Consider the following 72,089-nt stretch of genomic DNA (forward strand, 5'->3'; position numbering starts at 1 on the left):
TGGAGTTTGATGAGACAACTAGGGACCCTCTAGACTTCCTGAACGAGGACGAGAAAAGGGCATTTGACTTGCACTGTTCTGACAGGAGGACTATCGAGATGGTTGGATTTTCTTTAAAGGGGTTAGCATCTTAGTGGTTCAGAGACTATATCCGCCCTTTTTTGGATGGATTGTCGTGGAGACAATTCAGAGACAGGTTTGAGGAGTACTTCATCCCTTTTAGCGTGAGACAAGAGTACAAAGAGAGATTTGAAAGGCTGATTAAGGGAGACCTGTCAGTGGCAGAATACACCATATAGTTTGTTTAGCTGAGTAGGTATACACCCTATGCTGTAGGGACCAAGGAGCGGAACAGCAGTAAGTATATTTTAGGGCTCGGTCCAGAGTTTGTCTCCTTGGTTCAGTCTTAGAGCAGCTTTCTAGAAGTGACTGACATGGCCAGATAGATGGAGATGACCCTGTGAGGATTTGGTCATGGGACTGACGGTGGCAGGAAAAAGAAGACCACGATTGAGGGTCAGTCCAGTGCGCAGTCAGTTGTACTGTACTACGGTAGTGGAGGCTACACTAGAGGTTCCAACCAGCAGGCCAAGCAAAGAGGCTACTGTACCTACAGGAAGGCTAGACACAATCGGAAAGGTAGCAGAGGATTCAGACCAAGACAGGGCTTCAATGGTAGTAGGTAGAGTTCAGGCTACAGCAGCTCTAGTTCTAGGGCTAGAACTTGCCAGATGTATGGCAGGTCATATCGGGGACTGTGCCTAGCTTCCAACGGAGCCTGTTTTAGGTGTGGCGAGATGGGTCATATGGCTCGAGAGTATCCTTGCTACTTCAGTCGACCAGCCTTTCCCCAGGGCTCGTCTACTAGTGCGACCCGACCAGCTTTTCCTACAGCTCTGGGATATTTATAGGCTGGATCCCAGTTTCAGTAGGGTCGTGGTTTTGGAGGTAGATCTGCGTGAGGCCAGTTTGGGGGAAGAGTTCAAAGTCAAGTTTCAGGCTCTCAGCAGTCAAGTCGTGGGCAAGCGAGAGTGTTCACCCTCACTCCTCAAGATGCCTGAGCCTCAAATGTTGTGGTGTCAGGTACTATTCCTATTTGCTATTCTAAAGCTAGAGTTTTATTAGACCCTAGGGCTACCCATTCTTTCATGTCGCCTATTTTTGCTTTAAGATTGGATGTCTAGCCCGTTAGACTTCAAGTTTCAATGTCGGTCACTACGCTGTTAAATGATGCCTTAGAGATTGATGTCGTGTTTCCGTCGTGTTCGGTGTCTGTTGATGGTCAATATTTGATTGCTAACCTAATTCTGTTGGATGTAATGGATTTTGACGTGATTTTAGAAATGGATTGGTTGGCTATGCATTTCGCCATTTCGGACTGCCGGGAGAAACAAATAACTTTTGGAATCCCCGAAGACTCAGAATTCTATTTTAAAGGCGACCAGATACCTACTCCATCAAATCTCATGTCAGCTATTACAGCTAGGCGGATGCTTCGCTATGGATGTCAAGGATACCTGGCTTTGGTCAGGGATACCTCAGCAAGAAAAGGTTTTGTTGAGGACGTTTAGGTGGTTTGCGAGCTTCCTGATGTATTCCCAGAAGAACTACCAGGATTGCCGCCCAACAGAGAGATAGAATTTTGCATCGATGTGGTACTGGGTACAACACCTATTTCTTTGTTGCCCTACCGAATTGCACCAACCGACTTAAGAGAGTTAAAGGAGCAGTTATAGGACCTCCTAAATAAGGGTTTTATTAGACCTAGTACATCTCTGTGAAGTGCTCATGTTCTATTCATGAAGAAGAAGGACGGTACTTTGCGCCTTTGTATTGATTTCCGGCAACTGAATAAAGCGACGATTCATAACCGGTATCCGCTTCCTTGCATTGATGATCTATTCGATCAGCTTTAAAGAGCCGCATGCTTCTCCAAAATTGATTTGCGATCGGGTTATCACCAGTTGAGGATTCATGAGGAAGACATGCTGAAGACGGCGTTCAGGATGTGTTATGGGCAGTATGAGTTTCTGGTGATGTCATTTGGACTCACTAATGCTCTTGCAGCTTTTATGGATCTGATAAATCGAGTGTTCAAGCAATTTCTGGATCATTTTGTTATTGTATCATTGATGACATTTTAGTGTACTCCAGAAGCAAAGAGGAGCACGCGTGGCATCTGAGGATGGTACTTCAAACATTGAGGGAGCATCAGTTGTACGCTAAGTTCTCTAAGTGCGAGTTCTTATTAGAAAGCGTTGCTTTTCTGGGGTACGTTATGTCTAGAGAGGGTATTCAGGTGGACCCCAAGAAAGTGGAGGTGGTGACCGATCGCGTAGATCGACTCGATGAGGTATAGCTCAGGATTGGCGGTGCTACTCACCGCCAATTCTGCAAGACTTTGAGGATAGCAACACCTCTGACTAAGCTAACTCAGAAGAATGTCAAGTTTTAGTGGACTGACGAGTTTGAAAGAAGCTTCCAGAAGCTGAAAGACTGTTTGACTTCAGCTCCAATATTGACCTTACCCTCTGGGACTGGTGGATTAATGGTGTATTGCGACACTTCCAGAGTGGATTTGGGTTGCGTCCTGATGCAAAATAATAAGGTAGTGGCTTATACATCCAGGCAATTGAAGAAGCATGAACAGAATTAACCTACCCACGATTTGGAGATGGCAGCAATAATTTTTACTTTAAAGATCTAGAGGCACTATCTCTATGGTGAGACGTGTAAGATATATGCGGACTATAAGATCGTGAAGTATATTTTTCAACAGAAGGAATTGAATCTGAGACAGAGGAGATGGTTGGAGCTTCTGAAAGATTATGATTGTAATATTCTCTACCATCCAGGTAAGATGAATGTTGTGGCAGATGCCTTGAGCAGGAAGTCAGTAGGTAGTTTTGCTCATATCAGTGTAGAGAAAAGACTCCTGACTAGAGAGTTGCACGAACTGTACGACCAAGGGCTACAGATGTAGGTATTAGAATCGGCAGCATTGTTAGCACATTTCAGGATTAGGTCTGCACTCGTTGACAGAATCAGGTTAGCTCAGAATCAGGACCCACAGTTATGAAAAATCTTGAAAGAAGTGCAGCAGGGTCGAGCTAATGATTTTGTTATAGATGATGATGTTACTCTCAGGATGGGCACTAGGCTGTGTGTTCCCAATGTGGATAATCTCAGAAAGGAAATTTTAATAAAAGAGGCTCACTATACAGCTTACAGCATGCATTTGGGCTCCACCAAAATGTATCATGATTTGAAAGGAAATTATTAATGGAATGGAATGAAGAGAGATGTGGCAGAATTTATCTCTAAGTGTCTATCGTGTCAGCAGGTCAAATTAGAGCATCAGAAGCCGTCAAGATTATTGCAACTGTTTTCCATACCATAGTGGAAATCGGAAAGGATTACTATGGATTTTGTTTCGGGTTTACCCAAAACTTCAGCTGGTTATGATTCTATTTGGGTGATTATGGACTTATTGACTAAGTCAGCACATTTACTTCTGGTGAAGACTACTTACTCTGTAGCTAAGTATGCACGAGTGTATCTGGAGAGAATTGTCAATCTCAACGACGTTCCTATTTTCATAGTGTCTGACAGAGGACCGCAATTCACTTCGAAGTTTTGGGAAAAGCTACAAGAAGAGCTTGGTACTAAATTAGACTTTAGTATAACTTTTCACCTCTAGATGGACAAACAGCCGGAGAGGATTATTCAAACTTTAGAGGACATGCTTCAGATGTGCGTGATAGATTTTGGTGGTCAGTGGGATTGGTACCTACCGTTGATTGAATTCGTGTATAACAACAGCTACTATGTGAGCATTGAGATGGCACCTTATAAGACATTGTACGGCCAGAAGTGCAGATCTCCTATGTGTTAGAAAGAGGTTAGCGAACGAAAGTTAGCAGGACCGGAGTTGATTCAAATCACTTCAGAAAAGATTCCTATTATTCGCGATAGTCTGAAGACAGCTTTCAATAGGCAGAAAAGTTATGCATATCCAAAGCGAAAGCACGTGGAGTTCAGTATTGAGGAATTTATATTCTTGAAGGTGTCTCCTATGCATGGTGTGATGCAGTTTGGCAAGAAGGGCAAATTGGCCCCTCGATTTGTGGGACCCTTTGAGAATATAGATAGAATTGGATAGGTGGCATACAAGCTGGATTAACGCTAAATTTCTCACATGTGCATTCGGTATTTCACATATGAATGTTAAGGAAGTACATTTCGGACCCTTCGCATGTGTTGTAGCCTCAATATGTGGAAGTAAGTGAAGATTTAACTTACGACGAGCAGCCAGTCAAGATTGTGGATACTCAAGTTTGCCGATTGCATTCTAAGGTTATTCTGATGGTAAAGGTGTTGTGGCAGAACCATTCGTCAGAAGAGTATACCTGGAAGACCGAGCAGGTTAATAAGGAGTCTTTACCCTCATTTGTTCCAATTCTGAGGCAAGTAGTGTTTCTTTTAAAATTCAAGGTTGAATTTTTTTCTAAGGGGGGTAGAATGCAATACCCGGAAATTTAAAAATAATAATAATAATAATAATAATAATAAGATATTTTTTCCTTTTTTTCCTTCCTTCTCCCCCCTCCTTTCTATTTCCTTTCCTCCCCGCCTGCGCCGAGTTGCCGTTGCCGCTAGCAACGCCTCTCCCCTCCTCCCGCTGCCACGCACTATCCTTCCCCTCCTCTTTCCCCTCTGCAGTAGCGTCGCCTAAGGGAATGGGGTTGACGTTGCCTTTTCGGCCTCCTGTCGATGTCCATTTGGCCATCCGACACCAAATTCGATATCCTCACCCCTGAAAACCCCCTGAACAAGTCTCCCCCACAGATTTCTTCCATCGGCAGCTTCAGAGGAGCTTCATTGGAGCAACCCTTTTTCAGCCCCGATCTGGTGCCTTCTGGTGAGTTTCTAGCCAAAACTCTCGTGTTTTCGAACTCTCCACAACTTAAGCTTCGTGTAGGCGCTTCTAGATCCAAATTCTGACACCGTTGGCAGGATCGGCTTTCGGACCCCGGTGTTTTTCGGACACGCGTAATATTGAAATTTCAGCTCTGTATAATTTTATTCAGATCCTAAAAATTATGTTGTAATAGAAAGATATTGTTGCTATGAATTATCAATTATGGATAATTTAAAATTAATTGGATTTATGGTGTGTTGTGGAGTCGGAAAAAATAATACAGTTTTAGTGGCCTGACTCCCGTTAATTAATCGTAGAATATTTAAAGTATTTCTGTGACTTTGGGATGAGGTGACTGTAGAACATGCCACCTGATGGGTTGCATCAGGACAGCGTGCGGACCGGTAATAATCAAAGACAGTTAACAAAGGTTATTTGTGGATTTTGCCCTGGTCGAGTATAACTCTTTGGGCTGTGAAAGATTGACTGCCAGAGAAAGGTCCATGGTCGAGCAATGCTCTTTGGGCGCCGGCTTAATTGGGGAACAAGAGTCCAGGCTGAATATAAGGACCCTGGATGAGCTTCGTTCTCTGGGCGCCAGACCCATTGGAATAAGAGAGCCGAAAGGCTACTAGCGTTTTGGGTTAGCGTTCTGCTATATTATGGTATGACTCGCATTTTGATATACAATGGCAATGATGTACTGAGTTAATGAATATTATTTTATTGAGGAGACTGCAATAGTTAGAGGGTTATATGATTTTAACTCACTCTCGAGACTGACAGTCTCAATTTTATTTTTCAGGTGACAGTTAGAGTTCTTCGCAGTCTGTATTTTGACAGCCTGACTTCTTTCTTCATCGGGCTTATTGTAAATAGTCTATACTTTCATATTTTTAGTTATTTTATATTCTAGACCTTCCGCAGTAGTATTTTTATTTGTTATGATTATTCTGGTCCATGATGGACGTGAAATGTTATCAAAAACTAGTTAGATTGTGAATAGCATGTCAGACATGATTAATATTATATTGTTGTAAGTATTTTATTTAATTATCAATTAGTAAGGCTTACTAGGGGATTTGGTGGTCTTAAGCTTACCCATTCCCTAGCACCGGTCACGGGCCCACAGATCGGGTCGTGACACTTTTTGTTTGGGTTCTAAAAATCTAATTAATTCTATTGGAATCATTTTACTTAGAGATTTTTTATTGAGGTTCCTCTAGCGAAACTATCTCACGTTGAGATTTTTTCTCAAGGTTCCTCTCATAAAACCATCTCACTTAGAGATTTTTGTTATGGTTCTTCTGGCAGAACCATTTCACTTAGAGATTAATCTCTTAAGATTTCTTTAGCGAATACATCTCATTTAGAGATTTTTTCTTTTGGTTCTTTTGGTGGAACCATTTTATCTAGAGATTTTTGTTTTCTTAAGGTTTCCCAGGCGGAACATCTCAGTTATATATTTTTTGTTGAGATTCCTCTGGCGGAACCATCTCACTTAAAGATTTTTTTCTTAAGGTTCCTCTAGTGAAAACATCTCACTTTAAGATTTTTCCTTTTGCTAGAAAATGTATATTTTATTGAAAAAAATAAGAATACATATAAAAATAGTTTATATGAACCTTTTGATGTTCGATTCTACTGACAATACTTTTTTATGTTGTTGATTTTCCAGAAACAAGATATCTTTGTTCCCTCTACGGTGGCAAGCTTGTATACTCCTTTGCCTGAATGGAATATCATAAGATCCTTACTAGTTGGGTGATAGTTTGCCCACTCATGCTTATTCTCTCCCTATTTCTACCTTCCTTAGCACTGAGTCTCTTACAGTGAAAGTGCTTTGGCTTGAACTATCTGTTGTAGTATTGGGCAAATTTCTTTTTGTATGCATCCTCTCTTGTAGATGCTTGATTTCTTCTTTCTTCTAGTGGGTCCAAGCAAAGCCTTCATCCTTTGATATTTTTTTCTTTATCAAAATATTACTCTTAATGCGGCATGCCAATTTCGACCAGGACTACTGCCTCCATTCCATAGGCTAGCGTGAATGGTGTTTCTCCAATTGCCCTTATAGGAATTGTTTTATATGTCCAAATAACATTTGGTAATTTATCTGCCCACCTTTCTTTTAAATCATCTAGCCTCTTTTTAGTCCTTACAATATTATCCGATTGGTGACTTTTGTTAACCTGTTAATTTATGGATGTGCTACCGAGGTGAAATTTTGGTGAAAATGATAATCTTTGCAAAATGCCTTGAACTTTTCACAGTCAAACTATTTCCTATTGTCTGTTATAAGTGTATTAGGCATTCCAAATCGTTGTATCACTTCTTTCTTGAAGAAACTTTCTATTTTTTGTGATTGATGATACAACCTCTACTTCCACCTACTCAGTTAAATGATCAATAGCAACAATGATGAATCTCCTTTGGCCAGCTGCTGGTGGGAAAGGTCCCAGTTTGTACATACCCCATACTACGAATGACCAGGGGCTTTGAATTGGCGAGTGATCCACTTGCGACCACGATAATAATAGATGCTGTCAAAAATAATGTTTTGACAATAATAAAATTTGACTACTATTAGCAGCAAAATTGTTTGTTACTAATATTCTTTTTTTGGCAGCAACTTAAATTTTGCTGTAAATTACTTACAACAATGTTTTTTCAGCATCAACATGCCACAACTCTTATATTTGCTGCTATATACTCGCAACAATATTTTTTGTACTTTTAGCAACAAAAATTGATGCTACTAATTTCAATATTTCTTGTAAGTTTTTATCTTCTAGTCCTAATAAAATTGTCATTTGATACTTAATTATATTCCAAATCAAATTATTATATTTACATTAGATAATAGATGTGCGTTAAGTAAGTTTTATTTTAATAAATTGTAGTATGTTAGTGGTTAATGCTCTTTACCTAATTAATTATTTAGATCTCAATTGAAACTAGAAATTTTAATTTGCATGTTTTATGGGATTAATAAAATAATTTTAATTAGAAATTTATAACAACAGTTCTAATTAATTTATATAATTTTAATTATATGAAATTAAAATAGCTCTAAAAGTCTTATTTATCATAACATAGTAAAATGATATAAAAAATTTAGAATGAATTAACTTTTAATTAAATTATTTTACATTATAATATGATACTCTTATTTTTTAAATATTTTGTAATAAGTGCAAAATTAAAATTAATCGAATATTATGTAATAAGTGCAAAACTAAAATAACATATTAAAATAATAATAATAATAATAACAATAATAATTATAATAAATGTAAAGATACATTATATTTGTAAATATTTATAATTTATTAAAATAAAAAATAAGTATATCGAAATAATACCATGGAACTGCTACATAAATTAATAGCGCAAAGAGTTCATTAAAGAAGCTAAGAATATTACCAATTGAAACCAAATATTAAGATATCATTGTAGCTTTATCATGACAATACAAAATAATAATAATAATAATAATGCTTTAATTGAATGATATTAATTTGATTGTTACTTAATTTATCTAATACCAATTCTAATTAAAAATACAATTATAGGACTATCTAAACTTACCTTCTCTATATAAATGCTACCTATAGATGGATGATTGTAGAAACATAATGCAATAAAAATGAATACAATATTGTGTTTATATTTGCATTTATATATTAAAATTATTATTAAAAAAACAAAAGCAAAATAAAAGGTAGTAGTAATATGTAAAGTATATCTATTTGAAGTATTAAGTTATTATTTTAATATGATATAAATGTATTTATTTTCTCTTAAAATAAGTAAGTGTATTATAAGAGTTTTATGTATATTAATATATTTTTATCAGTGTAAGTTATACATAATATATATAATCTTCAATTTAATAATCCTATTAAGTCATTAGCAATAATTTAAAAATAATTGACATGATTTAAATATAAAAACTTTATAAAATATAAATTATAATTTCACTTCAAAATTTTTTTAAAAAGTAAATTGTCAAGCTCCAATATAATTATAGTTATCCTAGATAGTATTGGAATTGGAATTATCCTAGATAGTGATAATGACTTAAATGTATTTTAGAAATCTAAATCTAAATAAATAAAAAATTAGAATTAAAAGGTTTAATTTTAGGAAAAGTAAAACTTTAGTTCTTAATTTTTTTTAATTTTCTATTCAGTATTTGAACTATGTTTTATTGAATCAAGTGACTCAATCTATTAATTTATATATATTAGTCATTTACCGGTGCGTTACACAATCGTTATTATAATTTCGATTATAAAATCAAGTTGATAGAAACAATTTAATAAAAAACTTAATATTTAATATTAATTTATAATATTTAAAAATAATATCAAACTCACTATTTTTAATTGTCCATTTTAATTTTCTTAAAATTTCAAAATTTTATGAGTATAATAATATAAAAATTATGTTAAAAATATTTATTAATTAATTTTAATGTTATATGCATTAGTACTATAATATAATTGATATTATTATTTTTAGGATTAAATTATTGAATATAATAATAAAAATATAATTTAAGATGTTATTTTTTAAATTAAAATTATTATTCAATTAAAAAACTAATTCATTAGTTAATATAACATTAAAATACAATCAATATCCTATTTTATAATAAAATTAGCATTATTATCTAATTAGAAAATTATTTATTAATTAATATAATATTAAAATATAATTAGTATGTTATTTCTTAGGATTAGAATCAGTATTTAATCAGAAATATAACTTATTAATCAATAAATTAATAGAAAAACTAAGAAATCACATATAAGCTTGAATCCTATATGTCAAAAATAAGTACACATGTCAAAACAAAAGTTCTATTTGTTAAAAATTAAGCACACATGTCAAAAAAATTTAGATATCAAAAATTAATATATAAACACAGATTATTTAATATAATATTAAAATATAATTAATATGCTATTTGTTTGAATAGAATAGGATCACTATCTTATTAGAAAGATATTTATTAATTAATATAATATTAAAATATAATTAATAATGTTATTTATTAGGATTAGAGTGAGTAATTAGTTAGGAATATAACTTATTAATCAATAAATTCATAAAAAAACTATGAAATCACACATAAGCTACAATCCCATGTGTTAAAAATAAGTACACGTATCAAAATAAAAATCCTATGTGTTAAAAATTAAGCACACATGTCAAAAAAAAATTAAATTTCAAATATATATATATAATGTCTCTTACAAGTTTTATAGGTTAAAGTAATAATTTAACTTATTTTACAGATAAAATTATGACAACCTCGCTTAGAGAAGCAATCTGACGAGGGCAGAAAGTGGACGCCAGGACAAAAATAGAATGCCTAGACAAGGAGCGGCTTCTGGCAGGCTTCTAGGATGGCGGCATTCTAAGGTACAGGGGTACATGAATGAATCGAATTGCATAATGAAATGGGGCGGGAAATGGTTGATAAGATATATGTAAAGAGTTGGAACTAATCACATAAAGCGTTTTTTTTTTTTTTGTTTAGCTGTGGAGTTGTAAGAACTCCAAAGTTAAATGTGTTTGGTTCAGAGAAATTTCAAGATTGGGGACCTCCTGAAAAGTTTTCGAACCCGCCAAAGGGACAAACCCGTGAAGCAAGTGAGAGCCAAAGCGGACAATATCTCATGTGATCTGGTTTCGGGTCATTATAAATGATATCAGAGTAGGATCCCTCTAGTAGATATGTGGTTCGAGGATGAACCAGGCGGAAGCTGGTGGGCATGTGACAGCCTGGCCTAGAGAATTCGGTCCGACGAGGGCAGGAAATGGACACCGAGACAAAAATAGAATGCCTGGACAAGGAGCGGCTTCTGGCAAGCTTCTAGGATGGCAGCACTCTAAGGTACGGGGGTACATGAATGAATCGAATTGCACATTGAAATGGGACAGGAATGGTTGATAACATATATGTAAAGGGTTGGAACTAATCACATAAGGCGCCTTTTGGCTGTTTGGCTATGGAGTTGTAGGAACTCCAAAGTAAAATGTGCTTGGTTCAGAGAAATTCCAGGATGGGTGGGAAGTTCTCGAACCCACTAAAGGGACAAAACCGTGAGCCCAGTGGGAGCCAAAGCGGACAATATCTCAATGTGATCTGGTTCTCAGTCATTACAAATGGTATCAGAGCAGGACCCCTCTAGTAGATGTCTAGTTCGAGGGACGAACTAAAGTGTGGGCATATGACAAGGGTGGGAAGTGGATGTCAGGGCAAAAATAGGATGCTTGGACAAGGAGCGGCTTCTGGCAGGTTTCTAGGATGACATCATTCTAAGGTATGAGGGTACAGGAATGAATCGAATTGCATATTGAAATAGGGCGGGGAATAGTTGATAACATATATGTAAAGAGTTGGAACTAATCACATAAGGTGCTTTTTAGCTGTTTGGTTGTGGAGTTGTAGGAACTTGAAAGTTAAATGTACTTGGTTCAGAGAAATTTCAAGATGGGGGACCTCCTGGGAAGTTCTCGAACCCGCCAAGGGGACAAAACCGTGAGGCTAGTGAAGGCTAAAACGGACAATATTTCATATGATCTGATTCCGAATCGTTACAAAAATAATCTTGGGGTGTTAAAATATTTCCAATCTCAATTTTTATTTGTATTACTTTTTGAGTTTTGAGAATTATTTTTGTAAAAAGCATATGAATTAATACTTTTTTTAGAAAGTAAGTTTGAGAAAATCAATTAATAAAAATTTAGAAAATTAATGTACTAAATTAAAATAACTTCAGACCTACTTTTTCAACTCAACATCAATCCTAAACACACCTTAAAGTATTCTTACTTCACGTTACTTAATTCTTTTTCTATTTCATCTTTTTTTTTCTATTTTGTATTAAATCTTTGTTAAGTAAAGATGTTCAATTAATTTTTAATTTTTACAAAAAAAGAAATTTATTCATCAACTTTTTTATTTTTAAAAATTATTTTATTTTAAAAAAATCTTAATACATTTTTTCTCTTTTTTTATTGTTTTGAGGTGAAAGAATATTTTTTAAATAAATAAAAAATAGATAAATAAAAAAAGCTTTTAATTCTTTTTCAATTTTTTATTTATATGAATGAAAAAAGAAAATTATTTTTTAATTTTTTGATAAATAAAATTTTTATAAAAAAAATACTGTTCAAAATGGATAAAAAAAAAAGAAAAAGAATATAATGTTATTCTAAGGAGTGATATTTAAATCCGCCTATTATTCAAATAAGCACTAACCTCTCAAACCGATTCGAGATATTATATTGAATATTTTTTAGTAGTTTTAAATATTTAATTAAACAAAAAAATAATTTAGACACAAAATAAAAATTTGAAAACTTAAAATCCTAAATTTATATTTTTTTTTTAATTTCATAACTTTAAAAGTAAAAAAGATAAAATAATAATTTTTACTAGAAAGTATTTACTATATTTTACCTTGTTAAAATTAAATAAAATTGTTAGTGTATAATTATTTTCATTATATTAATATATACTTATAATATATGTAAATCTTAATTTTTCTTTAACAATATATTGAATTTATTTATGCTAACTATAAAAATAATTCGTATAAATTTTATAAGTTATAAATAAGTACATTGATAAATAAATTTAATATAACAAAAAAAAGAATTTTTTATTCATTTATCTTAACTAAAAATATTTATGATGTTAAATTTAAGAATACTAATTTTCTTACTTACGTGTGTTACACGTAAATATTAACTATTTGACTCGTTATCACTCCGTGAATAAAATAATTATATATTATTCAATTTAGTGTAATAAGCATATATATATATATATATATATATATATATATATATATATATATATATATATATATATATATATAATTACTAATGTAAACATAACATTTTATTCATTTTAATTTCAATAGGAATTCACAATCATCTATATAATCTTAAAATTTATGTAGTATTTGTATAAAATATGTTAATTTATATATTCTAAAATAATATTTTAATTAAAATTATATAATCCAATTAAAGCACTATTATTATTATTATTATTATTATTATTATTATTATTATTATTACCATAATAAAGTCATGATAATATTTTAATATTTGGCTTTAATTGAAATATTGATATTAACTTTTTTTATGAACTCTTTGCATTATCAATTTGTATTTCAACATTATACTATCATTTCAATATACTTTTTTTTTTTTTTTGATGAACTGTAGATACCTATGGCATTACATATAAAAATTGTCCAGATTTAATAACTCATTTATTATCTTTTTTATTTATTATCTCTACCATTTTAGGATGTTTATTAATTCTTTATTTATTACATCGATATTAGATTAAATATATAATTAATATTAAAAATGTAATTAATATATTATTTTTTATGATTAAAAATTATTGTATAATTAGAAAAACTAATTTATTAGTTAATATAATTAAAATGCTATATTCTATTATAAGAATCATTATTAATTTAAAATCTTAATAAAGTAGTACTTTAAGAATTAGACTTGTATTAAATAAATTATTAATTTAAATATTATATATTGTTAAAATAAATTAATAAATAATCAAATTAATCTATATTATATATACTGGAGCAACCTCCTTCGAAGCTGCAGGAGCTTAAAACCAATTTCTCTCCGAAAAAACCTGTTATGGAACTATCGAGCAGAGGCAAAATTAATTAAAAAGACAGTAAATTCCTAATAGTAAATCTATTTGTCGCCACCTTTGCAGTTTTATATATTTTATGATATATTAATTTATTGTATGAGTAAGTCAAATAATTAAATTAGTATATATAAAAGCATGAAAGAGAAAAGGAATTTTTTCACTCACTAAAATACCCTTCAAAATAATTAATAATTAAGCTAATTTTAACCCAATCTAATTATAATTCCAACATATATTTAATTTAATTTATTACAATTCTAATCCTTTAAGTAATTCATGAATTATAATATCCCATTATATTCTATTACATTATATAATTTATATTTATATTATATATATATATATATATATATATATATATTTGCTCACTACGTGTACTAAACCAAATATATATTTCAATACAAAATTTTCTAAAAAGTTGAAGACAAGATATCAAAAAAGAAAAGCAAAATACTTAATTTTATTTTATTAATATAATAATTCATATCTTCATAATCTATAATCTCTTACATAACACTCTATTAATAGAATTATTGTAAATGAATTACTTCAAGCAGTCAATTTTTTTTTATATTAGATTGATTATTACATCAAATTATATTTATATAAAGTTTTCATATTATTATATCGTATTATAAATTTAACATATATCCTATGCAGATAAGAATTTTAAAATAATTTAAATTCAAAAAATTCATTCTTACTTTGTTGCTAGTGTCAAGCCAATATGTCAACTTAAAAGTAAAACGTCATTTGATTTTTTTAATATTTATTAATTTTTACTATTTTATATTAATCTTTTGCACATTTTGCTATAGAATTTATTTCTTCTTATATTTCTTTTTTAATCATCATTTGTTTAAAATAATTATTTTATTTTATTATAATTAATTTATTATCAAAAGTGCTATAAAAATTCTAAAACTGAAACTAAAACATCGAACATTTTCAGATTTTCTTATTTATCAACATTTAAATTTTACTTTAAAATTTACAATTAAATAATCATTAAACCTTGTAGCTAAATAATTCTAAGAAAATAAACAAAAACAATTATTCCACAAAAAATAACATATTTTCAATAAGAATATAATTAGATAAAGTAAATATATAAAATTTAGTCCTGGCAATAAGTCACTAAATAAAGTTAAAAAAAGCATTTGATTATTTTATATCTTAGATTTTGTTTGAGGTGAAGTTGACTATTAAATTTGTAAGGTATATAACAATATATGGGCTTCAACAGTATGACAAAAATATAAAAATAGTTAAATATGTCTATAAAAATATTATATTATATACTAAATTGTTTAATATTTTATATCATAATTTATTCGTTTATTGTGCATAACAAGAATATAGATATATAGAGGATCTTTTTATAATTAATATTGAGCGCATCGACGGACCATGAAAACGTTCTAATCCACCAAATCACCTTTGGAATTAAATATTATTAAATAATAGAATTATTAATTTATCAATTCAATTATATACAGAAAAAAAGTTGATTTCTCAAAAAAATATTAATTAATAGAGATTATTAATTTATTAAATATTAAATATCAAACAGTCATATATATATATATATATATATATATAGGTGAGTTAATTTCTAAACTGACTAAAATACTTAGAATTAATATGTAATTACGTTAATTCTAACCTAAAGCTATTATATTTTTATATATATTCTTAACCGTTTAAGTAATTGATAAAGTATTATATCACTATAATTTAAATATATATATATATATATATATATATATATATATATATATTGAATAGTTCAATACGAACTTCTATAAAGTTGAAGATAAGAAGTTAAAAAAAAAAGATAAAGTACTTCTAAATTTTTTTTATTGATAATATGAGTTCATATATTCATTATTATAATACTTCATTAATAAAATTATTACGGATGAATTATTTCAAATGATTAATGTCCTTTTATATATATTGAACTAATTATATTAAAATATTTATGAAATTGAGTTTTATTGTTATATATCTATTGTAAATTCAAGTTATACATTATTTAGATAAAAATTTTAAAATATCTGAATTCAAGGAACTCATTACTGATTTGTTGTTAATGAATCCAAGGCAAGCAACATCGAAGAAAATATCATCCAAAATCTTTAATATTTATTTTATGTTAATCCTTTTATTCCTTTTATCATGAAAATTTAAAAATGTTATCTTTTTATCTTCTTTCTTTCCTTACTATTTTTTTTTCTTGAAAAGAATAAATTTTTTTTATTTTTATTTAATTATAATTATATTACTATTAAAAATATTATATTAAAATCCAAAAGTCTAAGAAAAATTATTAATACTAAAACATTAAACTTTTCTATATTTCTTTATTTATCAACATGAAGATTTTATTTCAAATCTTTTATTAAATAATTAATAAAACAAAGTAAAGTAAATAAAAATAATTTTTCAACTAAAATAAAATTTCTAAAAAAATAATTTAAAATCTTAATAAAATAATAATTGTATCAAATAAAAATATAAAACTCAGTATTGACATCATTATATCAAAGCAGAGAAAATATTTAATAATTTATATAATACTTAAATTAATTTAATGTCAGATTGAAATTTATAAAATACATAATAATACATAAACCCCCTACCATAGGGCAAAACACTCTTCCATTAAAAAAAATCCACCGATGCCTATTGACAATTTAATACAAGAACAACAAGTTGACTGAAACTCCATATTTATTTGGAAATTAGGGTTTTATAAAAGAGACCAATTTTACCTCAAGCTCTAGTAGTTGAAGTTTAGATGGACAATGACTCTTCTAAACAGATAATTCACATTAGTCAACCTAAACCTAAACATATCGTCAAAAAGAAATTAATTTTTTTTTAAATAAAAAAAATAAAAGACCTGATGATATTAGATATGCATGGCATCTTATTTACAAGGGTAGAATAATAAAACCATTCAAAAAAAAAACCCTAGCTAGAGAAGATAGCAATGGCGCAGCCGGAAGAGATGTTGATCCCGAAATTAGAAGAATTCTTGTTTTTAGCAGACAGCATACTTTTGATGATAGAGAAGATAGCACTGCTTGGTTTTATTATCTCTCGATTCCCACTTCAAATCATTCTGCTTGCTTTTATCTATGTTTCCGTTGAGATCACTCAAAGACTTTTCCCACCGGGGGAATCTACTCTGGTGAGTGAAATGCTCACAATTATATGTTTCTTTTGTTTTTTTATTTTTTTGGGGGCGTTCTAAAAATCTAATTAATTCTGTTGCAGGAGCATTATGGCATGTTTCTTTGGGGTCGGATCCCTACCTTTGTAGTAGTGTTATACTCTTTTGGATCGTCAAAGAACTGGGGGTTGCTATTTAGTTTTCTCTTCGTCACCAGAATGGTTATTTACATCATTGACTACATTGAGGGAGGAATAATATATGAACATTTTAGTAGCAGCAGCCCTAACCCTACTGTAAGTTCCCTTTTTCCTCATGTTTTTTCTTTTATTTTATGATTGAAATTATATATTTATTTGCTTCATTTTAGTAGTATCAGTAATGTGGTTACATTTATTCAATTCTAAATCTAAAATTCTTGTTCAGGCTGTTACGTAGATTACATATATATATATATATATATATATATATATATATATATATATATATAATATGTCTCATTTGGTTTAGTATACTGCACCTTTTGTGTAGAACTGCTTCTAGGTTTAATATATTTTGTTTATTCTTCAATTTGACTAGTTTTCTGCAGGATTTGTTTTTATTTGCTTATTATTGAGCTCGAATTCTTAATTTTGCAGATCTTCTGCAGAGTTCTCCCTTTTTTAGTTTGTGTACTTATTATTCTTGAAGGGAACTAATTCCTTTATAGATTGAATTAATTAAAAAAAACATAATTTATTGAATTAAATATAAAAACATAATTTATAGATGGAATTAATTATAAAAATCACAAATGAAGATCAGCATTGTTACCATTTAAATTTGTGGAGAGAACCCTATTGTCCTATTCGGTTTTCATATTCTGTAAAACTTACTTATCTCTATGTATCTACATATTAATTATAGAGTATAACTGCTAACCACTATTGGTAGTTACTTAATTAAACATATATTAGTTAAGTACTTGTCCTGGATATTATCTATTCATTATGGGCGACTCGGATCCAATTCCGAACATAATTGGTTGGTTTCTTCCATTGGAAACTGCTTTGGTGCTTTTCTGTTTTTTCCATATCATGTAGAGTTTGGCAAATAGCATACTACTCAGCAGTGCTGTTAGGAACCTGCTTTTGATCTTAAGCCAAAGTTGTAAGGAATGAAATTTTTAATGTTTTAGATATATAGATGTATAATTCTTCAGCCCAATTCGGATATTATCCTTTGTCTCTAATGAATTAATGTGTGTCAAGTTGAAGTTATGATAGTATATCAACCAAACTTAACATAAGTGAAATCTGCTGTGCAGGATCTGAATGAGGGCCAGAAACTTGAGAAAGGGAAGACTGAAATGAAGAAGGAAGCAAAACTAATCGAGTCTGAGGTCGATCATGAGATGGAGAATCCCTTTCAGAGCAGTAATTCAATCGAAGAAACAACTATGGAAGAGAAAGTTCGAGACACTATGGAAGAAAAGGATGAAGAGAAAGATTCAATAAATGAATTGACAAGCAATTGTGGTGTATACATAGCAGAACTCTACAGCCAGCTGTATGATGATTTGCAGATGGAGAAGAGACAACTCGAAATGGATTTGCACAAGGCAATAGACGAACACAAAAAAGCTTGCTACAGTAAGAAGAGAGTGAAGAAACTTGCTCGTAAGTCGATTGAATACTGTGAAAAGCAATTGCTCAAGTGGGACGAGGAGAAAGAGAAACTTATTGCAGAACTTAAACTTGCAACTTCTGAGAATTCTGTCAAAAATAACCAGAATGATAGTGAAAAGCAGTCTGAAAAACAAGGAAAAGAATCGGATGATGATCAGACAATGGAACTCTATAAAGAGCTTGAGGCTGTCAATAAAACCCTGGAATACGAGCGTTCCTTGTGGGACGAGGAAAGGGACGAGCTGAGTGCAAAGCTTTCTGAAACCAGTTCGAACTATCAGCAGATATGTTGTTCTTGGAGTGACGCATACAACAAACTGGCAGAAGATAGAAACAATCTAGTTGCTAAGCTATTCGCTGTAACTTCATCAGCTGAGTACTATAAAGCATGTTGGCACGACTCTGAGGAGAACTGGCGCAAGTTAAGGGAAGAGAATACAGAACTTTCCGCCAAGCTTTTCTCTGCAACTGTACAAGCTGAGCATTTCCATAACCTTGTGCAAGAGTTTGAGGAGAAGCACCAAAGGTTGGAGGGAGAGAAAACAGATATTCTTGCCAATCTTTCTGCTGCCAAAGCTACTGTTGAGATGTACAGGAGCTATATGCATAACTACCCAGAAATTTGATTTACATGTTTAAAGTCATTTAGACTTTAGGTTTTGTGAACCTTAGGTCTCATCCGATCGAAAGGATGCTCTCAACTCTTAGCTTATGGTTAAGTCCTAGCTAGCTAGTTGTTTTCAAGGTTTCATGAATTGGTACTAGATGATCAATAAGTTTCTTATTTGCTTACCTGGTTTATGTCTAAGCATAATGATGCAATCCTAATATTTTCTCATTTTTCGATGATTACATGGCTTCTTGTCCTCTTTCTTCACGAGCTAACAAGTCTCTAAATATCACTACCTTGTGGAAACAAAAAGACTCCATCAGTGAAACTACAAATGAAAATACTCTATTGAATGAATTAAGATATCTATTGAACAGTACACGTAAATATGTGTTGAATGAATTAAGATATCTATTAGATGATCAAAAGTCAAAAGTGAAAATAAGTAACCAAACAGCCAAATCTCAGCCAAAAAGATATTAAGAAATAAAAGCTAATGTTACAAAGCAATGGGTTATACAATTGCTATAGCATGTGGGATGTGAGGCACAACTAATGTAAATCATATCATGGAAGTAGTTTCTTACAGTATTGTGAACTCGGGTCATCTTACACATATATTAGAGGACTAAATTATACAATATTTTTTTATTTGAGATTAGTGCTTCGTTTGGTTATTTCCTCCATTGTATCTTTTTTTTTTTTACTTTTTTATTATATAGCCTTTTGAATAATAAAATAGATGTCAAAAATTAATTAATTATAAAATCTATAATATGATTTTTATATTTCATATTTGATAAATTATAATTTTATTATATATTAAATTTTAAATATAATTTTATTTTTATTAGATATTAATTATTTTTTATTTTAGATTTTATTAATAGTTACTCACTCAATTCTATATAATTGAATTTTTTTAATATTTTATTTGAATTAAAAAATTATTTAATAAGTTTACTTAAAGGGAACAAATAGATATCTGAGGCTAAATTACCCTCTATAAATATTTTTGAAATTTATTATATCCTCCTTCTATAGAGTTATAGAATTTTACAAAATCAATTAATATAAGATAAGGTTAGCATAAGGAAAAAATAGAAAAGAAAAAATTTAATATTTTATTAAATATGCAAAAACATTAACTAATTGAAATTTTTTTATTTGGAAAAATAAATTAATATGGAATGGAGATTTTTTATTATTACTTATCAGTAGAGATAATAAAAAAATGCTAAATGTCTATATATCATTTTTCTCTTAATATTTTTTATTTTTAGTAATGAATTTATATTTTAAATTATCAATATGTGGATTATATTAAATGAACCTCACATTTAATGAACTTATAGTTTGTAGATAATAAACATGTTATTTTCTAATCTACAAATACTAATTTATTTAATGCAGAGAAGGTATATTTATTACTTATACAATATATATTTATTTATTAATAATGTCAGATTCATTAAATATGAACTTTAGGTTCATCACTTATAAAATATAATTCATTTGTTATTAGTGTCAGATTTATTAAACAAAAACTTTAGATTCATTACTTATAAATTGTATATCCATTTGTTGTTAATGTAAGGTCCATTAAATATAAAGTGAATATTTGTTAATTTTTACTTATAAACTTGATCTTGACATTTGAATCGGTTATTCACACCTTAAAAAATGAAAATTCATTTATTATTAGTATCAGATTCATTAAATATAAACTTTAGGTTAATTACTTATAAAGTGTATATCTATATGTTATTAGTGTTAGGTCTATTAAACATAAATCTTAGGTTCATTGTTTAAAATTGTATATTTATCTATTATCACTGTAAGATTCCTTAAATATAAAGTGTTTTTTTTTTACTAATAAATTTATTCTTAACATATGTATTTATTTTTTATTTATGATTTTTATGTTATAATTTATAAACCTCGAATATATGTGTGATATATCTGCAATTTACAACATATGAACTAACAAGTCATTTTTATAAATTTAAATCATAATGTTAATGATGTTTGAAAAAAAAAATTTAAAAATTATTTTTATTATTTAAAAAAACATAAATTATTTTTTTCTTATGTTTATTTATGATTGTATTGAATAAAATTTATATTATTTTAATATATAAAATATGGTAGATTATAATAATAAATTTTTAACAAATAATATACTACAAAATAAAGAAATAAGATATGATAAAAAAATTATTTTATAGCAATATTATTTCATCTATTATGTAATGAGTTTAAATTTGCAGTGTTAATTTTTTTTTATTTTTTTATCTATTAGATATTTAATGATATAAAATACTAATTAGTATCTAACAATGTAAACCCAACTTCATAATTTATTAAAATACATGGTTAACTTTCCAATTTAGCAAGTATTAGAAATAGCAACGAATAGAGTATCCATCCGTCTAAGGATATCCGAATCCGAACGGCAATTAAAATATACATATTTGAACTTGTTCCAAATCCAAATAGAAATACTCGGATATTATCCGAACCCAAATAATATCCGTTTAAACTAAATAATTATTAAATATATTTATAAATATTTAAATAGATAGCGAATAGTCTACCCGTTCATATAAATATTCGAGTAATTAAATAAAAATTTATCTACCGAACCGTTTATAATAATTAAATTTTAAAATATATTAATAAAAATTAATATAAATAAAAAAAAATATAAAACATCAACTAATCAAATTCAAATATCCAATAAATTAATCCAATCCAAATATAAATTTATAAAATTTAAAATAATGTTTTAAATAATAAAAACACAACATAAAATAACAAAATCTAACATAATCGTATTCAGAGGTAATGAATATCCGCAGGTTGAATCCGAATCCAATCCGAACCGAAATAGTAAAATTAAGTTTGAGTCTTTTCAAACCCATTTATTATTATACCTAAATCCATTCTATTAAAATTTAATCTGATCCGCTTCACTGCCATCCCTGAAATAACATGTGCGTTTTGATCTTGGATTATGTACCAAATCCATGATATAACAATCCCACAACAAATTGGTAAAGATGCATGTATCTACACATTACAAATTCCGGAAGAAGAATGATCATTGTTAATTTTTTGGATTACATATCCCGAGAGATTTCGATAATCAACAGCTTAGATGCTCAAGCATCAAAGGAATCGAGGAAGCAGGTTTGCAGCATATATAGTTACTCAATCAAATGGCATTCATAACAAATAATAATAGTTATTGCTATTCTTTGGATTGCATATCCTGACGAGATTATAAAAGATGCTCTTCCCAGTTCCTGGAATTAGCTCCCAATACAAAATTAAATCTGATGTTTTCACTGCTGAAATTCAATCTGATGTTTTCACTGCTGGTCTCAAAATCAACTATGAACATTATATTACAGAGGGCAGAGCATTGAAAATGCTGCACCATAGCTTTACAAACTGATATCTCAAATTGAAAGTGTAGGAGCATCCCAGTGGCATTTGGTTTTCCATAACCAATATCAGGAACAAAACCTGTTCTCCTTGAACTATCCAAAATGTTATTCGACATTAAATTTACCATAAGGGTATAAGACTAGCAATGGCAATGCCACCAGCAAAACAGATTAATTAATCTATACATCCACACACATTATAAAAACAATAAGGCAACCAAAATCTTGCAATTTGAAATAATCCTCTCAATTAAATTTAGTTTGAGGGCAAAAACCAGCAATCCTATCTAAATATGAAGATTTCTATCGTCTCGTATAGGCATAAAAGAACAAAGAGAGCAACAGGAAATACCTTCACCAAATGAGTGTTTCAGAACAAAAGAAAAAAAGCATAAAATCCTACAATCTTCTTATATGAACAACTATTATCATCAACCATCATATAGACATTTGATGAAAAGCATATTACTCAAATGCCCATTGGTTCTCCCTACGAACCTCCTCTTCCTCTTCAGGGGTGAAATCATTCTTAATATTGAATGTCTTGCGAATCTCCTCTGGTGTCTTCCCTTTGATCATATCAGCCACTGTTTGACATGTCAAATCTAGCAACCCCTTCACATTTAGATAGTTGGCAGCCTGCCAAACATCATCATTTACATGATAACAATTGCAAAGGAAATCAGTTTTACAAAATTCCAAACACCAATCAGTCAAAACATATTCAGAAGACGAATTGGCATATCCTTATAATCTTGTAAGGACGTTTAATTTTCGTTATTAACACAAGGAAAGGAATAAGATACAATCAAAATAGAAATTCACTACACCATAATTAGTCTATAAGATATCATTCGCTAATTGTTAAGATGCCAAACCTAACCACCAACCACAATTGGAAAAATAAAATATCAAAGTAAACCATCTTAATCCTAAATAATCTATCAGAGCAACTTATAATACCCATTATATAACCTTTTTTAGTGGGTTAGTAACTATAATAATCTGCACAGTTTCAATAACACAACATTAACTAATGCTAAAACACAATCTACCGACACAAATAAACAACAAAGAGAACACAAAACTAATCGAGTAATCCATCCAAACTCGACAACAGAACCACCAGTCCCGTACTTTCTTATCATATATCATCATCAACAATTCCATGTCTTAGCAATACATAATTCGTCACACAGAAAAATAATCAAAGAAAACAATTAATATGTGTGTGTGTGTGTGTGTGTGTGTGTGTGTGTGATATTAAAACAAAGGAAGAAAAATTGGTAAAACAGAAAACAGAGAGGGAGAGAGAGAGATTAAAAACAAACCAGAATGAGATCAAAGAGGGTATTTTGGTCAACTCTGACAAAATCGGCATCCCAAGATTTGAGAGCATCATCAGAGTCCTTATTATCATTGTCCTTGAAAGCAGCGTCGGCGACGTGTTTCTTGCAATACTCGATAACCTTGGAAAGAATCTTGCCGGTGACATTAGGTATAGGGATGACGCTGTCGGCGCAGTCATCGTCGATGATGTGTTTGATAGTTTGAGATTCCACCGCCACCGCTTCCTCCACGTCGAACGTCTCGCCGTCTGACGATTTCAGCGTGATTTTCTTGGAGGCTGACATTGTCACTTTTGTTACCAAGACAACGATAACCCTAATCAGAGATTTCAATGAAACGGGAAAAAGTAGAAACAAGAGAAAGCAATAATGCGTCGTATTGTGTGAGATAAAACCGCGGACTACAATAGAGATATATTTGTAGTATTTCTTTTTTCGTTTTCGTTCTGTACCTGGACTGCCACGACAGGGTCATTAAATTACTTATTTGTCCTTCGTACGACGACGGATTTTGGAAGTTTTCAGGTTTTTTTTTAAACAGTGGGATGGCGGTATTGTGGAAGTAATCTCTTTTGTTTTTCGATCCCTCAAGTGCTCCTATATGATTAGGGAACTAAAAGCTAACCAGGAAAATAAATATATTCTTCTATTTATTTTATTATTATACTCTTAGTTTTATTATGAAAAGATTTAAACTTCTTTCTTTTAAATCTTTTGAGGAATAATCATGAATTTTGATAAAATGGTGTTGAAATGGATTAAAAAAAGGAAAAAAATAATATGAGATTATATAAAATGATAATATTGTAGTTAATTTACTTTTCAAAATAAAACATATAAAAATATTTTAATTTATAATATCAGCTAGAGACATCATATGAAATATTTTTAACAATTTAACATATAATCGAAAAATAGTTTAAAAATTAAATAATAGAAATTAAAAATTTAAATAAATTGAATTTGTGATTTTTCTTTCATTATTAAAAGCGCCTATAACTTACTACAGGTGTGTATTACTAAAAATCTTATTGTAACTTAACTAACTAATCTTATTGCAAATAAAATATGAACTAGAGCATGTCAAAACTAAGATAAATACATTAAAACAAATCAAATATAGTTTCAAAAATTTCAGATTGACAAAAAAAAAACATTATCCGAAAATATTTTGACTTGAATAAAAAAAAAATATATGCTATCGAGTTATTATATACTCACAAGTTCAATGATGTGATAGTAAATTTAAGGGATAAATCATGATGCCAAACAAAACCTAAAAGTATTATCCTATTATAATATGTAGTTTAGTTTTAATTATAACAGATAAATATTAAAATTAAAATTTTTTTATGATTATAACGAGAAATTATTTTTATATAAAATATAATTCGGGAGAGATATTTATTAGATTACATATTCTAATAGCAAATCTCTTATTAAGTTATAATTTTTTTCTAAAGCATATCTATATTTATACCTATATATCTATTAAATTTTAAGACATTCAAAATTCTTTTATATGGGTCGTAGAAAATTCTTTTATATGGGTTACTATCTTTGACATATAAAATTTTCGTTTAACATTTTATGCATAATTTTATAATTTCTTGCTATCAATTTATTGGTTAGTAAATTATATTTTTATTATATAAAGTAGCATTTAGTAATATTTTTAATATTATATTGACTAATAAATTAATCTTTTAATTAGATAATAATTATAATTCTAGAAAATAACATGTTAACTAACCAATAAGTTAGTTTCCAAATCGTACAATAATTTCTATTCCAAAACAATAGCAAAATCAATTATATTTATAGTATTAATTTATATAATATTAAAAACTAAATAATAAATATTTTAAAAATAATTTTTATATTATTACATTGATAAAATTTTAAAATATTAAACAAAGATAGTTAAAATATTTAATTTATTATTATTATTAAATATTATAAATAATTATAAAATATCAAAGAAATTTATTTACTTTTATCTACAAACTCAATTTGTATTATTATTTATAACAAAAATAATAACAAGCAACCTAATCTATATATATATATATATATATATATTAATTTCTGAGACTTAAAATTTTTTTGAGATGTGTGCTAAATTTTTAACATATACATTATTCTAATTATAAAGAAAAATAATATTTTTTAATATTATATTTACTAATAAGTTAATTTTTAATTATACAACAATTTCTAATTTTAAAAAATAGTAATATCAATTATATTGATAGAACTAATTTATATAATATTAAAGTTAATAAATAGATATTTTAAAAATAATTTATTGATAGTATTAGTTTAAAAATAATATTAATAAATAAAATTTTTATTATGTATAATATAAATAAAATTTTAAAAATTAAAGATATTTAAAAATAACTAGTTTGCTATTATTTTTAAAATTATTATAAATTAATATTAAATACTGGCAATTGATTAACTTATATTTATAATTTAATTTTATAATCGAAATAATAATAATTATCGTGCAACATATGGTAGACGACTAGTTTTACTAATTTCCTTACCCAATTAAAGAAAAACAAGCAATAACAACAAGTTATAAATAGAACATGAAATTATATCATTAGGCCACAATAATTAGTCTAAAAAGAACAAATAGTTATCCAAACTATTTGGATTGAGAGATTTTGAAATCTATAGATTTAATTAAAATTCATAGATGTAAAATACAAGAATTTAAAATTTATAAAATTTTAAAAATTTTATTACTTAAATTAAACATAAAAATAATAGATTTTTATTTGAAGTTAATGATAATTCTAAAATAAGATAAATTTGTTAGAGACAACATTGGAATAAAAGATAATATAACAATCCATCCTTCTTTTGAAAATGATGAATTTCAAGACTTTCCCATTTATTAGATGGAGAATCAAATCCCTAAAAAATTAAAAAAATTTAGAGGATATGGATTTTCTTAAAATCCATGAATTTAGCTAAACAATGGATTTAAGCTAAATCAATCCAAATCACATCATAAAGATTTCTAGGCACAAACTAACGACCAACACCAAAGTCTTTGCCTAAAAACAACAAAGGAAAGAAATCCCCAAAAAAGGAGTACTATACAATATACAGGAAGAGGCAAAAAGACCTTAGCAGAAGCAGAAAAAGGAAGGACAATAATTAAAGATAGGAGAAGTATTCAAATTTAAAAATAGAGAAAAAAGAAAAGATTAAACATACCCAGAAGCAGCAGCAGTAACGACCTAGCAAATATAAGCTTAAATCCTCTCGTCATTGCTGGCAAACTTAAAGTCCAAGCTTAGGCCAGTGTCAGGTTTCTTTGTCTTGGTTTTGGGTGGTGGGAGCAACTCGTGGTCAGCCCCCATTACTGACTGAACTTAGGGTCAAAAGACTTTAATAGTCTAAATTTGATAAAGATCAAATCATAAATGCAATATGGATTATGGAGAGGTGTCATTATACATGATAATACGTAGCAATAAATGGAATAATCTTCTCCCTCTTATATGATTAACACTCATTCATCCATGAATTTATATCAGTTTTCAATATGATAAATATTAATTTTCCTCTTAATAAAAGAAAAAAGAAAAAAAAAATCAAAATCAAAGTGTTGAATTGAAATTGGATGTGCATAGTTTCTTTTTCTTTGAATAATAAACGTAAAACTTTATTCAATATGTATTCATCAGTAATTTTATCATACATCTTAATTTAGTTCTTCTATTACATTTAGATATGTCATTATATTTAATTAGTAACACAGCAAAAGATATATAATTCTTCTCTTAGACTTTGACTCATTGATCTATTGCATATTTTTGAATTTCAATTTTGATTTACCAACCATTTAATTTAATTTTATTTTAATTTTTCATCCTAGTCGACTTAATGTATGTATTGATTTCCATGCGATCGAGTTTTCTTTTATTATTTGGACGTAGAAATATACATAAGGTTGATTTTTTCTTTTAAAGAAACTGTGATGTTTGGTTGTATGTTTACCTGATTTATAGTGCGGTATAAATAAAGAATAAATCATCTGGAGCAGGGGTGGCTCAGTGGGATAAATTACTAAGGCAATCACTTGAAGATGCCCGATTATAAAAGCCTCTAAAAAGTAAAAAGTATTTTTTATAAAATTAAAGATGAAAAAAAAAATACTTAAACTTGTAAAAGTATAACTTAATGAAATATCTATTAAATAACTCCATTCAAAATTAGTTTATAAAATTAAAAATAGAAAAGTTAGTATATAATAAATTAGCAATTTTTATTATTGACAAACATAATATAAAGCTTGTAAACTAAGATAATTTATATATTTAAAAAAATAAAAATAAATATAGTATTTTAACTGAATTTTAAACAATTATTTTATTTTCAATATAGGCTCTTTGAGCATTTCTTCTTTCGTCTTTCTATTTGATTATATTTTATCTTCATTATGCTTTTTTCTTTTTATTTTTATTTTCTTTTTACTCTACTACAAGTTGGATTTATTATTTTCTCATTTGATATTGTTTCGTCAAATTCTTTAAAGTAAATAGGACTAACCTCATTGACAATGCTATTTTTCATATTCTCAAGAGCTTCCTCATAATGTTGTCGAGCTTTATTATTATTTTCACTAGTTGAAATCAATTTATTAAAATTTCTAGCCATTTGAATCCTTCAAAAAGAAGCAGCTAAACCAGCTTCGTTAGATGACAAAATAATTGGAATATCTTCTTTGTCACTTCTAGTTCCGGTTACTTCTTTTATCCATTTTTTTCACTATATATTTTTCTAGAACAGCTACAACACAATGAACATTCATTACACGAAGACCATAGCAATAAAGAATCACAACCTCTATGCACCTCATATCTAATTGTGTCCATATTTGACTGTCATATATGATATTTAATATTATTATTATTACCATAACACATTATTGATGACATGTAGCCCCCTTTATAAACTACTCCTCAAATAGAATATAAATCTCTATTGCATATGTTTCTCTAGCATGTGAAAGAAGTTTCACATGATTCAAAGCAATTGTTGGCTGACCTTGGAAGCAATGTAAATCTTCACTATTTCTTTACCCCTACACTATGAGACTACATCAGTAAAAGAATTATAAAATTCACAAAGTCTAATAGTCTTGAATAGTCTCTTCGACATGGAACAATTGGTAGTCTCACTCTTTTGTGATGATAAAACGCCATAAAAGATGTCTTTATTAAAAGCAAGACACTACTTCTATCTAGACTTGTATAAATATTATATCCAAGAGTTATTGTGCAATTATATTCTGTTACCAATCTGAAAAGAAACCATATAAGAAAAAAATTCATTATATAAAATATAAAGGCTCATTAAACATAATTGCAGGTGTATTGAAATATAAATGTTCAATGAACCAACCAATAAAATAATCTCAAAAATTTCATATACCTAGTCCATCTGACCAGCCTAAATTTTATATAAGCAAGTTCATTAAATATAACACTCATGTTCATTGAAATATAACTACAGGTTCATTAGATGATAATATCAGGTGTATTAAAACAACCAGTAAAAAAAATCAGGTTCATTTGAAATACTTGGTCCAATAAAATTCAAGTCTTGTCTCTGTATCATTATACTTTATAACATAATTTACCAATATTTACAAATCATTTTTTACTTCTTAAGCACTTAATGTTTTTGTTTGAGTCTCTCCTATTTGTCAAATACAAAGTCTTGGGAACACCATAATAGATGAATAAGGAATAACCATATTTCATGTGATAATGAAATAGGGTAAATTAAGTGTTCTTGCTTGACTCAATATAATCTAATTAAGTAATTAATAATTCTTTTATGCGATCATGGAATAAGAGATTCGGAGTGTCCTTGTTCAAAATCAAGAACTCTTACTTAGATTCAGTTTTTCAAAGTCAAGACTTTATCTTTTTATTTATTCTATATTAATAGTGTTATGATAATCTTGAAGTGTTTGAATAATATTGGATGTCTATCCTTATCTCTATGGATAGATTTTTTTTGTAAATAGAACTCTATCTCTATAATTCTTTATGCCTATAAATAGTTATTTATTGTTGTTTTTTATTTTACAACACATCATCAACATAATTACTTAACACAATATTCAAGATTTAAGGTATAACTATTTTTTCTTTTCTTTTTTATATTTAAAATCGTACATCCAACACCTTTTTCTTTAAATCAAAGCCAAAATAATGCCCAAAATGTGTTACAATTTATTTTGTATCTTGTAAATATTTTATTTATTTATTACTTTTTAAAAGAAGAAAGGAAGAAACTGTGTTAGTTATATAAGTTAGAGTCGATACTAAAAGCAAATTGAATTAAGAAAAATTCTTTACATCTCATCTGCATCACAAATTAATTTACTTCTATCATACTTGCAATTGCTATTTTTTCTTTTTCTTTAGTTTTTATTTTGGTTTTGTGGCCTTTGAAATTTTATTAGTTTCTTTTGTTTTGACTAAATAATAAAATACTAGTTTATGTTACAATGATAATATTATTTACATATTTCATAGAATCATAGTTTTGTTTTATTTTTAGTTTATTTTATTTATTTTTTTATTAATATAAGTTTACTTTTAAAATATCTTTACTCTACTATCATACTTTATAATTGTAGCTTTTCAAAACATGATTGTACATGATATAACTTAATAAATTGTATAGATATATTATTTATAAGTTAATATTAATCAATTTATTGTTCTTAAAGAACTAGTGTTATATGTAGTTCTTGAAGAACTGTATTAAAAATTTTAGTTCTTAAAAAACTAGTATTAATTTTAGTTCTTGAAGAACTAAATAAATAAATAATTAAGATATAAATTTCTGAAAAATTTTGACCTAAGTTCCAGAAGAACTAAGTATCTTAAAATCTAGTATGCAAATTTATTAAAAATTAATATTTTATGTTCCTGAAGAACTATAATATTAGTTTCTAAAAGACTGATACTAATTGACAATATTATTTATTTTTTTATAGACAATATTGAATTTGATGAAATTTCAAATTTATAGCACTTGACATCACGGGCAAGAACTATTTATCATGGATACTAGGTGCCAAGATACATCTTGATATTATGGGTCTTCAAAACACAATTAAAAATAAAAATTAAGAATACCTATGAAATTGCGCCAATAAAATGATTTTTCTTTGTCATCATCTTCATGAAGGACTGAAATTTGAATATTTGACAATTAAATATCCATTAATTTTTTGAAAAAAAATTGAAAGATTAATATGACTATTATAAATTAGCATCCTTCCAAAGGCTTATTATGAATGGATGCATTTACTATTGAAAAACTTTAAGACTGTAAGTGAATATAATTCTATAGTTTCCAAAATTAGTTCTAAATTGAAATTATGTGTAGAAAATATTATTGACCATGATATGTTAAAGAAGACATTTTCTATTTTTCATGCCTCAAATATGTTCCTACAACAGCAATATCGAGAAAAAAGTTTCAAAAAATATTCTGAATTAATCTTATGTCTTGTTGTTAAGCAAAACAATGAGCTTTTATTGAAAGATCATGAAACTTGTCCAACTAGTTCTGCTCCATTCTCTGAGATGAATGAGACAACATATAACAATGTCTGGCATGGACGAGGAAGAGGATGAAAGAATAATCGTGGTTTAGGACGTAGTCCGAAGTTATAGCCGAAATTATAATTATAGCAATCATAGTGTTAAAAATAATAATGCACATTTCCACTAAAAGTGGAACAGAATAATGGAGCAAAGTGATATTTAGAAAATCAATGCTATCAATATTAGCATGAAAGAGCAATGATCTCGTACTTTACTGATCTATATCAAGTGTTCTTAAAGAAGAAAATAAAAAATAAAAGTAAATTTTACAGAAAATGATGATAATTTTGGTGATGACTTTTCTAATCTCACACATTTAGATGTGTTAGATTTCTTTGAAAATTCTAAAAGAAAGATTAATCATTTAATCAGCGATGACAATGTAAATACCTAAAAAATATGTGTTTCCTTTAGCTCTTTAGTTTGCTTATTTTTCTTTATTATTATTTTTCTTTTATTTAAACACTAGTTTGTAATGTTAGTAACTTATTTATTTTTAAGTACTTTTGGATTGATTTTAATTGAAATATTATTTTATTTCTTACAAATATATTTTATTTTTATGCAAATATTATGGATCCTACTCAATTATTAGTATGATTAAGAACAAATGATGCAGATTTATGTCTTGCAGAAAGTGCAACCATGCACACTATATTAGAAAATAAGAAATATATTTCTCACTTAACAATGAAAAAGACTTATGTTAATCCAATATCTGGTAGTAAAAGAATAATTGAAGGCTCTAGAAGAGCAAATATATTACTACCTAGAGGTACATATTTCTTCATTAAAAACGTATTATTCTCTCCAAAATCTCATAAAAAATTATCGAGTTTTAAAGATATTCACTGAAATGGATATCATATTTAGACAATGATGCAAAAAAATTATTAAGAGCTATCCATTAAAGAGCTAGAAATTTTTTTAATCTAATGAATTTTTATATTCAACTGCTCTCGAGAAAAGTTAATTAACAAGCCTTCACTAAGCAAAATTCAGAATGAATCATCTGGAACGTATACAAGGTGATATCTGTGGACTAGTTCATCCGCCATATGGACTATTTAAATATTTATGGTGTTAATAGATGCATCAATAAAATAGTCATATATATATTCATTATCAACTTAAAATTTAGCATTTTCTAAATTATTTGCTCATGTAATTTGATTAAGAACACAACTTCCAGAATATGCTATTAAGACAATTCATCTTGATAATACTGGTAAATTTATATCTAAGGCTTTTAATGATTACCGCATGTCAATTGAAATAATTGTTAAACATCTAGTAGCTAATGTTTATACTCAAAATGGTCTAGCAAAATCTTTTGTTAAATGTCTCCAATTAATAGCTAGACCATTACTTATGAAAATAAGCCTCTTAATAATTGCTTCGTGACATGCGATTTTACATGCAACAACTATTATTCGCATAAAGCCAACTAATATTCATAAATTTTTATTATTGTAATTGGTTTCTAGCTATGAGCCAAATATTTCTCATTTGAAATTTTTTAGATATATTGTTTATGTTCTAATTAACTTCCCACGTCACAAAAAAAGAAAAAGGAATTTCAAAGGGGATTGAAAATATACATTGGATATGAATTTACATCTATAATTATATATCTTGAGATATTAATTAGAGATGTCTTTATTACAAGATTTAATAATTTTCATTTTAATGAGGCTTTTATTTTTTTGGGAGGGTGAAGAGGAGGAGAATAAGTAATTAGAGAAATAAATTATTTGGAATGAGCCATCATTAGATCATATTGATCCTTATTCAAAACAATGTGAATTAGAAGTTCAAAAAATCATTAATTTACAAAATATAGCATACCAATTATCATATACATTTTGTGATCCAAAAAGTTACTAAATCTCATATACTAACTGAAAATGCTCAAATTAGAATTGATGTCCCAGTAGAATAATATGTTAATATTATAGCAAATAAGTCCATGACACATCAGAAGCGTGGTAGGCCACTCGATTACAAGGATAAAAATTCAAAAAAAAAAAAAAATAAACAAAGTGATAATTTCAAAATTGATGTTCCTAAATAGCCTGTAATATAAGACATAGATGAGCAAGTAACCTAAAAGAGGTTCAAGTGCCTGAAGATGATGAAAAAAATGAGAGCTCAATCAACTATGTCACTTCCAATAAGAGATATGACCAAAGTGAAACTGTTGTCGACAATATACTTGCATATGCAATAGCAATTGATATTGCAAAAGAAAGTGAAAATATTGAATCTAAGGTCCCTATTGAATCTCGACAAAGAAATGATTGGTCTAAATAAAAAAATGAAGTACAACAAGATTAAACTCATTAGAAAAATATTAAGTCTTGGGGCCCATTATTTTAACACTAAAAAATACTAAGCCAATAGGCTATAAGTGGGTTTTTGTAAGTAAATACAATGAGAAAAATAAAATTGTGAGATACAAAGCATGAGCTGTAGCACAAGGGTTCTCATAAAGACCTGACATGTCACGATCCCACCCGTGGGCCCGTGACCGGCACTAGGGAATGGGTAGGCGTAAGGCCACCGAAACCCGTAGTAAGCCTGACACTCACTGACTTAAACAAATCTCATCTCAAATTTATATTATTAAAGCCACAAATTATCTTAATAGCTACATTCTACATAAATACTTCGGTCTGCCAGAAAAATTAGGCGAGACCCGAAACTCATAAAATTTACAACTGATACATCTACTAATTACTACCGCGGAGAATCTAAGATTTACCAATTTACATACCAAATCAAATACATCACCCGATGATGAAGGAGTCGGGTTACTGAATAAGAGTCGCGAGAGGACTAACAATCACGAATCTGAAAAATAGTAAAAATGAGACCGGTCTAGAGTGAGTTAAAATCAAATAATCTGGGGACTATTGCATTCTTCTCAGAAAATATAGATTATTCAAATCAGTATATCAAACCATGCACATAAATACAAATCACATTATAATCAAATACCATAATAAATAAATAAATAAAAATATATATTTACTTTTACGGGACGAGTGGCTCAGTAGAACCCTAACCCCAATTCTAGTAGCCTTTCGGCTCTTAATCCAACAGTCTGGCGCCCGGAGAGCAAGCTCGATCAGGGTCCTTACCTCTAGCCCCGAACACTTGAATTCCAAATAAGCCGGCCAGAGCGTTGCTCGATCGGGGACCTTAACTCCCAAGAATCAATCGAACTCGACCAGAGCAATGCTCGATCGGGGCAAACAAATCCATAATAACCTTATTACTGTCTTTGATCATTACCGATGCAACCCACCAGGTGGCATGTTCTACGAAAGCCACATCTCCCAAAACGCAATCATCCATTTAATAAATATCATTGTATATTGAAATCATTCAACCATATCAAAATAACGATTAACAATTAAGAGTAAGACATCAGGCAACTCATGTGGAAAACTGATTATATTTGGTATTATTATAACATTACTATAATAATACTTATATTATCTTCAATAATTAATAATCCAGTAAAATTATTTACGTTGCGATACTAATAACCATATTAAGCATAAACTTCCAAAATAGCATATTAAAATCAGACTTAGCAATAGTGCAATGATTAAATGACTTTAACTCACAGAATTGGGCGACCTCCTAGCTCTGCTCCGGTGCCTCAGTTGGAGCGAGCCGAACAAACGGACAATCTAGTCACGGAAAACAATTTATCAAAATGTTGAAACAATTGATCATTAATCCTAGGTCTAGACTCCTAGGACTAACTGTCTAAGAATCTCGACTCAGGAGAATTCTACCGAAAATCCGGCAAAACCTCCCCTATAACATGGACATTACCCCCCCGTAAAAACGGGTCCAGGACCTGCCAGAAAAACACTGCAAATATCCAACAATTCAAACAACGGGAGTCGAGTCCCCAAACTTCACTATTTCCCGACTCTGCCACACAGCACAAAAACACGACTATGGCAGGCAAACTGACAATTATTTATGACTCACAAATATCATCAAATACTCAATACAATCAATAGACACACAAATTAAATCAAAGAATTTCTAAAATTAACGGGACAGAGATAATTACCGAGACACTCGATCGCTTGACGATCCGGACAAACCATCGGACTCACAACGACGCACTGACGATGATCCCCACTTCAGATTTTCTGATCTGACATCCGATCGTCCGGAGAGATTTACAGACGATCTCTGCCGTCGATTCGCAAACGAAGTCCGATCGCCACGAAACCGGTGCCATTTCGAAGCTTGAGCTGAGGAGAGTCGGGATATGTCCTCCGATCTTCCATAGCTCGCCGGAGCTCGCCGGAAAAGCTGAAAAACGCGGTTGCCCCCTACTTTCTCTCTCCACCGGATCTTCCGTCTCTGGCCACCACAGGCGTTGCCGCTGCTGCCAAAAGAAAGCTCTCTTCGAGGGGAGCCGATCGCCACCAAGATCGTACGGAAGGCCGCGACGCCGAACCCGCCGCCTCACTCTTTCGCGATTTTGCCACCTCACGCTGCCACGTGCAAAGATCGCGCCTGCAGCCACTGACGACGCAAAGACCCGGCCTCCTTCTTCTTCACGCGTGACGCCCACTCTCTCTCCCTCTCTCTTCTTCCCCGATTTCCTTTCCTTTCAATATCGACATTAGGCTCCCGAACTTTTCCTTATTACAATTTGGTCCCTCAACTTCCTTAATTACTTACAATTTCATCCTGCAGAATTCCAATTTAACCCCTAAACTTTCCTTCAGCCTTTCAATTAAGCCCCTAACTATTTAATTTGGGCCAAATTAGAATTATTGAAAATACACAATTACACAAATACCCCTGACCGACATATTTATTTACAAAAAATACCAAGCTCACAAATTTCCATTAAAACCCCATAAAAATAACATTATATTTTCAATCCTTATTCCAAAATAAATTTCCAATTTAGTCCTAACACACAATTAAATTAAATAATCAATTTCCAACTTAAAATTTAATACTACTAATCAATTATAATACCAATTTTCTCAAAATTCTTTTATAAACATCCTTTACAATTCTACCATAATTTTCCAATATATAATTTTACTTATATAAATATGCATTTGGAAAAATTTTGAATAACCAAATAAAAATATAATTTATTCCTCAAATAATTTATTTAATTAACTCCTTAAAAATCAAACTAATTGGATATGGAAAAATAACTCATTTATTTATCTAACATGAACATTCAAAATTTGTATTTAAATCATTCCAATTAAACCGAATAAAAATAAAGCTAAAATTAACTTAAATAAAAACTCATTATTAAATATATAAAAATTCAGGGTATTACATGACATTAATTATAAAGAAATTTATTTCCTAGTTGTGGATGAAACTATATTTAATTTTTTAATCAGCCTGGCAAGTTTAGGACTTTATATGCATCTAATGGATGCCATTAAAACTTATTTGTATGGATCACTTGATAATGATATTCATATGAAAGTCCCTGAAGGACTCAAAATGCATGAAGCATGTAACTTAAAATCTCGAGAAATATATTCAATTAAGCTACAAAATTTCTTTTATAGAATAAAATAATTTGGATGAATGTTGTATAATTGACTTAGTGAATATCTTTTGAATGAAGGATATACTAACAATTCAGTTTGTCGATGTATTCTCATTAAAAAAATAAATTCTAGTTTTGATATAATTGCAATTATGTTGATGATTTAAACATTATTGGGACTCCTGAAAGAATTGATAAAAACAGTAACTTATTTAAAATAAATAAACTTGAAATGAAAGATTCAGAACGAATAAAATTTTATCTCAGTCTATTTTTTATTCATCAGTTAACTTATATTAAAAAGATATTAAAACGTTTTAGTATGAATAAATCTCATCTAATGAGTTTTTCCATAATTATTAGACAATTGAATATGAAAAGGGACCAATTTCGTCTTCGGAAAGAATGGTAAAGAAATACTTAATCTAGAAGTATCATATCTCAGTATTATTAGAGCATTAATGTATCTTGCTAATTGCACAAGACCTAATATAATATTTTCTGTGAGCTTATTAGCATTCCTCACCAACTCGAAGACATTGGAATGGTACGACATAAGTATTCTGTTATTTACGTGGTATACCATATATGAGTTTATTTTATCTACAAGACTCAAAGTCAAAATTAATTGGATATATAGATTCTGGATATTTATCTAATCCATGTAAAACTCGATCACAAATATATTACTTATTTATATATAGTGGTACTGTTATATCTTAGCGTTCTACTAAATAAACTCTAACTATCACATCATTTAATCATGTTGAAATATTAACAATGCACAAAACTAGTAGAGAATGCATATGGTTGAGATCTATGATCCAACATTATTAAAAGAATATGTGATATCTCATTTGATAAAAGAAGTCCAACGATGCTATATGAAGATAATATTGCTTGTATTGTGCAACTTAAAAGATGATATATTAAAAGATATAGAACCCCTCACATTTTACCACAGTCTTTTTTCATGTATAAGTTTCAAAAACAAGGAGTTTTAGATATTTATCAAGTCCAATCTATTGATAATTTAACATATTTATTTACAAGAACACATCTTACAACAATATTTGAGAAATTAATGAATAAAATAGACATGTGCTGACTAAGCTATTTTGTTATAGGTCATATTTTTATGAGAAAGAGATTTAATACGCATACTCTTTTTTATTAGTTTAGATTTTATCCCATTAGATTTTTCTAACAAGATCTTAAATGAATCAGCATTATGGCGCAAGCTTTTACATAAATAATATATTCTCCTTTTTAATGAGATTTTTTTTATAAATTTTTTTTAGTAAGATTTAAAAAAAATATATATTTATTATAATGGAAATCCAAGAGAGAATATTATAATAATATAAACGCATATAAATAATAATGGATGCTTATTTTTATTTCTATAAATAAAGTTTATTTTTGTACATAAATATAAGTGTATCTCTGGAACGCTCTATTCTTATAAATATATATTATAATTAATAGAATGATATAAAAAATTATTCTTTTTTATTATTATTTTTATTTTAAAATAAATAGAGAATTATACAATTTTATCTTTTAAAAAATATTATTAGATTTTAATTTTTATTATTATTAACTGAAGCTCGTACTTCTTTTTTTTCTCTTAACGACAGCACTTGTAGTCACCTACATACAGCTAACAGTTTGATTAAACTGGCAGTGGGTGGTAATCATTTTTTAATGTGAATCAGGCACAGAAAGGATGAGATGGCGATCAGATGACGAATGGTCAATTGGCTGCGGCTGATGGAAGCGTGTGGCGGGCGCAGGGCGGCGCGGGGAGCGTTCGTGTGAAGCGCAAGTGCGGCAGCTGAGGTGGAGTATTTTGACGTGTTACCTAAAATGTGGACTTGATTATGCAATGCGAATGGTACGAACAACACAGAAACACTATAGGATAACTTGTCCACATCCCTTCTTCAAAAAGAATAAATAAATAAATAAAATATATTAGCTCTTCTTTCAATTGCAAACTTCCAAATTACAGAATCTATGAATCGTTTGAGCTTTAACTCATTTGCTCCCATGGCGGCAGACACATCTTCACCACTTTCTCATGTATCGGTTTCCCTCTCGTTGCTTATTTTGATTTGGGTCCCTGATTTTTATTCTTTTTTTAATTATTATACTTTGCAAATAAAATACTTCACTTATAGAATGTATCTACAATAAATACGTTTACTTCTGTTATTTTTCAGTATGAGAGGTTGTTGGATGTTTAGCATTTTTATTTTATTTTATTACATGATGTCATACTATAAATACTAGCAGAATCTTTATAATTAAATTAAGAATAATCACAAATAAATAATATTTTATTAGCTGATAAAATAAATTAGTAAAAATATATTGAGTTAAATAATATTTAATAATATTGTTATCTATATTCATATAGAATAAGAAGACCGGAAAGACGGACACTTAAAATAATAATAAATTTAAAAGAAAAATATTTAGTGTTTGTATCTTAATTATTTAAAGAAGAAGCCAAACACTTGAAGTGATGAAAAAACATAATTCTAATTTAGGCTAATATATATTTATTGTTTTGAATTTTAACCACTCAAATTTATCTTTTTATAATATTTTAACAATTTTTAATATGTATTTTTAATCAATATATTTATATATATTGCACGAAAATATTTAAATATTACTAAAAATAAAGTTGATGTGTAAATTAGGTTAAATTGAAAGTTAAAGATGTTTAGAAATTAATAAAAAAAATAAAATTCAAGTGTCTGTTAAGTTAAATCGAAAGTTAAAGTGTTAAACTGATTAGTTAATATAAATTAAGAAACATAAACATATATTTGACCTTTTATTTATTTACACTTAATGACATATGTATATAGTAAAATATCTATGTAGTCATATACTTGAAATCAAAATAAAATTTATGACTATGAAGAAGTAATAACTTAATGGAGGTTTGAGTATTAAGGTTTTTTTTTTTGGATTTAAAACTTATTTTTGTTGGTAAATAATAAAAACCAGAGACAAAATATATAAATATTTTATCATATTATACAAATAAGATTGATAAAACAAAACAACACTACAGTAAGATAAAATATAATATAAAATATATTAATTAAAGTTATATGCAAATATTATTATATAGAGAAATATAATAAAAAGTGGGACTTAAAAAATTTATAGTAAAAATTTTATTTCTATTTATAACTGGCACAAATTGATATCATAATTATATATTACTATATAGAGATTATTCTTATTCTTATATAGAATATCACTTTCATTCTATTATTTTTTTAGAATAAGAAAGGCATATTGAAAACTAAGAAGCATAACTACAAATGTCTTAAAGCAACTAAAACAAAAATAGGATAGAACAACTTAGAAACAAAATCAAACCCTAGGAAAGCTAAAGCATGAGCTACTTTATTACAGTTTTTCGGGGACTCCAAAATAACGAACAAGTAGTAAACAGTTGAAGGAGGGCAGTGACATCCTTAGTAAGAAGGCCAGAAATCCACCATTCTTGCACAAATTGACCGTTGCAAGACAATCAGACTCAATCAACAGGTTGTCAATATAAAGGTTTCTAGCAAATGCAATTTCAAAAATCAAAGCTTTCACTTCAGCAATTCTTTTGGATCACAAGAATATAAGACAAAAGTACAAGCAGACCCAATAATCTGCCCTTGAAAACAAATATTACTAATAGTTACTAATTTGGATTTAATTGAACCTTTTTGAAAAGCTTAAGGATGAAATAGAGATAAAATAAAACATAAGAGATTAATTATTTTTCCAAATTATTTAAGGGGTCTTTTTGTAACTTTTTTTTTTTTTTTTCCAATTGTCTGTACTAGCTTAATGCACGTCTGTTATCATAGACAATTAATTATTACTCACGTCGTCCCAATATTTATTAATTTTGGGCTTTGTTTCTTCAACAAAAAGAATACTTCTTTAGAATATTTGTCTGCAATTTCTTTTAATATTTGATGCATCATGCAAATTAATCAATGAAACTTTTCTTTTTCCAGCCAAAGAAAAAATTAAACTATTTTGAGAAAAAGGGTTCTCTTTAAAAATAAAAAATCATTTTCTAATTCTTCTCTTAGGAGATATTTTCTAAACTTCTAGATGTTTATAAATTAAAAAATTATTTAAAATCTAATTAAATATAATATTAAATAGCATATCAACTGCCAACTAACTAATCATGATTTTTTTTATATGTTTATAAAAGTAAATATGGGTTAAAATAAGTGAAGAATAAAAAAAAAGATATTAAACATTTGACTTATTTTATTTAAACTTTTACTCATTTAATATGGGCATATAATAATTTTGTTAAATTGCTTTCTAATATTTTAAAACTAGATATTAATTTATAAAATTATTATATATTTATATAAATAAAAATTAAAATAAAAGTAATATTCAAAAGAAATTGGATGAAAAAGAGGGAGGGAAGGAAGTGGACTTATCCATAGGGTAAATGGATAAAAGTAGAGACTCAAAAAGTCAAAAACATTATTGAAGTTGTTTGGAAAAATATGAAAATGATTTGGTAAAAATACCAAACAACGGAATTTTTTAAATTTCAGCCAAAACTCTATCCTTACCATCAACAGCCCCACCTCTTCTCTTCTCTTTTTCTCTTTTTTCTCCTTCTCTAAAACCTCTCCCAAGAAACACCCCCCCAACATAAATTGGGAGACTGAGAGGAAAGAGGTTAAAGAGGCCATGGAAAGGCTTCTATACTCTTCTTCTCCAACTCCTCTCAAATTCAGCCTCAAATCCACTTCCTTTCTCCCTCGAATTCACTCGTTGAAACTCGGGTTTGGTCCTCTAACTCGCCCGGATTTCAGACGAGTTAACTCAGTCTCTTGCAAACATGACAACCCATCAAATCCTCTTACTTCCGTTAAACTTCCCTCTCTTTCTCCTCTTCCCCCAACTGGGTCTACGCCAAAATCCCATTTTAACAACCAGATCGAGAATGGAGCCCCTTTGCAACAAAAGGTACTGTTGTTTTGTTTTCTTAATTATTTATTTGGTTAATTGTGTGCTGGGTGATGTTTGTTTATTTGTCTAATTGTTTTGGTTTGATTTGCATTTGCATGGTTTGTGTTGATTGCTAGACGGAAAGGAATAAATCTTTTTATTTTTTGTTGTTTTTCCTAATGATTTGTGTGTATGACGCTAGATTCTTAGACATGTGTAGCTCATTGATTGTGAATTCTCTACCGAGTTATTGTTATTATTTCCATGATGGAATTATGCAATGAGAAGGTGAAAGATTGTCTTTTTGTTTTCTTATAATTATTTTGGTTGTCTGAATTGGAAGATTTGGAGTCTATTTCGCTAGAAAAAGGGAGTTGCCCGGAGTTTAATGATTTCTTTGTGTTTAATAGTATTTGGTCACTTGGATGCCAGGGAGATTTCTGGGTTTATTGCTTCAACATGCTTATAATTGTTAAACTTTGAGAGAGAATTGCGATATCATTTCTCTGTCACAAGCTTATCTATATAATTTGCTAGATTATAAAAGAAATAATACATAGTTGGATTCACAATGTATTAGCATTGCCAATAGAATGATTGTGGTCTCAAACTCCTGAGAATAATTAAAAGAAGAAAGTAGATGGGGCTTTTATATATAGATGTTGTGAAAACTATCTGATTGTATTACTTTTTTCACAATGATAACTTGGAGGGTGTTTGGTTCAGCCAGTGAAGATTTAATATCAGCAGCTGATATCTGATTTAAACTAAAACAGCAACTGATAGGATCATATCGTTTTGAGAGCTTTTAGCCAATTGGTGATTTTTTTTATATGAAAGATAAAATTATCCTCTACATTAATTATTAAAATTATCATCTTTAAATTATATTTTTATACACAAGATAAAATTGTTCTCTATATTAATTATTAAATTTATCCTCTTTAAATTATATTCTTTTATTTACAGTACACAACTTTTATTTTTATTTATAATACATTGATAATTTTATCTATGGTCATGTATTCAATTTACATTATTGCACATAAAATATTTGTTTTCTATAAAATTCTTTTTTACTTTTTATTTATATTTTATAGTTTAAATATAAATTATACTCATATTAGTCATTTTACATACCAATGGCAAACAACTTAAAAATATTTACTAAACACTTATATGAATCAGCTACCAACTAGTAGCTATCGGCTATCAACTGAATCAAACAATCCCTTCATATTTGAGAAACTTGGTTCTCTCGTGACACTTTTCAATTTCACAAGTGCCATTGGATGAAGTCTTTATGCTTGTTTTGCACCTCTATCATGCCTTATACTGTTGTAACCAATTATGAGAAAGAACAACCGTCATGAGATCTACGGAGAAGAACAAACCACCATGAACACCTATGGAAAAGAATATACCGCCATGGAACCTATGGAATTGAACAAACTGCCATGAAATATGAAGTACTGAATTCGATACGCACACGGGTGCGGATACAGATACAGGTACGGGAAATAACTGTTTTTTAATAAAAGTGAGACGCGGATTTTTTAGGAATGCGGCAAATTTTATATATATATATATAATGACAACTATTGTTATGCAAATCCATGTAAATAACATTCATGGTTCATGGAAATTGTAGGACAGAATTTGAGGGAAGTGAAAGAAACAAATTGCAGAGTGACAGAGTGAGAAAGATATTAGAGCGCCTATGTTTTTTTTTTTTTTTTAAAACTTGTATTTTCTGTTTTTATACGTTTACCTCATATTTTTTGAGTTATTTTAGAAAAGACCCTATCCTTGCAAACCTTAAATTCGTTATGGCCCCTGCATATTCCAAGTGTATCCCCAGCTTATAAATAAGGAAAAAAAAAGGGGCAGGGATTCTCAAGGGTGCTCCAGGCATATGCATGTCCCTGGAGTACGGGACACACATACGTCAACCCCGGGAAGTGGCAATGTTCACGTAATGGTTGTTCTATGCCTAATTTTAATTTACGGATATTGTTCTGTCAGAGCTGCTTCCACAATACCATGAAAAAGTAAATGGGTGTGGGCAACATTGCTCTGTCAGAGCTGCTTCACCTCACCAGTTATTTATTTGTTGGGATTTTATCATTTCTGATGCCCTTTTTACAGGCGAATAATAAAGGTTTTGCATGCTTTTCTTTCTACATCATTGACTGTATTTGAAAATATTGGAAAACATGTTACTCAGTTTACTGATTTGATGCATCTGTGACATTCTTAATGTTGAAATCTGGTCTTTGATGTTCTCATCTGTCTTTAGATGCCACTGTTAATCATTGTATGATGACTCATCACTGTTTCCCTTTTCTTAGTTTATGTAAATAGTAATTTAATAATTTCTTCAGCTATGTGCTTAAGTTTGTGCATTTTGAATGTCTGATCCTTTAGAACAAATAAGTAGTTGACATAACTATTGAATTATTAGAAAACTGATACATTTGTAACACTTCAGAATTTCAGGTGACTTTGAACGCAAATAAACATTATAAAGAATGTTGAAGAGGTTTAGTTAATTTGTATGCATGATTCAGTTTGTTTTGCATTTCTTTCAACCCTTATTGCAACCCTTACTAAATATATTATACTGAATAATTTTTGCAGGCAGCTACTCTTGGGACATTTTTAGTGCTCTCAGCTATCATCATGTTCTTAATCCCCCCAGTTTTTGCCCCGCCAGCATTTGCCACATTCCAAACTGCTGCGGAAACTGGGGGTACTGCTGCTGCTGTGGGGTCAAAATTGATGCGTACTGAATTATTAAGCAGTGCTTGGACTGGTTTCCTTGCTGGTTGCTTACACACATTGTCAGGGCCTGACCACCTTGCTGCTTTGGCTCCACTCTCAATTGGTCGTTCACGAATGGAAAGTGCTGTTGTTGGAGCTCTCTGGGGATGTGGGCATGATGCTGGCCAGGTCATATTTGGCTTGCTATTTCTACTGCTAAAGGATAGACTCCATATCGAGATTATTAGAACTTGGGGAACAAGAGTAGTTGGTTTTACACTACTTGTTATTGGCGCTATGGGAATTAGGGAAGCTTCAGAAGTCCCAGCCCCATGCGTTGCACTAGAAAATGGTGAATGTGATGTCAGTGTCTATGAAGCACTAGAAAGCCCAACAGTTGGAAAGAAGAAGATTGGTTTTGCTACTTTTGCCACCGGAATTGTCCATGGGTTGCAACCAGATGCATTGATGATGGTCTTGCCGGCACTTGCGCTGCCTTCGCGCTTGGCTGGTGCTGCATTCCTCGTCATGTTTCTAGTCGGGACTGTTGTTGCAATGGGAAGCTATACAGTTTTTCTAGGCTCTTGTAGCCAGGCATTAAAGGATCGAGTACCTAGAATCACTGAGAAACTGACGTGGATATCTTCGCTAGTAGCAATTGCTCTTGGCCTGGCCATTATTGTTAGCCAGTTTTTTGGATTCAGCTTGTATTGATCCACCTGACCCGGCAGCCAGATTCACATTTGCAAGCTAGCATTTAGTGTTAGAGAAAGAAAGCTCTTTAGAAATAGATAATTTATCGTCGGCAACAGAAATATCAGTGAGAATCTGTCTTCTTTAGTCTTATTTTGCTTTTTGTGAGGTTGTAATTTTTGATATATAAGTGAAGCCTATGTCATGGAGAAATCTCTGTAATTCATTTATGGTAGAATTCGAGTTTGGTTGAAAAACTTTCTGGTATTCATATGCCTCAACTTTTAATGTATTTGATTTTGAGAATGAAAATCAAATATTACTCTTGAATTAGAGCTTCGTTTTGTTCTTTGGCATGAGATATATAGCTGTTCTGTGTAGCTTAAATTTAGGTTAAGGTTGACATCTATTTCATTTAGAAGTTCTCAAGGCTGAACTAATGGTTATATTTATTCAGCTGAAAAACAATTTGAATTGAAACACTATTTATTTATTTTAATAAATGCGCCTTTTGTGTTTTTTTGTTTAAAAAATTGCTGTCTACATGTTCGTGTAAGCTTTTCCATCTTGCCGAATTGTATTATGGCATATAAATTACCAACAGAGTTGAAGAATTTTGGGCAGTGCCCAGACAAAAATATAAGAAAACATAAGCCTGAGAGCTATGAGCGAGTTCCTAGCAGTTTCTGTGTTTGTCCCCTTGTTTCTCCGGACAAAGGAAAAGGGTTTTCATCAATACTGCAAGAGAAACGTACCTGTTCCAGCATCAGTATCATCATCCTGATCATTTCATAGTTTTGCCCTTCCACAGCACTCTTCTAGTTGGAAAGACTTCAACATAAAAAGGAAAATTATCACGCAAGTCGCAGAGAAGAAGTAATAATATTCAATATTCACTGAATTGTTGCTCAGTGTTTTAAAGCAAATAGCTACTAAGATGATTGACCAAAAACCCAAAAAGAAAGCAAAAGCTACTAAAATTGCCAAAGCACTCTTGCTTCCCGGATTTACAGTTTCAAGCACCAGCGTGTCTCCAACCATACATGTCTTCAGTAAAAGCACAAACTTAAAATTAGATAAGTTTCGGTGGAGTGATTAGACCCAAAGAGGAGGGGAAAAAAATGCCGGCAGAAAAGAAAAAGGTCTTAAAATGCTAACTTACAATTGCAAAATATGAGAATATCTCATCCCTATATCATCACAGTAAGAAACATGGAAAAGGGAAATTTCAAAAAACATGTAATTTTTCATTGGATCACCAACTGTGATGCAGTGCTTCATTTTCCACTTTAAAGGATTATAAACTTCAGGACCAGCAAAGCTATTAGAGCTGAATGCAGCACATGACAAGTCAGGAAAAATTAACGCTTCTCCTTCTTATTGATGTCATACAGGACACAGATATCCGCTGCTGTCTTCATCTGAAATCACGAAAAAATTTCCATATAATCCAGATCACATGAAATTAGCAGATTTTAATATTTGAAGTGGATAAATATCATGGATTCGATGACTGAAAATGATCTAGTCTACAAATGTATACACTAACTTGAGCACTCGGATCCATAATAGTAACTAAAAACAACCACAAGTGTCTTTGGGGTTTTCTATCCAGAAATGAGATACAAGTTCTTCTAATTACATAGAGGTGCCCTTTTGTGTTGTGAGTCTGGAGGTTGGTGTGTTAAAGAGGTAGAGTTTGAACAAATTCTGGCAACATTAGATATAAACCTTCCAGATTAATATACGGCTACATAGGCGCAAAACCAATTAAGGTTCAGGAGAGAACCAATTTTTCTTAACCTTTCTTTTTCCCTTTTTATTAGAATTACTCTTTTAAAAAAAAAAAATTTTGGATATGCAAGTCATGATCAATTTCAGGAATCCAGAGCGTCATTATATGAAATTGAGAGCTGAGATTAAGAACTTCAACATCTATCAAGTATCAAAAAACAAAGCCCTGTGATTCTTAAAAAGAATTGATTGATGTAAGTTGCCAGAGAGTGATAAAAGGTATTAATTGCTACCTGTATAACATTTACAGTTTGCTTGATTGCCCACCCAAACAAACTCAATGCAAGTAGTAAAGAGGTAACTGAGAGTTCCTTCATTGAATTTATTAAAACCTGGAAAAAAGAAGAAAATCAGCAACCGAGATAACAAGGGAAATTCTATCTGCAGGTTGGGGGCAAAATGCATCATGCTTGTTAAAAGGAGCTTACCTCAGTTAAGTTTTCATCCTGTTTTTCTGCAATGAGGAATAAGATTATATAGAGAACCTACAAAAGCAATAATCAGATAAAAAAAACTATTACATAAAACAATAAATGAAAGTAATTAAATAGACAAAAGTATACAGAATAGACAGACGGAGCAAAGTTCTAATCACCTCACATGCTACACAACAGTAAGCCATGAACATCCGATTTCCATAATAAGCCTTGAAAAGCCAGTTAGTGCTGTCTTTTACATCTTTGTGGCTGGTTTTTCCTAATAAGAATGTACTGCAATTAAAGTAACAAAGATACAGTAAATACATAACAAACTCCAATAAAAGGCCAGGCATCCATGTTTGTCCATCATGATTCATGTATAAGGGAAAGTTACCTGTACATCTGCAGCCAATGGCTAGCAATATCTAGGGAAAGCAGCGACAAAAAGACCAAGCCAGGTCTACACCAACAAATTTAACCAAAAGATCTCAAATAAGCATGCATGGAATTTCTCGCAACTTTTATGCACAAGACATCAGAAAGCTATTACCTGTATACTTGAGAAAGTATGACTAGTAGACAAGCAGTGCTAATTCTGGATAAAAACATGTTAATTAAATGAGCCATCCAAGCAAAAGCAAGCATATCTTTAAAAGAGGGGGAGAAAACAAGAAAAACCAGAGGAACGTGTATACTGAGACACTCAAACTCACCTATCTGTCACCATATCCAAAACAGCTCCAAAAGTTGATACTGGAGAAGGAATGCCATAAACGAGATAATCAGCATTAGATATTAAGAATTAGTTTCTAATAAAATTAATGGACCATCAGATCTCAAAGCAAGAAATAACAGTTCTAGAATTTATCCTTTATTTGCCTCCCAAAAGAAAAGACTGCTTTGGTAGCAACAAACAGTGATTATTCAGATAAAAGAACCTTTCATTAGTAAAGATCTAGATTCTACTATCCTCAAGTTGGTTGCATATTTTGCTGAATATATCCATGACAATACCATCTAATTCAGATGTTAGTCCCTATATTTTCACAAGAAGGCTAAGAAAAGTTTATTCTTTTGGACAAACAAGTCAAAATGTTTGATTGTATCATAGAGCATGCAGCAAGAGAGACCAAAATTACTAACTATATCTGCATTAATAGAAAGAGTAGAAAAGAAGGCATACCTTGATTGAATTTCCGGGCACACCAACCATCAATGCCATCACAGACAAAGCTGAAACCAGAATTATCACAATAGCATTAAATTCCCAGTCTGCACATTATGAAAATCAAAACCCAGAAATAAACTTTAGTGAAACTCAACTCTCACCTAATAAAATAGAGAAGACTGAAGAGACTTTTATTAGAAAAGCAAATTGCAAAAGCAAAGCAATTCATAAGAACCCTTGTGTACCCTGCAAAACCATAGCATGAATAGCAACATGATCTACAAATATCAAATTTTCCAAATTAAACTTGTTTTAAGAAAATAAAACCAACCAACGATATTGGGAATGTAAAGATAGACAGCTAATTTGCTGGGCTTTGGTATTGCCTTCTTGGCCATTTTGAAGCTTTCTATCCAGGAAAGATACAACTGCAAAACGCAGAAAAACATAAAAAGCATTAAACTTGCATGTATATGTTTATGTACTCTAATTATTATAAATAAAACATAAAATTAGATTACGAAACGCCTAGCAAAAGAAGAGAAAAGGGTTCAAAAGTTTGCTAGAGCTGGCAAGTAAAGATCTGGCAACATCAAAACGAGGACCCACAATTGGGTTGACGTGGAAAGATCTGGGGGTTCGAAGAGAAACCCAATTATGGAAGTAGAAATGATTGATTAATTGGGTGAGAGAGAGAGAGAGAGAAAACCTGAAGCTGAAGGTGAAAGCAAAGGCCAATTGGTCCAACAAATTTCTATGCTTCTTCCTTTCTTTCTTCGATTCTTCTTTTTGATTCTCTTCTTTCAGTTTCAGCCCCCGCCGCTTTCTTTCAACGCAAACACAGCCTGTCGTATTACTTCGCGTGATGCGTTTTTCTACTTTTAGCTATTAAAAGAAAATAATTATTTTGTTTTAAAACTTTTACCCAAACAATCACTTCCTTTGGAGCAATTTCACAAACACTTTGCAGATGCAAATAGAAAGACATACTATGTTTGGTATGATTAAATGGACGTTCAGTGGAAATGAAATATTCAATGCTAATATCATCCCAAAAGTATATTTGGTTATAGGCGCAATAAAAATACATATTAACATTTGGCATAGATTCAACTTTACATATTTTAATAATTTTTAATTTTACTTTCTACGATACTATTTCGTCACCTAATTTTTATTGCTGCAAAGGCTTTTACTGATTGTATATTTGATTTTTTTTTTTAAGGAAAAAAGAATTATCAATACGCCTAAACGATGCATTTAGGCCCTCTCTTTTCTAATTTGCGACCTCATCTTCTCCAATTTTATAGCTTCTATTATAGGGTTCTTCATTATCTTTGAGCATAAACATTTATTATTTCTTCTTAAGCTCAAAGAGGTGTCCATAGGCACTCTGATTTTGAAATTAGACACCGAGAGATCCTCGAAAATCTGATGATGAATTTATTGCTATTTTCGAATCTCATAAAAGTTTAAAAAGCTAAAATTTGATAAAAAATTTATGTTGACCTAGTCAAATGAATTAAATTTTTTAAAAATTTCTCTTAAAATTAAGAAAAATAGTCAAAATTTATTTAATATTGAACTAAATGGTCAAAATCAATTCATTTTTTATATACCAATTCATCCAGCAGACTTGTTGTAGAACACAGTCAAAGGACACATATAAAAGGTTGCACATCCAATTAGTTGTACCCATATCGATTGGTTGTGTACCGTGATGATGGTTGTGCGGTGCCATTTTTTAAAAAATAAAAATAATTATCACTTTTAACTAGATATGTTCATGGGCCGGGCCTGGGCGGGCTCGGGCCAGGTCTGACCGGGCTTGACTTTATTTTGAACAAGCTCAAGCCCACCTAAGCTCGAGAATTTTTTAATATCTCTCAGCCCAAGCCCGAGTTCGAATTTTTTTTAAAAAGCCCGGCCCAGCCCGGCCAATTGTTAAACCTGTAAATACGGATCGGGTCTGGGCGGGTTTGGGTCGGGATTGAATTTAGTTTTATTTAAATATATTATTAATAACAATAAAATTATAAATAGAAATAATAGGTAGCTAAGTGGTAAGTAGCACTTAATTATAAGTTAAAGGTCATAAGTTCAAATGCTAGATATGACATTTTTTTTCCTAATTAAACTAAACATCGGGTCGGGTCAGGCTTGGGTTTTTATGGATTTTTTCCTAATTAAATTAAACATCGCCCGGACCGGGCTTGAGTTTTTATGGAAATTCCAAGCTCGGCCCCAAAAATTCGGGCTTTTTATGGGTTCGGACCGGGCCGGATTTCTACGCAAAAATTATTGTCCAAGCCCGGCCCGAAGAGTGCGCGCCTGGGCGGGCCGGACGGGTACCTAAGCCCATGAACATGTCTACTTTTAACGTAGATAAATATTAATTTTAGATTTTTTATAGATTTTATTGATATTATTAATATTTTAATCGATTAAAATCTTATTTTTCTCATAAACATCAAATTTGATAAATCTTAAATTATTTTTATCTGATTTCCTCTTTTATGTATAGATAGAAAAGGAAACTCCTGGATAAGGAGCTGGCAATTTTTCGGGAAAGTAAACAAAACGTACCGAGCTTTTGATTTTCACTTGAACACTCTGAAAGAGACACATCCCTACTACCTACTCTCTACTTCCTCACCTCATAAGAGAACACAATTGAAAGCCTAAGGATTCTTATGTCATCATCATCCCATTTCATTTCTTTTTATTTCTTATTTACTGTTATTTGTATTTATTTATCTTATGTTTGTTTGTTGCTTCATATGCCAATTTAATTATTTAGTTTATTGAATATATTTACTTTCACATGTTAGTAAATGATTAAGATTCATAATCTGTTTAGATATAATTGATTTGCACATGTTCATAGGCTTTTAGTTATTTACTTTAATAGATCTGTTTGTTAATTATTTGATCAACCCTTTAATAATTTGTTTGCTCAAATCTTTTCTATATGATGAATTAATAATTTTTTAGTTAATCATTTACTTAAATTTTGCTGTAATTAATCATATGTTCTTTTAGATATGCTTTATTTGTACGGTTATTAAAAAAATATATATATATGCTTTACATGTTAATGGCTAATTAAGGTTTTCTTTTAATTATTTATTTAGTTAGATATGCATGTTTAACATGTTGGTAATTGTTTTCCATATTAATGATTAATTGGCTTTTATATTTTATAGTTTCTGATGCGTCTAAATTAGTACTCGTAAGTGTACGAATCGAATGATAGTTCGGACAAATTCACCACGAGATCGATCTTACAACGAATTGCAGAGTGTATATTATAAAGACGAACTATCACATAAAATACTGAAAATAAATATAAACACTCTAAGTCAATATTTTGAGAATGATTTTAAGTTTTATAAAAGAAATTAAATAACCAGAGAATAAATATACAATTAAAATAATTAATATGAACTATATGATAAAATAACATTTAATATATCTTGGAAGAATGATGCAATAAAAGCTAGCTAGATGTAGAAGATGATGAACTATAAAAATTTATGTTGAGACTAGTAGAACTTTGTCTCCAAAGAGAATGGTAGTAGAAGAACTCTTGTTTTAATTAGCCTCTACTTCTTATAGAGATCCCCTTGTTAGAGTTCTTCTCTCAGCACATAACTACTATAGTTATCTCTTATTGTCCTAAACAAAGTAAATAACTTAAAAAATAATTATCCATTATTTACATCATAATTACTTAATTCCCCCTTCTTGGGCCTTAATGAATTCGGCTAGGCCCAAGCTATTGATAGCCCACGTGTCTGATTTTTGAGCCTTTTACAGTCGTAATCCAATTAAAGCCCATTAATTCATTTTTAGCTCACATTCTCCTCTTTAACAATTTTTTTCTGAATTTTTAGAAAATAAAACTAAAGTGAGGTAAAAACACATATTTTTACCATATTATATATAAAAATATACCATTAAATCTCTAAACTACCTTAAATATCTATATACAATTTGGACCGATCAAATATCCCCACACTTAAACTTTTACTTGTCCTAAAGTAAATAGCAACTTAAAAATTAATTGTTGCAAAAATCAATAAAGTAATTTGTACTCAGCTCAAAAGTACTATTCAAAAGAATCTCACTAATGCAGAAATTATGCAAAGCAAAGAAAACTTGAATTATAAGAATTTCTTAAAAGTTGTAAACTCAATCATAGTTAGTTAAAAGATTCAAGTATTCATCATCTACACATGTTCACAACAATAGCCAAACTCCTTATCAATAAATACAATTATAATGCAAACCCAAATTATAATAATCTTATTCAAGAGGTAAAATATTTATGTTCAAATAAGATATCAATAGACATTTATATTTCTCACTTCCTTTGCAAGCTCTTTTTCTTGAATCTTATTTTCTTTCCACCCCTTAGATTTTACTTGATACTTGGGGTTTTTTTTCTTTCTTGAGATGTTATGTTTTTTTACGCAAATACAAACATGGGTAATGAATGCACATGGTTACTCAACAAAATAAAAATCAAGATGCTTTGCATACTCATAATTTCAATTATTTTTTTACGCGAAAATCAACATTGGTCATGAAGACCCTCGATTACTCAGCTACTAAAATTAAAATGCAGTAGAATTATTAATTTAGAGCTTTTAACTTACCCATATCATTTCCTAAAAATATAAGTAAATCATAATAATAACTAGGGAATAATAACCTAAATTATACACTTCTAATCATACCCATGTCAAATGTTGCTAAATTACTAATGATGTCCTTATGCAAACTATGAACACTTGATCATTTAAGTGCAATCAACTCATGAGTTTACGTGCTTAAAAATTAATTCAATAACTCAAAGATTTATCATAATAGCATTCTTTCATTGATTCTTTAGTATAGAATAATAACAAAAAGCTGAGTATAGAATATTTTAAAAAATTTTACAAAAATTAATCAAAAGTTACTAAATACTTAGCATATATATAGAATTACTCTAACTCTTTCCCCCTCACACTTATTTTAGACATTGCCCTCAATGTCTTGAACATAAAAGAAACATATAAAGGAGAAAAAGATAAAGTACTTTCTTTAGAAATTGGAGTGCCATTTAAGTCACCATTGGCCATAAGTAATCAACATCTCGTATAAACCTTAAATAAGCTTAGAGAACCATCATTGATAAAAGCTCATTAGCTTAAAATAAAATATCATAAATAAAACAGAATTAGAAAGTTATTATTACAAAATAAATATATAATAGAAATCCTAAGTAGCTATAAAGCATGGAAATCCTAAGGTAGCTAAAAATATAAAAATAAACGTCCCATGGTAACTAGATAGCTAAGTCCTAAAAATAAAAATAAAAACTAATACAAAACTAGAATCAATGATGAGACAAGAATGATGGTGGTGATGGAGCATCAAAGTCGACGGATTCGAAGTAGCATTGATCTTGTATGCTTGTCGATGTTGACTCTTCTCCAAATTAGCCAAACGAGAATCAAAGGCATTGAGCTGTTGGTTAAGGTTGGTGTTCATAGCTTGTAGTTGATTTAAAACTTATTTCCAATCTTGACTACCCCATTCTTGCCCTCTATTGTCTTCATTATCCGATTTCTCCTCTCTATCTTGTCTTGGTGGCTCATCTTTAGCCAAACTACTACTACTTCCACTTTATCCGTGCTTAAAAGTAAAAGGACCACCACGAAAATTTACTAAATTAGCTCTAATCAACATACTAGTATCTAAATTGCCTATGGGTAATGCCTCATATGGAAAAGACTGCGGATCAAAATTACAAAAATATATGGCCAAAACCATAATAATATATTCTAATCTAATATAATTCTTAGGTCTAGCCGGTGTCTTTAGTAAACTTTGCATAATAAAATATGCTGAAGATATGGATATCCAAATACCATAGAATATTTAGTTCTTGCTTCGTCACCTTATTTGTCTCTTTTCTACCAAATATGCCTCCACTCATAAGTTTTGAAATAAGCAAATAACAATAATCGTTGAAGATATTATTTGGCATGTTATTAACATCATATTTATCCCGACCTGTTAGTTTTTTCTAAAACTTGCCAAATCAAACTTATAATGTTGCTCACAAATACCTCATTTCTTTAACACAAAAGCTTGGACAATTATATCACAAGTAATAGTATAATTATGCGCAAACAATCTTACCGTAAACTCCTTATCATTGGAAGGATTATAATGTAGAGTTGTGAAAAACTTTAAGGTTAATTCACTATATGGTGGCAATGCGTTAAAAAGGGGTGCGGAATGGGCAAATCTGTAAATATTTAACTTAACTAGAGAGGGAGCATCCAAAAACTTACGCGAAACTTGCTTTCTTGAAGCAAGGCTAAAGAATCGATCTCTTCATGAGAGTAGAGATCAAAAGGAGCTTTATAAGTTGCCATTAAACTTGGTTCTTCTTCATGAGAGCTTGAAACTATTTCTTTTCCCTTTTTCCTTTCTTGTTTACTTCTTTAGAGCCATTATTTATCTATGGAATAAGTAAAATAGAGATTATAGGGTAAAGATTTTAAAGTTTTGAAAGAAAAATTGAGGTTTTTTATAGTGAGAGAAAGAAAAACGAGGAGAGCAAAAATAGGAGATGGTGTTAATGGAGGAAGGTGATGTTAGAGAGAGAAAAGAATATATTTATATATAAGGTCGCGGCCTGTTGCAGCCTTGCATGTTGTCGCAACTGTGCTCCTCGCAGGTGGCTTTCCCCTGCGACTTGCAGCTGGTCCACGAGTTTGTGGCCTTGCGTGCTGCCGCGACCCGTGGCTGACTTGACTGCTTCAGACCTGTGTCATTCTTGTCGTAGCTTTACTACAGGCCCATGTGAAATTTCGCTGCCGCAAAGTGGCTCACTCGAAAATAAAAAATTTTAAAAGAATTTTAATTGTTCCTAAATATATCTTAGAGGTTATTAAGTAGTCAAAATATATAATTAAGTAGTTAGTAAATGAAAATATACTAAACTAAGTAAAAATAAATAGCTTAAGAAAATTTTGACCAAAAATCTTGAATTTTATTAATAAATGATCAAAAGCAAAATTGCAACTAAAAATTAAAAAAAAAATTAAACTACCAAGGGGGACTTGATTAAAATTAAGACTAACTTCCTAACTAAAGACAAGCATTACAAGGAATATTCAGATCCTAACTAATTATATTTTCTTAGGCATCCTCGGCCTCGTTTGGGTGTTTTTGCTTCGGCTATTGCCATAGTCATACTTCCTTGGACATCCTCAACCTCTTTTGGTTGTTTTGCTTTGGGTATGCCGTAGTCATACTTCTTTGGACGCCCTTTCCCCTTTTTTAAGTGAGTTATGATGTCACACTCACTTTCACATTTATTCTCATTATCCCCTTCTGAATCTTCACCTCTCGAAGAGATTTTATCAATTAAGTACTTCTCTTGATAACTTCTTTTAGATTTTTCAATTTCCATTATTTCTTCAAGAGTGAATGGCTTCTGCATTGGCCTTGGATAAGCTCTACGATAGGCATAAAAGCGGTGATTTCTTCAGGCCCAAGATCATTACTCTGTCCTAAGTCTTTTTCTTGGGCGATACTTTTTGGAATTCCGAATGGAGGTGATGGTGTAGGTGTAGGTGTAGGTCTTCTAACTTCTGAACTATATGGAATTAATGGTGAATGGAATAGTGTAAGTGTCCTCCTTCTAATTTTTTCTAATTTCCTTGAGGCAAGTCTTGAGCTTATTGACTTAGACCTAGGTGTAGATGACGGAGAGTCTACCTCCTCCTTGACGTTGTCTTGCCTAGAGTTTATGATTATTAAGAGTTATGAGAAGAAAATGACTAGTTTTAAGTAGTTCTTCATGAAAGTAGGAAGGGCCTATATATAGTGTTTTCTTGTAATCCAATTCCTTCTAGGATTTGGTTATGTTAAGTCATTAGGAACTAAAATCCTTGTTTACTCCTTAATTATTTGTCCTAATTCTATAAGGAAGCAGAAATCCTAGTTCTTCATACTTTTCTATATTCATATGCTTTTTGATTAAAACTAAATGACCTTTATATAATACACATAATCTTATAAATACTTGACGCGCAATATTGACTAGTAAATTAAGTATTGCCGCATAAGGTTTTTCTGTTGTACTTGATGATCATGTATGTGCATGGATATTTGAATCTCTTGCAGGTTCCTAAAAAACAAAGCGAGAAAATATTTTAAATTAAAAACTAAAATAATAAAAATAGAAAATATATAATATACAAGTGCTAAATTTATTATCTATAGCTAGACATTGACAAAGGTTGTTTCAAATTAGAGGTGCTTCCATGCACTCCACTTCATGTCCATAGATCATCCCTTCATAATATTGCTGTAAGCACTTGCCATTAACTTTGAATCATTCTTGGGTCTTAATATTACATAATTCCACCGCACCATGATTGAAAACCATTATTACTTCGAAGGGACCATTCCATATGGATCTAAACTTTCCTCGAAAAAGTTTAAAACGTAAGTTAAATAATAATACTTCCATTCCAGTGGCAAAAGATTCATTCTAGTGGTAAAAGATTTACAAAGTAAATTCTTATCATGTTGCTTCTTGGTCCTTTCTTTGTATAGTTTAGCATTTTTATATGCCTCACTACGCATTTCTTTTAGCTCATTTAGGTATAATAGGCGCTCTTCACTTACTTTGATTAAGTCCATATTGAGCTTCTTAATAGCCCAGTATGCTTTATGTTCCAGTTCGACTGGTAAATGGCAAGTCTTGCCATATACTAATCTATAAGGACTAAATTCAATTTGTGTTTTATAAGCCGTGCGATATGCTTAAAGGGCATTATTCAAGTGTATAGCTCAATCTCTCCTAGATGGGTGCACTGATTTCTCAAGTATTGACTTAATTTATCTATTGCTAACTTCCACTTGTCCTAATATTTGTGGGTGATAAGATGTTGCAACTTTATGAGTTACTCCATATCTTTTTAATAAGGCACTAAATGCCTTGTTATAAAAATGTGTTCCCCCGTCACTAATGATTGCTCTAGGCGTTCCAAACCTGCTAAAAATATTATTCTTTATGAATTTGCATACTATCTTAGCATCATTAGTTCGAGTAGCTATTGCTTCTACCCATTTAGACACTTAATCAACAGCAACAATAATATATTCATAATCATGAGAAGGTGGAAATGGTTCCATAAAATCGATGCCCCACACATCAAACAGTTCAACCACAAGATTAAAAGTTTGAGGCATTTCAGTTCGATTACTAATATTTCTACTTCTTTGGCACCTATCATATTTAGCACAAAAAATATGAACATCTTTAAATAACAAAGGCTGGAAGAAACCTGATTGCAGAACCTTGTAGACTGTTTTCTTACCACCAAAATGACCTTTATAATGCATTTCATGGCAAAAGGCCAAAATGCTTTATTGCTCATCTTTAGGAACACAACTTCTAATCATTTGATCAGAATAATATTTAAATAAATACAGGTCATCCCAATAATAATGCCTACCATGACCATAAACACCACATTACCTCATTGCTTTGTACATTCTTAGTTGAAGCAAGTACCCTAACTTGTTTAGTTAATTCGGCTATTTGCATAGCCATCTCATTATTCGACACAACTTCATTCAATCCTACTCTTTTTGTTCTCACACTCTTTTATTGTGAATTGACTCCTAATTTTTCAAAAATAGCATAAACCTCATCAGTAGTTCTTTCTAACATAACACCTCCAGTTGTATTATCTACCATACATTGATATTGTTGTGTTAAACCATCATAAAATGATTAGTTGGTCACAGGAAGTGGGTAGCCATAGTGTGGGCATTGTAGTAAAAATGATTCGAAGCGATCCCATGCTTCATGAAAGGATTCAATATCCTTTTGATAAAAGTTAGAAATTTCAGCACTTAATTCTTTGGTCTTTTGATGTGAGTAAAATTTACTTATAAATTTTTGATAGACCTTATCCTAAGTTCTCAAAGAATGAGGAGGCAAGATCATTAACTAAGCATTTGCTTTATCTTTTAATGAGTAAGGAAAACATCTCATCTTTAATTGTTCTAAATTGAGTCCAGATAATGAGAATATATGAACTATAGTATATAACTCTCTAATGAATGTTAATGCATTCTCACTAGGCATACCATAGAATAACGGAAGCATATTAAAATGGATGTTCTTTAGCTCATAATTCCTAGATGCATTACCTAAAACTATGCATGATGTAGTATTACCAATTATAGAACGAGCATAGTCCTTCATAGCCATTTGCGTTTGAGCTGCAACTTACCTAAAACTATGTATGAAGTAGTATTACCAATTATAGAACGAGCATAGTCCTTCATAGCCATTTGCCTTTGAGCTGCAACTTCTCTTTGGTCATCAGTCATTATCTCAACTTCTCCTTCAAGCTCTTGTTCTAGCTTTTCTTTAAAATTTTATTCTCTTGGAAGTATAAACTCACTCTTTACCTCTTGGTCTCCTTCTACTTTTTTAATAGTTGATCTCAAGTTGTAGGGATTTTGAGTTGATGAATTACTTGATCTTTTTTTCCTGCTAGGCATACAAAATCAAAGAAAATATTTCAGATTTAAAAACTTAAAAACAGAATTAAAAAATAAAAAAATAAAAAATAACATACAACATACAAAAACACAAGAAACAATCTCGACAATTTTTTGATATAATATTGACAATCATGAATGGTGCCAAAACTTGATGTGTCTTTAATCAGCAATACGACGCAATTGATAGTAAGCTCACACGCTTCGATCTCACAAGGAGTTGTAGAGCATATATTATAAAGACCAATTATCACACAAAATACTGAAAATAAATATAAACACTTTAAACCAATGTTTTGAAAATGATTTTAAGTTTTATAAAAGAAATTAAATAACCAAAAAATAAATATACAACTAGAATGATTAATATGAACTATATGCTAAAATAGCATTTAGTCTAGCTTATACTTAGTAATCCCATTATTTCTCTTAAGTCCAAATCTAACAAATGAGATAGTGATGTGCATTTTTCTCTAAATCACTCAAGCTAATGATGCAACTTAGGTTTCTTATACCAACACAGATTAAAGTAAAGATAAAGTTTCTAATATTTTTAATCTAAATATTTTTATAATAAATATTACTACTAAATTGATATGATAGTCAACTAATAATAATAGATGAAACTAAATATATGAAGGTAAAGAAATCATTCATTAAACTCATAATATATAAAGTTCATACATAAGTAAAAAGTCAAACTAAACACTTATAACATACTTAATCCAATAATCATTGTAATTAAATAGAAAGATATAAGATACATAAAATAGAAAATTAAGGCTCTTTCAAAGTTCAAAAGCCCTTCAAGGAATGAAGAAGATTGATCCTCTCTCTTCACGTCTTTAAAAAGCTTCTTTGATTCTTGAAAGAATGATGCAACAAAAACAAGCTAGATGTAAAAGATGATGAACTATAGAAATTTCTAAAGAGGCTAGTAGAACCCTTTCTCGAGATAGAATAGTAGTAAAAGAACCTTTTATTTTAATTAACCTCTACTTCTTATAGAGATTCCTTTGTTAGAGTTCTTATCTCAGCATATAACTACTATAATTATCTTTTACTGTCCTAAACAAAGTAAACAATTTAAAAGATAATTATCCATTAATTACATCATAATTACTTAATTTCTCCTTCTTGCGCTTTAATGAATTCGGCTAGGCCCAAGCTACTAATAGTCCACGTGTTTGATTTCCGAGTCTTTTATAACCACAGTCCAATTAAAGCCTATTAGTGCGTTTTTAGCTCAAATTATCCTCTTTTACGATTATTTCCTGAATTTAGACAAAAAAACTAAAGAGAGGTAAAAACACATATTTTCACCATATTATATATAGAAATATATCATTAAAACTCTAAAATACCTTAAATATATATATACAATTTGGACCAATCAGTTTTTTTTTTCATCTGTTTTATTTTGTTACTATTTGCTCTAATGTTGATAATTAGATTTTTTATGTTGTCTTTTTTTTTTTTATCCGACCTACTTCCTACTTGATTTTATTTATTCTGTTTTTGTTATTTTACTAATTGTATTTGCGTTTTTGTGATTATTTTTTATTTTAGGTGGCTCTTCAAGCTTAAAAATGCTGAAATCATACAAATTGCCAAAAATTAAACTACCAAGCCGCCTGCCACATTGCATAATCGACTGTATATAGTGTTGATTGGACATTGTGGACCTAACCTACATAATTTTATTGTTTTATGTACTTTGTCATTTTTTTAATTTTTTTATTTATTGCAATTAATTGTAGGAAGACTGTATCTTTTATTTCTTCTTGTTTGCTTTCTTTTACCTTTATTTTTTAAGTTGTAATCATTAGTGGAAAAATGTGAGTGATATGACCCTTACTTAAAATCAAGAGTAATTATTATTTGTCCCTTGTATTTTTTCATATTATATTAATTACCTTCTAATATTTAAAAGATATAATTTTTATTATTTTATTTTATAATTTATACTAAAAATCCCTTCTGATAAAGACTTTTGTTAGAAAAATATTAATTAGGTATGGTTTTATACTATTTGCTCTCTGATTTTTTATGTAATGTACAAATTGCTCCCTATATTTTATTTATTACACTAAAAATCTCCTTGCGTTTTGAAAGTTAATGTATATAAGGATCTAAATTAATAAAAGAAATATAATTTGATCTTCTAACTTCTTATCAAAATTATAATTCTACTGTAATAAAATTAATAATAACAATACTATATATTTTATTTTAACAATATAAAGTTAAATTATATGAATTTTCAATACTTTGATTAATATAAGTACTTTTAAGATATTTAGATTTTACTAAAATTTGATTATGCTAAATATTAGAGATATTAAAAAACACTAACTAATTATCTTTATACAGACTTTAAAATTAATTTTTGTATAAAAATTAGACAAAAGGGTTTTAGTATAATAAATAAACTATAAGGGGCAATTTGTATATTACACCAAAGATCAATGGACAAATAGTATAAAAACAAACCTAGTTAACTGTTGTTTAACAAAAATTCTAATGGAGGGGTTTTTAGTATAAAATTACAAAATAGAAGGATGAAAAAATATAGTTTTTAAATGTTAAATGGTAACTAGTATAATATGAATAAATACATGGGGTAAATAGTAATTACCCCTTAAAATCAATTTACCTAAACAGTACTACAATCTGCTAGTTGCATGAAATTAATAGCTTAATCAGTAAAAAATGATGAATTAGATAGATAATTAAGATTAGATTAGACTTAGGTGGTTTTGCCATATTTAAATTAAAATTAGCTCATCTAGCTCTAGAACTTTACAAACCGCATCAAAATTATAAGACTAATTAGGAAATGATGCTAAATGGGGCTAGACAAATAAAATGGACTAATTAGCGGACTTCTGCCATATTGTACTGTTTGCTTGTAATGTCATATGTCATATGATGTATCAATAGGTTATGAATTATTAATTAATAAAATATGATAAAAATATATAATTGGAAAAGTCGGTTTTTAAATCCATCTCTAGATATGGTAATTTTTTTTGCCACAAGTTATAGAAAAAGTGTTCTGGTGATTATCTGAGTGGCGACTCTATTCACCAAGATAGTTTTATGACTGGTGAGTATATTCTCGATTAGGTTGAAAGCCTTACAATATCATGATTGCTAGTACACTCAAGTGTGCACCTAAACCCGCCACTTTATTTTTCTTCAATTCTAGTATTTCATTTCATTGAAAAATATCTAAAGGTGGTGACAATGGAAGCATCAAATCAGTTGCTTCATTGTTAAGAGTCGCTAGTTGACATGGGAATTGTAATATCCGAAAATTTTTCCTTTAATAATTATAACATTAATAATAATTGATAAATGAATTTTTATTTAAATAAATTTTACTTTATTTTACTTGATTTAAATTGGAATTTTAAAATTTTTATGCTAGACAAATAAGGGAGTTATTTTCTATATCCACTTAGTTTGATTTTTAAGAAATTAATTAAGTAAATTATTTGAGAAATAAATTATATTTTTGGTTATTCAAATTTTCCCCCCAAATGAATATATATAAATTAAATTCTATATTTGAGAATTATGGAAGAATTTGTAAAGGATATTTTATAAAAGAATTTTTGGGAAAAATGGCATTTTAATTAGCTAATGGTATTAAATTTTAATTGAAAAATATTTAGCAAATTGATTAATTAAATTAATTGTATGTTAGAATTAAATTGGAAAATTAATTTGAAATAAGGATTAAAAGTATAATTTTATTAATAAGGAATTTTAATGCAAATTTGTATGTTTGGTATTTTTATAATTGAATATGTCGGCAAGTGCTTTTTGGCAATTTTATATTCAAAAGCAAGGGTAAATATATAATTGTGTATTTTCAATAATTCTAGTTTCGCCCAAGTTAAATAGTTAGGGGCTTAATTGAAAAGCTAAAGAAAAATTTAAGGGTTAATTGGAAATTTTGCAAGACGAAATTGTTGTAAATAAAAAAGTTGAGGGACTAAATGGTAAGAAAGAAAAGTTCAGGGAACCTTTGTTGATGTAGAGAAGAAGAAAATGAAGAAGAGGAGGAGAGAGGGGGAGTCGGCCCAGATGGCAGCTCTGGGGGCAATGAAAGGCGCCTCGAAATGGGACACGCCGCTGCTCATGGTGTTTCCGCCGGCCTGGTAATTCTGAGCTTAAAATGATTAGCAGCTCCGAGGCTTTCTTTTTCGACCATCGCCACCCCTTGAGGCTGCCAGAATTGCAAGATCCAGCGAAGTGAAAATGTCACGACCCACTTTGGGGGCCCGTGACCGGCACTAGGGAATGGGTAGGCTTAAAGCCACCGAAACCCGTAGTAAGCCTTACCAACCCGCAAATCCATATATACAATTAACCAAATATAAAGTAGTCATAATTGTCTTGCATAATAAATCATTATACTACCAACAGGAGTCAGAATAGTTATATAAATTTTAAAATTTCCTACTGCGGATACTCTAGAGTAAAAATGACAAGTATAGAAATACAAGATAATTACAAAAGTCCGAAGAAGAAGAAGTCGGACTGTCGAATGCATGGCGATGGCGGCGAGGTCTTTAACTATCACCGAAAAAATTACAACCGAGACTCACCGAGAGTGAGTCAAAATCAAATAATCTAAGAACTATTGCAACCTTCACATGATATATTAATGATTCAGAACAATATACCAATTTCTGAATATAATTGCAATCATAATATATAATCATACACCATAATAATAAAATGATAAAAGAAGAGAGTGTAAATAAATAAAGACATTTTTACTTTCACGGGACGTCCGGCTAAGTAGAACCCTAACCCCAAATTCTATGACCATTTTGGCTCTCTTAAGCTACCGAGAGCAATGCTCGACAGGACCTTACCTCTAGGCAATTTACACAAATCAGCCCAGAGAGCCATGCTCACCGTGGCAAACCCATAAATATCTTATTACATGTCCATGATCAATACCGGTAGGCACTCGATGTAATTCCATCAAAGGCATGTTCTACAAGCCACATTTCCCAATTCGCAATCATCACATATAATAAATATCATTATCCGATGAACTCAACCAACACATATCGGAAATAAAGATTAAAGATCTAAGGTAAAACAACGTGCAATTTGTGAGGGAAAAATAATAACGTTTATCTTATTATAACATACTAATAATAATATTTATATTATTTCAAATATTAATAATCAAGTGAAAACATTTATTTTGCGATACTAATAATCATATTAAGCAAAAATTCTAAATAGCATATTAAAATCGGACTAGCAATAGCGCGAAAGATTAAATGACTTTAACTCATGATTTGATGTTGCCTCCTACGCCTGTGGAGTCAAGTGAAGGCTGAATTATCTAATAACAAAAGACATACAATTAATAGACATTCAAAATTCTTCCTAAACTTAGACCCTAAGGTCGACCGCCTAGAAATTAATTGGACTCGAGGGAATCACAAAGTTTGATGTGAACCTCCCTAAATTTCGGATATTTACACCCGTAAAACGGGTCCAGGACCCGCCAAAAACATATCAAACATGCTGGAATTTAATAACAGGAGCCGGGCCACAAGAACGCATTAATATTTTCCGACTCCAAAACACCACAATCCAAACAATTTAATTTGATTTATTTTTAAACTACCCAACACAAGCAATTAATAGCCACAATAACTTTCTAATATTATAACAAAATTTTCAAAGTCTAAAATAAAATTATACCGAATTAAAATTGAAATATTTCACGCGTCCGGAAAACACCTGGGTCCGGGAGGCCCCGCCAGGTTCGAAAACCGGCGACGAAGTCCAGGAGTCCGTATACAAGAGTTTTGGCCGAAGTGGCTTGGGCGGCGGATCGGGGCCGGAAAGTCGCTGCTCACGCGACACTTCCCATGGTCACGGCAAGGATTTTTCTGACGAAGGAGGGTGGCTTCCGGGGTTTTCGGGGGTGGGGAGTCCAATCCCGGCGTCTCGGTAAAAAACAAGAAGAGGCCGAGCCCCTACCTTCTACCAACGTCTGCATGAGAGGAAAGTGGCGATTGGCCGCGATGCGAGGCAACAGGAGGGAGAAGGAAAAAGAGGAGAAGGAGAGGGAAGGGAGGAAAAGAGAGAGAGGGAGGAGAAAAACGATTTTTGTATATATAAATATTTAGTAAGGGTGTTACATTCTATCCCCCTTAGAAAAAAATTTGACCTCGAATTTTAAACCATGGCTCACTTAGGATTGAAATAAATGAGGGTAGAGACTTCTCATTTCCGCCGCTTCCTGTACACTCTTCGGACAAATGATTCCGCCACAAAACTTTGACCATCGGAATAATTTTAGAGCGCAGATGGCGAACTTGAGTATCCACGATCCTGACTGGCTGCTCCTCGTAAGTCAAATCTTCACCAACTTCCACATTTTGTGGTTGTAACACATGCGAGGGGTTTGAAATATACTTTCTTAACATCGATATGTGGAATACCGGATGCACATGCGAGAAGTTCGCCGGCAAGTCCAGCTTGTATGCCACATCTCCAATTCTGTCAATAACCTCAAAGGGTCCCACATAACGAGGTGCCAATTTGCCCTTCTTGCCGAACCGCAACATACCACGCATAGGAGACACCTTCAAGAATACATATTCCCCAACACTGAATTCCACGTGCTTCCGCTTTGGATCCGCATAACTTTTCTACCTACTAAAAGTGCCACGAATAACCGAATCTTTTCTGAAGTGATCTGAACCAATTCTGATCCTGCTAACTTCCGTTCACCAACTTCTTCCCAACATATGGGGGATCTACACTTCCGACCATACAAGGCCTCAAAAGGTGCCATTTTGATACTTGCATGATAGCTGTTATTATACGCGAATTCAACCAACGGTAGATACCAATCCCATTGACCACCAAAGTCTATCACGCACATCCGAAGCATATCCTCTAAGGTCTGAATAGTCCTTTCTGATTGTCCGTCCGTCTGAGGATGGAAGGCCGTACTGAAGTCCAACCTGGTACCAAGTTCCTCTTGTAACTTTTTCCAAAACCTTGAAGTAAATTGCGCCCCCGCCGACACTATGGAAACCGGACGTGAAGACTGACAATCCTTTCCGGATACACTCTTGCATACTTAGCTACAGAGTAGGTAGTCTTTACTGGGAAGAAAATGCTACCGACTTAGTCAATCGATCCACAATTACCCAGATGGAGTCATAACCAGCAAAAGTCTTGGGTAAACCTGCTACAAAATCCATAGTAATCCTTTCCCATTTCCACTCTGGTATAGGAAGCTACCGCAGAAACCGGACGGCTTCCGATGCTCTAATTTAACTCACGACACGCCGGACATTTGGAGACAAACTCGCTACATCTCTCTTCATCCCGCTCCACCAATAATTTCCTTTCAAATCATGGTACATCTTTGTGGAGCCCGGATGCACTGTTGTCAGTTGAGCTTCTTCTAAAATCTCCTTCCCGAGATTATCCACATCGGAACACATGACTCTAGAGCCCATCATGAGGGTGCCATCATCATTTATAACAAAGTTATTAGCTCGACCCTGCCGCACATCTTCCAAGATTTTCTCGCAACTGTGGGTCCCGATTCGAGCCATCCCGATTCGTCCACAAGCACGGACCTAATCCAAATGTGCTAATAATGCACCCGATTCTAATATCTCCACCCGTAACCCTTGATCATACAGTTCATGCAACTCTAACCATCTCTTCTACACCGATACATGAGCAAGACTACCCACCGACTTCGCCTCAAAGCATCGTACCACAACATTCGCATTACCCGGGTGGTAGAGAATATTACAATCATAGTCCTTCGAAGCTCTAACCACCTTCTCCGCCTCAGTTCAAATCCTTCCGTTGAAAAATATACTTTAAGCTTTTATGATCCGTGATAAATCTCGCACGTCTTTCCATGAGATAGTGCTCCAAATCTTTAATGCAAAATTATCACGCTATCTCCAAATCGTGGGTCGGGTAATTTTGTTCATGCTTCTTCAATTGCCTAGACGCATAAGCTATTACCTTTCCATTTTGCATCGAACACAACCCAAACCCACTCTAGAAGCTGTAATACACCGTGAATCCACCAGTCCTGAAGGTAAGGTCAACACCGAGTCAAGTCAGTCCTTCAACTTTTGAAAGCTTCTCTCACACGCCACCCACTCAAACTGACATTTTTCCGAGTCAACTTAGTCAAAGGTGCTGCTATCCTCGAAAAGTCTTGCACAAATCGCCCTCAACCCTAGAAAGACGCACTTCAGCACCGTTGGCCTCCGCCAATCAACAACGCCCTTTACTTTCTTAGGTCCACCGAATACCCTCTTTAGACACTATGTGCCCCGGAAAGCAACGCTTTCCAACCGTGAACTCGACTTGGAGAACTTAGCGTACAATTGATGTTCCTCAAAGTCCTAAGTACTATCCTCAAGTGCCACGCGTGCTCCTCTTCGCTTTTGGAATAAACCAATATATCATCAATGAATACAATGACAAAACGATCCAGAAATTCCTTGAACACTCGATTCATCAAATCCATGAAAGCCGCAGGGGCATTAGTGAGTCCAAACGACATTACCGGGAAACTCATAATGCCCATAACGCCCTCGAACGCTTCGCCTTTGGCACGTCTTCACCACGGATCCTCAATCGGTGATACCCCGATCGCGAAATCAATCTTGGAGAAATACTCACCTCAAGCCGATCGAATAGGTCATCGATGCGAGAAAGCGATACTTGCCGAATCGTCACTTTATTTAGTCAGAATCGATGCAAAGACGCAAGGTACCATCCTTCTTCTTTACGAATGTGAGCAGGAGCACCCCAAGGAGACGCATTAGGTCTAATGAAACCTTTATCTAGGAGGTCTTGCAACCGCTCCTTTAGCTCTTTTAACTCGTACGGGGTGCCATTCGATAGTATGCAAAGAAATAGGTGTTGTACCTTGAGGTATAACGCCGATACATGTAATTCTATCTCTATCGGGCGAATCCGTAGTTCTTCCGAAACACATCAGAAACTCGCGAACCAACGGAACGCCTTCGACGTAACCTTTCCTGCAGAGGTATCCCTAACCAAAGCCAAATATCCCTGACATCCACGAAGCATCCGCCTACCGCAATCACGACACGAGGTTCGAGGGAGAAGGTATTTGCTCACCTTTAAAATCGAACTCGAGTCTCCGAAATTCGAAAGTCACTTGTTTCTCCCTGCAGTCCAACATGGCGAAATGCATAGCTAACCAATCCATTCCCAATATCATATCAAAATCCATTACATCTAAAAGAATTAGGTCACCAAATCTCGTCCCTCAACAGACACGACAGACGACATCACTCCAGGCCTTACTTAACTGCCGTAGAAGGACCGACATCTAATTAATTCAAGCCTAACCTGGACATCCAATCTTAAGGAAAAACTAGGCAATACGAAGAATGGGTAGCCCCGTGGTCTAACAAAACTCTAGCCTCGGAATGACAAACAAGAATAGTACCGACACCACGAGATTTGAGGCTCAAGATCTCGAGGGAGTGGGTGGTAAACACTCTAGCTTGCCCCTCACCGACCGCTGAGACCTCAAGCTCGACCTTGAACCCCGCCCCGACCGCACCTCTCTCAAGATCTACCTCCAAAACTACTACCGTCAGCCAACAAACTGAGATCCATCTTGAAATGTCCCGGGTTGCGGAAAAGCCGGTCGAGTCGCACCAGGACGAGCTGGAAAGCTGGTCGACGAAGAAGGACACTCGAGCCATATGTCCTATCTCACCACCCAAACAGTTCCATCGATGTTAGCACGCCTTCCGACGTGACCTCCGCCACATCCGACAAGTGCCGGCCTAACAACCGAGCTAGAGAGTCCGAACTCTACCCACTACCATCAAGCTCCACCAGTCTGAATCTCGCCACTCCTCCGATTACGCCTACCCTTCTCGTGGATGCGGTGACTTCTCTCCGCACGGTCGGGTGGCACCTCCGAGTAACTTCCACTACCATAGTACTGAGTGACCTGCCGCGACCACCTGACCCACCAACCTCGGTTTTCTTCTTCCTACCATCGTCACCCCTTGACTAAACCTCAGAAGGCCATCTCCATCTCGCCTTCCGCCATGTCAAACAAGAATTTGTCGCTCTTCCTAGATTGAACCAAAGAAACAAACTCGGGCCGAGCCCTGAAATGTATTTGCGCTCTTTCTCGCTCCTCATCTCCTACAAAGATAAGGTGCATACCAACTCGAATTTGAACAAATTGCCCGGTGTATTCACGATGATTCTCCCTTAACTAACCTTTCAAACCTCTCGCACTCCGCTTTACACAGGGATGGGGAGGGATGAAGTACTCTTCGAACTGCCTGTCAATTGCCTCCACGACAACCCATCCGTAAAAGGCGATATAATCTCCCAACCATCGGGATGCTATTCCTTCAAGGAAAACCCGGCCATCTCGATGGTCCTCCCGTCCGTATCAAAGGCAAATCGACGCCTCTTTTCAACCTCATCCAAAAAGTCCAGAGGGTCTCCACCGTCCCATCAAACTCCACAGTCTTAACTTGGTATACTCGGACATAGGGACATCGTCCGGATTCCCGACCCACTAGCACGACTTCCTCGCACTCCTGCTGAAGACTAGCAATCGCCTAAGGCCCTCTTCGTATCCCAAATACATCGGACACAAAAGCCTCCACCGGAACTTCACCAAAGACCATGTACCTCCCGAGCCTCGCCTGATTCCGGGCTACCGCCGAGGCCTACCTCGCTTCCGGTACCATGGGTCGGGTCCGGAGGAGCCATCCGAGCAGAAAACTCATCCTCGCCTTCCTGCAAGAGTCAAAATGAAAATGAACAACAAGTTATTAACCTGACACTCAACGATAGTGCAGACATACTAGTCAAATACAGGAGCAAGATGTTCAATTTTTCCTAGTTCCCGCAGTAGTTTAGAAAGCTAACCTAGGTCGAAGGAAAAACTAAACCTAAGCTCTTATACCAACTTTGTCACGACCGAGCACTTTGGGGGCCCGTGTGGCCAAACCCAAGACTCAGGGTGGGTAGTAGGCTTAAGGCCACCGGGAAACCCGTAGTAAGCCTTACCAACCCGCAAATCCATATATACAATTAACCAAATATAAAGTAGTCATAATTGTCTTGCATAATAAATCATCATACTACCAACAAGAGTCGGAATAGTTATATAAATTTTAAAATTTCCCATCATCGGATACAGAGTAAAATGACAAGTATAGTACAAGATAACTACAAAAGTCCGAAGAAGAAGCTGGATCCAGAATGTGCGATGGCGAAGGTCTTTAACTATCACCGACCAAAAATAGGGGCTGTAGAGTGAGTCAAAATCAAATAATCTAAGGACTATTGCAACCTTCACATGATATATTAATTATTCAAAATAATATACCAATTTCTGAATATAATTGCAATCATAATATATAATCATACACCATAATAATAAAATGATAAAAGAAGAGAGTGTAAATAAATAAAGACATTTTTACTTTCACGGGACGTGTGGCTAAGTAGAACCCTAACCCCAAATTCTAAATGCATTTTGCTCGGCTTTACCGAGAGCAATGCTCGACCAGGGACCTTACCTCCGTAATTTACACAAATCAGCCCGGAGAGCCATGCTCGACCAGGGCAAACCCATAAATATCTTATTACATGTCCATGATCAATACCGCAGGTACACCGGTCCGATGTAACCCATCAAAGGCATGTTCTACAAGCCACATTTCCCAATTCGCAATCATCACATATAATAAATATCATTATCCGATGAACTCAACCAACACATATCGAAATAAAGATTAAAGATCTAAGGTAAAACAACGTGCAATTTGTGAGGGAAAAAATAATAACGTTTATCTTATTATAACATACTAATAATAATATTTATATTATTTCAAATATTAATAATCAAGTGAAAACATTTATTTTGTGATACTAATAATCATATTAAGCACAAATTCTAAATAGCATATTAAAATCAGACTAGCAATAGCGCAAAGATTAAATGACTTTAACTCATGATTTGATGCGTTCCATAGTCCGCCTCCCTACGCCTCGGGGTGGAGTCAAGGAAGGCTGAATTATCTAATAACAAAAGATATACAATTAATAGACATTCGAAAATTCTTCCTAAACTTAGACCCTAAGGTCGACTGCCTAGAAATTAATTGGACTCGAGGAATCTGCCAAAAGTTTGACAGAACCTCTCCTAAATTTCGGATATTTACCCCCCGTAAAATGGGTCCAGGACCTGCCAAAAACATATCAAACATGCTGGAATTTAATAACAGGAGCCAGGCCACAAGAACTGCATTAATATTTTCCCGACTCCAAAACACCACAATCCAAACAATTTAATTTGATTTATTTTTAAACTACCCAACACAAGCAATTAATAGCCACAATAACTTTCTAATATTATAACAAGATTTTCAGAGTCTAAAATAAAATTATACCGAGTTAAAAATTGAAATATTTCACGCGTCCG

The 72,089-nt window shown here is 31.3% G+C and overlaps 4 protein-coding genes and 1 non-coding gene across 5 annotated transcripts; 3 read left to right on the plus strand and 2 right to left on the minus strand.

The window, feature by feature from the left end:
- Positions 1-16,335: 16,335 nt before the first annotated feature.
- On the plus strand, positions 16,336-19,337 carry LOC8267906 (unconventional myosin-XVIIIa). Its single transcript, XM_002531697.4, has 3 exons — positions 16,336-16,836; positions 16,923-17,114; positions 18,125-19,337. Exons 1-3 carry the CDS (start codon positions 16,636-16,638, stop codon positions 19,109-19,111), a joined length of 1,380 nt encoding a protein of 459 aa, XP_002531743.2. The 5' UTR covers positions 16,336-16,635; the 3' UTR covers positions 19,112-19,337.
- A 3,435-nt stretch (positions 19,338-22,772) lies between these two features.
- On the minus strand, positions 22,773-24,300 carry LOC8272024 (SKP1-like protein 1B). Its single transcript, XM_002537460.4, has 2 exons — positions 23,879-24,300; positions 22,773-23,186 (listed from the first exon to the last, which is right to left on the minus strand). Exons 1-2 carry the CDS (start codon positions 24,179-24,181, stop codon positions 23,013-23,015), a joined length of 477 nt encoding a protein of 158 aa, XP_002537506.1. The 5' UTR covers positions 24,182-24,300; the 3' UTR covers positions 22,773-23,012.
- A 17,421-nt stretch (positions 24,301-41,721) lies between these two features.
- Positions 41,722-45,913, plus strand: LOC8270669. Its single transcript, XM_002533143.4, has 2 exons — positions 41,722-42,145; positions 44,768-45,913. The coding sequence occupies exons 1-2, from the start codon at positions 41,867-41,869 to the stop codon at positions 45,602-45,604; spliced, it is 1,116 nt and encodes a 371-aa protein (XP_002533189.1). The 5' UTR covers positions 41,722-41,866; the 3' UTR covers positions 45,605-45,913.
- Positions 45,914-46,446: 533 nt separating this feature from the next.
- On the minus strand, positions 46,447-49,980 carry LOC8270671 (probable CDP-diacylglycerol--inositol 3-phosphatidyltransferase 2). Its single transcript, XM_002533142.4, has 11 exons — positions 49,674-49,980; positions 49,296-49,392; positions 49,126-49,210; positions 48,980-49,029; positions 48,510-48,549; positions 48,347-48,391; positions 48,191-48,256; positions 47,973-48,087; positions 47,806-47,862; positions 47,611-47,709; positions 46,447-47,004 (listed from the first exon to the last, which is right to left on the minus strand). Exons 2-11 carry the CDS (start codon positions 49,360-49,362, stop codon positions 46,945-46,947), a joined length of 684 nt encoding a protein of 227 aa, XP_002533188.1. The 5' UTR covers positions 49,363-49,392; positions 49,674-49,980; the 3' UTR covers positions 46,447-46,944.
- Positions 49,981-58,800: 8,820 nt separating this feature from the next.
- LOC125371017 lies at positions 58,801-58,907 on the plus strand. Its single transcript, XR_007217182.1, has one exon. It is a non-coding gene; the product is annotated as a small nucleolar RNA R71 (small nucleolar RNA).
- Positions 58,908-72,089: the final 13,182 nt, after the last annotated feature.

The sequence above is a fragment of the Ricinus communis genome, chromosome 8, assembly GCF_019578655.1.
Source record: "Ricinus communis isolate WT05 ecotype wild-type chromosome 8, ASM1957865v1, whole genome shotgun sequence".
Classification (NCBI taxonomy): Eukaryota; Viridiplantae; Streptophyta; class Magnoliopsida; order Malpighiales; family Euphorbiaceae; genus Ricinus; species Ricinus communis.

Coding starts and splice junctions, on each gene's coding strand:
- LOC8267906 (XM_002531697.4), top strand. CDS start 16,636: ATGGCGCAGCCGGAAGAGATGTTGATCCCGAAATTAGAAGAATTCTTG. Junction 16,837..16,922: donor CACCGGGGGAATCTACTCTG/GTGAGTGAAATG, acceptor ATTCTGTTGCAG/GAGCATTATGGCATGTTTCT. Junction 17,115..18,124: donor GCAGCAGCCCTAACCCTACT/GTAAGTTCCCTT, acceptor TCTGCTGTGCAG/GATCTGAATGAGGGCCAGAA.
- LOC8272024 (XM_002537460.4), bottom strand. CDS start 24,181: ATGTCAGCCTCCAAGAAAATCACGCTGAAATCGTCAGACGGCGAGACG. Junction 23,187..23,878: donor CCCTCTTTGATCTCATTCTG/GTTTGTTTTTAA, acceptor GATGTTTGGCAG/GCTGCCAACTATCTAAATGT.
- LOC8270669 (XM_002533143.4), top strand. CDS start 41,867: ATGGAAAGGCTTCTATACTCTTCTTCTCCAACTCCTCTCAAATTCAGC. Junction 42,146..44,767: donor GAGCCCCTTTGCAACAAAAG/GTACTGTTGTTT, acceptor TAATTTTTGCAG/GCAGCTACTCTTGGGACATT.
- LOC8270671 (XM_002533142.4), bottom strand. CDS start 49,362: ATGGCCAAGAAGGCAATACCAAAGCCCAGCAAATTAGCTGTCTATCTT. Junction 47,863..47,972: donor ACTGTTGTGTAGCATGTGAG/GTGATTAGAACT, acceptor TTGCTTTTGTAG/GTTCTCTATATAATCTTATT. Junction 47,005..47,610: donor AAACTGTAAATGTTATACAG/GTAGCAATTAAT, acceptor TCGTGATTTCAG/ATGAAGACAGCAGCGGATAT.